This window comes from Pempheris klunzingeri, chromosome 14, assembly GCF_042242105.1.
Source record: "Pempheris klunzingeri isolate RE-2024b chromosome 14, fPemKlu1.hap1, whole genome shotgun sequence".
Classification (NCBI taxonomy): domain Eukaryota; kingdom Metazoa; phylum Chordata; class Actinopteri; order Acropomatiformes; family Pempheridae; genus Pempheris; species Pempheris klunzingeri.
Window position 1 is genome coordinate 16306018 of NC_092025.1, and position 70936 is coordinate 16376953.

The 70936-nt window shown below is 41.1% G+C and overlaps 4 protein-coding genes across 6 annotated transcripts in view; 2 read left to right on the forward strand and 2 right to left on the reverse strand.

Annotated features, from left to right (window-relative positions):
* Window positions 1-1248, reverse strand: part of pou4f3 (POU class 4 homeobox 3) — a 1560-nt gene extending 312 nt beyond the window's left edge. The window contains exons 1-2 of the mRNA XM_070843566.1: window positions 1024-1248; window positions 1-624 (exon numbers count right to left, since the gene is read on the reverse strand). The exon at window positions 1-624 is cut by the window's left edge and continues 312 nt beyond it. Of these exons, the coding sequence (XP_070699667.1) occupies window positions 1-624; window positions 1024-1143 (744 nt within the window). The 5' untranslated portion in view covers window positions 1144-1248. The remainder of the gene's footprint in view (window positions 625-1023) is intronic.
* A 3679-nt stretch (window positions 1249-4927) lies between these two features.
* rbm27 (RNA binding motif protein 27) lies at window positions 4928-25911 on the reverse strand. 2 transcript variants are annotated; one of them, XM_070843565.1, is made up of 21 exons: window positions 25760-25911; window positions 24145-24263; window positions 22915-23042; window positions 22740-22819; window positions 21691-21902; window positions 20962-21282; window positions 20199-20426; window positions 18827-19012; window positions 17692-17838; window positions 17425-17578; window positions 16562-16715; window positions 16089-16322; window positions 15251-15382; window positions 14402-14527; window positions 14176-14250; window positions 13824-14000; window positions 13432-13536; window positions 9838-10065; window positions 9608-9691; window positions 9308-9427; window positions 4928-7703 (listed from the first exon to the last, which is right to left on the reverse strand). In XM_070843565.1, the coding sequence occupies exons 1-21, from the start codon at window positions 25816-25818 to the stop codon at window positions 7602-7604; spliced, it is 3171 nt and encodes a 1056-aa protein (XP_070699666.1). In that variant the 5' UTR covers window positions 25819-25911; the 3' UTR covers window positions 4928-7601. The 2 variants fall into 2 exon arrangements, with proteins under 2 accessions (XP_070699666.1, XP_070699665.1); XM_070843564.1 differs by having other exon boundaries at window positions 21691-21953.
* A 307-nt stretch (window positions 25912-26218) lies between these two features.
* LOC139212972 (leucine--tRNA ligase, cytoplasmic) lies at window positions 26219-47874 on the forward strand. The gene is made up of 32 exons (XM_070843563.1): window positions 26219-26323; window positions 26706-26827; window positions 27238-27325; window positions 27445-27525; window positions 27902-28039; window positions 28248-28409; window positions 28713-28825; window positions 29143-29206; window positions 29421-29509; window positions 29613-29838; window positions 30102-30189; window positions 31179-31255; window positions 31407-31460; window positions 32313-32453; window positions 33018-33095; window positions 33310-33395; window positions 33664-33729; window positions 33940-34022; window positions 35403-35541; window positions 35923-36135; window positions 37307-37364; window positions 37630-37693; window positions 38714-38897; window positions 39499-39589; window positions 39825-39965; window positions 40700-40840; window positions 42833-42943; window positions 43101-43211; window positions 44450-44554; window positions 45593-45688; window positions 46008-46140; window positions 46698-47874. The coding sequence occupies exons 1-32, from the start codon at window positions 26318-26320 to the stop codon at window positions 46901-46903; spliced, it is 3555 nt and encodes a 1184-aa protein (XP_070699664.1). The 5' UTR covers window positions 26219-26317; the 3' UTR covers window positions 46904-47874.
* Window positions 47875-49144: 1270 nt separating this feature from the next.
* On the forward strand, window positions 49145-53063 carry plac8l1 (PLAC8 like 1). Of its 2 annotated transcripts, XM_070843645.1 has the most exons (5): window positions 49145-49218; window positions 49642-49841; window positions 50435-50667; window positions 50902-51038; window positions 51294-53063. In XM_070843645.1, exons 2-5 carry the CDS (start codon window positions 49816-49818, stop codon window positions 51423-51425), a joined length of 528 nt encoding a protein of 175 aa, XP_070699746.1. In that variant the 5' UTR covers window positions 49145-49218; window positions 49642-49815; the 3' UTR covers window positions 51426-53063. The 2 variants fall into 2 exon arrangements, with proteins under 2 accessions (XP_070699746.1, XP_070699747.1); XM_070843646.1 differs by lacking the exon at window positions 49145-49218 and having other exon boundaries at window positions 49647-49841; window positions 50472-50667.
* Window positions 53064-70936: the final 17873 nt, after the last annotated feature.

The following is a 70936-nucleotide window of genomic DNA, read 5'->3' on the forward strand; positions in this document are numbered from 1 at the left end:
AGTGAGGGACTCGAACCTGCAGATGGTGCTCTGGCTCAAGGACCCCACTCCGGGGATCTTGAGGTTGGCCAGCGCCGACCCGACGTCCGCCTGGGTCACTCCGAGTTTGATCCTCCTCTGCTTGAACCGCTCGGCGAAGGCTTCCAGCTCCCTGGGATCCGACTCCACGTCGTTGACGCACGCCATGCCGCCGTGCACCGACAGGGAGTGAGGGTGGCCCATGTTGGCCATCGCCTGGTGCAGCTGCCCCATGGTCTGCAGGTGGTGGTGAGGGTGCTGGTGGTGGTGCGCCGACGCGGTCATCCCGGGAGGCTCCGGGCCGCCCATCCCGGTCACGGCCAGGCTGGTGGAGAGGTGGTCCAGGAGGTCCCCGGCCTCCAGGGTCTGTCCGAGGTGGTGGTGGTGGTGGTGGGAGGCGATGGTGGAGGGGACGTGGGAGATGGGCACGGTGGTGGAGGAAGAAGAGGAGGCTGAGGTGCAGGGGACACTGCTCATGGTATGGTAAGTCACGTCTGGTTTGAACGGGTGACTCTTGCCGTGAGAGACAATGCTGTCAGCAGCCGCCAGAGCCTCTGCCCGTGCCAGCAGGCTCTCATCAAAGCCTCCGAATATATTGCCCTGCAGCTGCAAGCAAGAGTGCGCATACTGGAGTCAGTGGGGAATTCTGTCAGGCAGCTCTCAGGATCTAAAAAACATTTTCCAAAGGCAAGCAGCGCCGAGGAGAGGAGAGAACCCTCCTCAAAGCGCAGGTCATAAAAATTAATATGAAAGCAAGAGCATTGCTTGAATAGACATGTGGATGAGGAGGGGGTGGGGGGGGGGGAGGTTGAGGGGGGGGTTGTTGGGAAGGGGAGAGGGGGGGAACAGAAAGAGGAGAGAGAGAAAGAGAGAGAGAGATAGAACAAAGTCCTGTCAAATCAACTTTACAGACATTCCCAGTGTGATATTGTCCCCCCCCCCCCCCCCCCTCTCTCCTCTCACCCAGTATGCTCCACAGCCGTTCTCCCCCCGACCTGAACGTACCTGCGGGGCGGGCAGGCAGACTCTGCGCATGCCCTCCGAGCCCGAGTGCAGGCCGGGATACTTGGGCTCGTGCAGAGCCGGGTGCATGGAGAAATGCTGCTTGCCGTTCATGGTCATCATCCTCCTCCCAGCGAGCAGCTCGCGAGCAGTGTGGCCCCTGACATGAAAGCCGGGGGAGCGGACAGCCACAGAGCTCCTCTGCTCTCCTTCACCAGACTGAGCTGGAAACACGGGCAGCGCCTCCCGGCATCCCTCTCTGCCTCTTCCTCCTCCTCCTCCTCCTCCGCCTCCTCCTCCTCTTCTTTCAGCCTCCCTCCCTCCTCCATCCCTCCCCCACCTGCTCCTCTGCTCAGCTTACAAGTTGCAAAATGTAGGCCTCTGTGCGCAAGCGTCAGACAAACCCGAGCATTAGGGGATTCTAATAAAAGGTCGTTATCATGACTTCATGTGGCTTTTTTTTTTTTTTTTTTTTAGGAAAAATGTTGCTGACTCTTGTTGAAGTTGTTGCAAAACTGTGGCAAAAACAAACCAACGGATTCCCCCGCCACAGTGACTCCAGCACCATGGACAGCGGCTGCTCCACCAGTGATTGAACAGTAGTGTTGGCAGGCGCGCTTCATAACGCGCACCCATAAAGGCCTGCAGGGTGCTGACCCAAAGGCCCTGGCCTGCTCTCCATCCCAGGTGAGCACCCATCCCCGGGGCCGCCTTACACGCTTCTCATGTGGCCGCCCGGTTGAGACTCACGGAGCCGGGGGTGGACGGGCCGAAAGAGGAGCCAGGCGGCCAGAGGCGCACTGATGACACCGCGGGTCCATCCGATCCTGCCGGCCGCCTCTCTGGTTCCCCAGACTCTGAATAATTCAGCAGCGCGGTGGCAGGCATCCATTACCACGTTGGCATGTTCTTATTCATTACACAGATTAAAACAGCCGAGGTCTTTTTTTTTCTCACCGTGCAAACCTGTTGCAGCCTCCGGAGCCAAACTCTAAGAGCTGCGTGTCGGCTGGCAATTATGACGATTATGGACACAAACGGATCACTTTGAATATTTTTAGATCCCACACAGGTGTCACAGACCTTCTAAATATTCTGGACATTTTCCCCACACAGCTTTATCCTTGAATTTAACTCGAGAAGTTCCCAAGTGACAGCTACTAAACATCCTGGTGCAGTCACGTGACCCAGACACCATTAAAACCTGTGACAGGACTAGTTCATTTTAAGTAGCTTGTTCTTGGTATTAAAAGTTAAGTTTGAAACAGTTTAACAGTTCTAATACTGTCCTTTCTGTATAGTTTCACTTACTTTGCACACTTCACCTCACACACTGTGACACTTTTCACAAATTTGTACTTTTCAATCTGTACTTTTTGTTTTAAAAAGGGACAGACTCATTTAATTGTATTTTATTGTGTCTAAGTTTCTGTTCAATTTTGTATTTCAGTATTTTGTATTGTTGTGACTTGACCTCTGTACCGCACTCTGGCACAACAATTTCCTCCGGGATAAATAAAGTCATTCTTATTCTTATTCTTATTCTTATTATTCTTAGATTACAGTTAACCCAGCCTGACCATATTTTATGAAAATGTTTATATGAAACAGCTTTGAAAAGTAATGCTGTGACACACATTTAACACTTAGGGGTAGTATCTCAAAAAAAAAAGTTCAGAAATGTGTTCCTTGTGGTCCGTTTAGTCTGTTTTGTATCTGCCATAATTTTACCTAAAGGAGAAAAGGGTCTTCTGGGTTAAAACATAACAAAAGAAGTTTGGTTGAGATCTTTACTGACAGACTGAATGCTTTGATTTACTAGATCTATACTGAGGGAGTGTAGCCTGGATGGGAAATATGAATAGAAAATGTCAGCATCCTGGAGGAAAAAGAGAAGTGAGAAGCTGCATGTATGGACCCCGCTGGATTTGCAAGATGTTAGTCTGAGTAAAGCCTTTTCTCACCCTCTCACATCACCCGACCCCCCTTTTCTTGTTTTCTCTCTCTCTCTCTCTCTCTTTTCCTTAACAGCTCCTCTATAGCTGGGTCCATTCATAATTCAGCGCTCATTGTTTACAACTCTGTCACTTCTCTGCTTTTCATATTCTGAAGATTGCATCTGACCTGTTTTATGGAGGGGGGGGGTCAAATGTGACAACAGCTCTTCTCTTTTCACCCCCATCTGGCCTGCAGATACACTCCACCAGATGACCGACTCTCTAAGCATTCAGTCTTTTACCCGCTGTGTTCAGACCAAAAGTTCAGCAGCTTTTTTCCTTTTTTTCAGCTAAACATTACTGAAAATATGGGCCTAGTGTTTAGAACATTTAGTGGCATCCAAACACATGAATTTCTTATGTTTTTTTTTCTTATTCAGAGACGAGCAACAAACTGTATTTCTGAGTTTCATTATCATTTAACCATGTCCATCATATTAGAACATAAAATACCAATTTAAATCTTTGCCACATTATTTCTATTAGTTTCATTTTTATATTTATACCTATCAAATGTTAACATTCTGCCACCGCTTGCTCCTTCAGTCCCCAGGCCACCACAGGATCTGCTGGGAGCGGAGCACTGCTCAGGCCCGGTCTGATGTCCCCTCCCACGAGGAGAGCCCAAAGTCCCTGCATTAAACTAAACCGACTCTGAGTGTTTTCACTTGACTTCCTAAAGTAAAAAACTCTCATGCATCATTCAGTGATATTTTAATATATGGTCGTCACCGGGTGCTGTAGTGAAGCCGGAGGTCTACTACAATGGACGTTATAATAAAAGATGAATAACATTTTTAAGGAAAAAAATCTGTGCGATTACATCCCATTTACGTGAATTATGTAAAAGAAAATTCCAAATATTTAAGCCTATTTTTCTTTTGGGTGTCAGGAGGACTGTCCTATAGGCTTATAGTTATGCCCCCACATGGATTGATTGTTGGGGTACATTTTATTTTACCATGGCCTGGTTGGTGAGAGTCAGAGCAAAATCATCAACACACGTTCAAGTAACACTGTTCAGGTTAACTTCTGTTCTAAATCAGCACACAACTGATCAACTTAAATCACAAGTTCCTTAAGTTTCTTTTTGGCTTTTCCTGCTTTCTTGGATAGTGATGACATGCAGTGTTTAGGGTTAGGGTTAGGGTTCATATTTGATATTTGATACATGAGTTTTTGAGACCTCTACATCATTAGTGTTTGTGTTTTTTGTATTTTATGTTTTTATTTAAGATAAACTGTGAGCAATACATTGCACAAAAATGCAGGATGTAGCAAAAATGATAGAAATTAAAACTTTTTAAACTTAAAAAATGTTTTGGTTTTTTTTGTAATTTGTCAGAAGGTTCAATAAACACTCCAGTTTCAAAAATGTAAAAATTATTTCATGGTTCGGGCTTTACAGGGTTAACGGTGCGTCCCATAACAGTTACACATGACCAGTTGGCTGGATGTGAACCAGGTGTAACTGCATGTTAAACTGACACCAAACATACTTTAAAAAATGAATGAGCCTTTAATTCTATATTTCAGACTGGGCGACTTCCTCCTAGTTGGTCATGTGTTTTTACTTCATGCCAGCAAATTGATTAACAGGTTGATGTATTTACCTTAAATCACTTGATTACACACCAGTGATTTCTATTTAATGTGCTGTGAAACTTCTAAAAACAATTCATGCATTAAAATTGAATTTTAGTTAATTCTAACTTCAGATATTTCACTTTGGCATTAGACTATTTTCTGTTCTGGCCATAACTACATTCACTGTGATTCCATGTTGAGAATAAATAAAACATGAAGATTGTAGAGCCGTGTCTACCCATCAGCATCACTTAACATGTTTCTGTTGGATCGCATGCAAAATGAAGGAGACCACACAAGAGTTTAAGGTAATATTTTCTGGAATGCTTTTGCTCGCATTTTTTTCCCCTTCCCAATGTTGACTTCTTTTTTTGGTCAATTTTCTTTCTTTAACTCAAAGTGTTCTTTTTCTTCTTTTTTTTTTTTTCTCTCCGGGATCCAATTCAAATTGTATTTTGTCTTTCTTTCTTTTTTTTTTTTTTTTAATCTTCTTACAAGCACCCCATTCCTCCATCTTTATTGGCAAAAGCAAACATGCTAGTAAATTAGAAATTCATTTTTTACAAACAAAATACATGAAGAAAATACATCCACATCCTGCAAATATAAACAGTAACAAATCCAAAACTATTATCCAATAAACATTTTACATTTTTTTTTACACCATTGTGTGATAGCATACAGAGGATAGTACAAAAAGTGGGAGAGAGACCTTCCCTGAATCCTCACTTACACGAGCAAGAACCCTGCCAGTATAGGTTTCGTCTTTTTAAACTGCCAGCGACCTCGAATCATGTGAGAAAATCATGTTAAAGTGCCAAAGGGAAAAGCTGCAGCTTTCCATTGTGCACCTGAACCTCGCTGTGACCGACACAGCGATGGTGGAGACAAAAACTTAGAGGTTTTAATGGGACAATGAGGTCACCGGCAGGAGGCTTCTGAGATATCAGTCAACAGTGAGATATGCAATCCAAACAAGAGCGCTACCGACACTGTGGGTGGGAGGAAATCACGCAATGCGTTTCAAACTGTTCTGCACCCTTGAATATGTGGTGCTAGTGTACGCTAGGGAACAAAGGAGAATATTGCTGCTATAAATCCTCTGTCCGTGTTCAGGCAGAAGTCTGCATGTTTGAGTAAAGTAGTGAATATGTTACTGTTAACTAACAAGTTAATATCACTCCTTTGTTCTGCTGCTTCCATCTGACTGGCTACTGGATATGATCACTTCAGTTGGGTTATGATAAACAAACATCAAACAATACTTCACTGGGCTGCATGTAAACAGTTTGTCTCTGTTTCAGGGAAGCAACCAAAGTAAAAAAAAAGAAGCATTTTCTTGCATCGGGCGCATTTCCATGTGAACTTAAATGAAGCTGAGTCCTCCCACCCTGAGGATTCTAAAATACAGTAAATGTATAAAAAGGCAAAATGCAAAAACTAAACTTTTTGTTATGAAAGGTGCACGTTGTGGTTGCACTTAGAGCGGGCTTAGGCAAAGCTGCACAAATAATATATGTGAAATGCATGACTCCCAGTGCCTTCCTTCCCACTGCTCAGAGGAGCTCCAAAACAAATGCGCTATTCGGATGACAGACTTGGTGAAATAATGACGTGGACTGGTTTAACACAAATGCAAAATTCTTGCGGATAAGCAGAGACGTTAAGCACTCTTGCTTGACCTTTTCTACCTGACACAGCCTTGCCATTCGCTTAAAATGACAGAAAAAGAAACTCAAAAAAAGTACAACAGTAATTTCTCTTTCAACCATTTACAAAATTTACAAAAGTAAATCACAAATCTTGTAAAAATTCAGCTATCTGCTGATTGTGTAAGGCAAAGAAATCATTTTATTTAGTGATACATATCTATATATATAGATATATGTATAGATATATATCTATATATACATAGATATATATTTTAAAATCAACTGTTCAGTATTACATTCAAACACCTGTCTATGGATCTCACATTTTTGAAATGGGTGATCTGATCCTTGTCCCGTCAGGCCCTTTTGACAACCAGGAGACAGAATTAAACAAGTGAAAAATGTTACACACTCTTAGAAAATGTAGAACACCCACGTGAGTGTTTGTATTTACACAGAGTGGCACCGCACATTTAGTGAGCAACAAAACACAAAGCGGGGAAATTTTGAATATTTACTTCAAGACTGTATCTGACGTGCATGGACACGGCAATTTGTAAACATAATTTGGATTTTCCTATTGCACTGCTATCCTTCTGTACCTGCACCGGCTCTAATATGGTTGTGTTACGGTATCAGCGCCATCGGGTGCCGGACACTGGTGGCTCTGTTTGTTTAGGAATAAAACATGCGCTAACTAGCATGTATTCATGCCAGCACGGAGAAAAAAAATATTTGGATCCTTTACCATTCTGGGCTTACCCATACCAAAACAAATTGAAATGGAAAAAGCACACCATACTGTGCCAATACAGGTACTGCACAGTGCATTTATGCAGTGGAAAAATAAATAAATATCTCTCTGGTAGCAACAGAGAACGTTCTATTGGTGAAGGAATGGCTGTCCCTGAATTGAGGACAAGATTTTTCAAAAACTGGTGAGAAAAGAGCTTAAATACAGTATGTATAAAAATACCTATTTCACAGTAGACACAAATGTTGTGCATTACTGATATTTATCATCTGGTAAGCACACTGAAACTTACATAGGTTTTTCTATCTATAAGAACAACTTAACATTTACCGTTCTCAGCAAAAGTGAGATGTTTTAAATAATTGTTTAGTCGAGGGATACAAAAAAAATAAAATTGTTGGCCCTCTAAACTTCTTTTCATGTACAATAAAGTAAAGTCGTTTTTACTTTGATTAGAGTCTAAAATTACTTAGTTTGAAAATACTGGAGAGGAAAAAAAGTGAGTTCTGTTGGACTGATTTTTTCTGCACGTGGGGGGAAAACAACGACCGGTTCTGCTGGAGAGCAGCTGATGACGAATCGCAAGCGCCTTCATCGTCTCCAAGATCGGCTCTCGTACTCGTCGTCTTCGTCGTCGTCCTCTTCCTCCTCCTCTTCCTCCTCCTCGCCAGGTAAATAAGAACTAGCTTCCTTCTGTTCCAAAGAAGAAAATACACCACAAATGCTGCTGTTTAGCTTTGAACACTTATTTGCATTTCCCAGTCAGGGCATTTCAGTCAGACTGGAGCAGTACTCATCTAGATCTTTATGTCAGTGCTATGTCACCGGAGAAACTTTTAAAAGTTGTACAAGTTCCCGTCTCTAGGCACGACCTTCATGTTCGATAGTCAACATAATTATTTGCTGGTTAGACATATTTTGTTCCACCAGCCGTAGATGTCATTAAATTACTGGTTTCACTCAAATCATTTTGTGGCTTGTAGCACAAAAAGTGGTGCCCATTGCTACTTTACCTTACCGACCGACCGACCGACCGACCGACCGATCTATGTTTGTTAAGCTTAAGATGGCAAAAACTAAACTCCACACTATTTTGTGCATTCTCTTTAGAATAAGACTGTGGAGTCAGTTTCTCAAGCTTACAGTACATGGCTATGTAACTAAACAACTATATAACTGTACAAAATGGCCAACCGATGCCGCCGTCACTTAGAAACCACAGATATGTGCGTTTGCTGTAGTGTGACGTCCTGAAGTTGTCTGGATTACATTTGCATATAAAACGGACCTTCCCACCATCTGATTCTAACATTCTGTTGCCCTCATGTGAATGGAAGTAAACAAAACATTATAAAACACCTTTCAATACAATGTAGTACGACATCTCTGACACAGTACCAACTATACTGTACTATAATCTCCATGAAAGAACTATGTACGGCAGGGTTTTTGTACTGAGATGCATTTGACTGTACAAGCATTTGGGTGTTAACGGTGGTGCAGGGCGCTTGTTCTCCCCGAGCTTGTGGGAGTTCTCTGCAGCTGCTCTGGCTTCCTCCCTCAGTCCAAAGATAAGCAGGCTAGAGTGTGAAAGGTTGTCGGCAAAGTGTAAGATGATATCGAATCTAGCCACCCTCCACCCTTAAAGGATACGCTGTATGAACGGTGCAGGTGTGAAAACTTTTGCAATTTTTGTGAAATTTCCAACCCGGAAATTGAAGTGAGAAGTGGAAGCATGATGGGCTGCTGGGGGTGTCTAATAAATGACTGATTCGATTATATCAAAAAGGTATTGGATTTAAATGAGAAGGGCTTTGAGTGGCTCTTAGTTGACCAGCTTTCGGGGGGGGGGGGGGGGGGGGGGGGGGGTCTCGACATTGAGGCATATTGAGGCATTTTGTGAAGACTTCCGCAGGACTGGCCCTTAGGTCATAAAACTTTCCGGCACACAAGGAAGACTGCAATCTCCGAAACGCAACTCAAAACATGAAAATACAGTATGAGGATTTCACCTGACAGTAATGCAGTTTTACTCAAAGGACTGAGATGCTCTTAGTACTGAGAGGCTTGCCCTGATTTTCCGTCGGGAGCGGCAGTGAAAAATTTAGAGGAAAGAAATGTACAAGTAAAATCTGTGAATGTAACTAAAACTTCCAAAAAGTTTCCCCATTTAGAATTTCAACGTGTACTGTATGTGGCTTCCTTGGCTGGTTTCTGGGCGGCTATATGTAACTCCTGACAACACTCGAGGCCATGTTCCACATTCAGTGCCTGGCTCTGTGTGTGATGTGTCATACCGAATTGTCCTCATCTTTAGCCTCTTCCTCCTCTGGCTCTGTTGTTACAGAAGGCGTCTTGGGCTTGTACCAGGAAATCTGCAGCACACGACCTTTGAACTTTGCTCCCTGGTTAGCAGCCTAGAAAAACAATTGCAAGTTATAGAAACGGCTTTCACTGATTTGGTAAACCAAAGAAAAAAAAAGCTTTTTATACTTTTTTTTTTTTTTTAAATACTATTATTTTAATAATTTTAGATGATTAGAGGGGGGAAGGAAGAAATAAAGACCAACAAAGAGACACTGAGTCATGTGACTTACATTCTCTGCTTCGCTTCGTGTCTTAAAGGTCATGACGACACTGTTGGCGTCCTGGTCGCGGACATCCTCGATCTCACCAAATTTCTAAGATTCAAAAGAAGAAGAAAAAAAGATCAGTATGATTTTCAGTGCAAATGTTCAATAATCAATTCAACTCCTCCGTGTGACAGTTCTGTGTAAAATAAATAATACCAAAAAATAAAAATAAAAAAGAGTAGCACAGTCCCCACCACAAAGTGCGGCATTAGCTCTTCCTTCTCCTCCTGAGTGACCCCCAGAATAGCCAGGGCTCTGGGCCTGTGGTCGACCACCATGCGGTTCACGGTCCCGCTGCGGGCCATCATCTCCCGGCTTCGACCCCTGCCGCGGCCCACGTGCATCGAACCGGGCTCCAGCGCCATCTTCCCTCTGCCCCGACCTCGACCAGCCGGAGGCCGGATCAGCCCCAACCGAGTTGCCTGAAGGAGGACAGATCGGGAGGTTTAATGTCGGGCTGGCTGCCGCTTTTTTTGATACACAGAGATAAGAATATGTGGGCGCCACCTGGCTGTGTTAAAAAAATCATAAAGAACAGATGTGAGAAACAGACGGTGTGCCTTGATGCTGTGCTGTCAGGATTTTCAATGTGAAAACAAACATGCAATGAAACTTCAGTGTGTTTATTATATATAGCACAATGAAATAATCAAATCTTAATTTATATCCAGTACATGTAAAATGACAGCATAAACAATAAATTGCACCTTTTCTTTATCTTTAGAGCTTAAACATTCTCTACATGCTTGACTCTGGACTCCTCCTGTCACTCTCTGCCCTTTACCATTAGTTGTCGCTCCTCCATTTTTAAAGTGACATCTCCTCGCTTCCTATCCACTCCAAAACCTCACAACCACTCTCTCCTCCATTTGTCCCTCCCTCACTTCTCCTTCTAATTGTCATCCCGCCATTTTCTTACATGGACCAGCGGCTTAAACTTTTATGAGACGAGGCCCCATCAGCGTAGGACCTGTGTCTGATTCGGCTTCGTTAGCGGCTGCTCCTCTGGGCTTGCTTAAGTGGCTGCAGTTTAATGTGCAGAAGGACGGTCGGGTTTGGGTGGATGGGGGGGGATATGCATTTTTAACATCTAGCTAATTCAGGACCCACAGGGGTAGAGGGGAAAAAAACCTGCCAAGCAGGGTGTTGCTAACAAAAGCCATGTTCTTGTTAGGCTGATCTTGTGACACAGCCGACCTCGTCTGTGAGTGTGTGTGTGTGTGTGTGTGTGTAAGTGCTAGAGGGGAGGGGAGACGTTGGCCAAGTCAGAGCTGACTAACAGCCTTGGATGCAGCTTAGAGCTGGGCAAACTTTGCTTTTCATGGTTGTGTGAAATAATCATCAACTCAGTAATCACAGATCTATAAGAAGATATGCTAGTTTACATCTGGACTTGAAACTTCAAAATTCAGGTTAAACCGTCTTGCATATATCATAATGAAAAACGGAAAGAAAAAAGAAAAGACATCTGACATTTCTTGTTATTATTCAGTGGTCTTGTTTTTGGTTGTTGCTTATTTTATAACTAACATATCAATCATATATTGATACCTGAGCAATTTAATGCCGTATTCTGGATGTATGCTTCATGATTTGACACTTTTGATTTGCATCTCCTCTTACAGTTTTACTGATACCCAAATAAATAATTCATAAACTCGTATATTTTGTAGTTAAGTTTTAAAAACAACCTCATAGACATCGATGCATCAATTGTATGTATAGCCAAGCCACTGCGTACAATGCTAAATCCATTTGTACACTATAACTGACTGAGCCCATTCTATTAACATACAGTTTATGAGTTATATAATTCATTAAAGTCAATGGAGGCCCATTTATTTCCATTGCATTTATAGCATATGATGACCTGTACAGTTTATAAGTAACAAACTATATTACATTTAAGTAAGTAACTATTTATATAGCACCTCACGAAAGCAACGTCTTTTGGTACATAAACCAAAGATTTCCAGACTTGCTGCACCTTTATCGTCACATCTAAATTGTTACTATGAATGCACTTGCAAGAAATAAAGTTATATGTAATATGTGTATTGTCACACAACATACAAGTATGAAAACGTGATCATTTCATTTCAAATATCAATTATAATTTATTTATTTTTTTGGCTTTCATGGGTGATTGTGTTGAGACACCAGATTATGTGGAAAATCAAGCATTTTTTCAAGGAGTGTATAGAGTGTTGAAGCATTTCTAACTTTAAGATCATGACGGTTAAAATTAAGTATTTTCCAGACTTTATACAAACCCTGTTGAGTGGACCTGATCTTTGCAGGACTCCTTGTACACACTCATTCCTACCAGCTTTTCCTTTACACCTGATATAATATGAAGTTGATTGTCGAAATAGAAATGTATTCCTTTCTGGGGAGCAAAATTTTGCTTTATTTATTTCATTGGTAGCACAGTGTGCAAGTGCTATTTATTTCATCCCTTTGCACAAGAACTTTTGACCCTGCACCTGTAAAAAGTGATTTGGGTGAGCATGTTACTTTTCTCTTTTCTACTTATCTACTATCAGGCAGTGCTGAGTGATATGTGTGACTACTGTCAGCCGACTTCCTCTGAGGCATCAGGAGAAATGCTGACGATGCAAGATGCTGTCACTGACCGTCTCTTTGTGCGTGGTGTGTCTTCTTAGACCTGGGGTGTATTCCAGAGAGTAGCTTTGATGAAAACTGAGTTTGTTAACCCTGAGATGAGGGGAAACTCTGGGTTTTCAGTTCCAGAAAGAGGTAACTTAAACTCTAGGTCAGTTACCGTGGTAACCAACTCTGTGAACCTTACCTGCTCGCTGGTAGGTTTTCTTTAACAAACCCTGAGTTTTGCTACATCTCCTTCCTTCCTCTGACAAAGCCAGACACGCCGTTTTAATTCCTAAATGATGCTGTCCAAAGCACGTCAACTAGTGGAGGTTTACAGTATGTCAAATCCCTCAGCTCAGACCAAAACCTCTGCATGTCCTTTTTGAGAGTAGAAGTTACGGTTCCACTAAAACGTGTATTGCACATAATGTCTAATCTCAGTTTAAATTGTAAAATTCAGTATGAAGCTTTAGGATTAATGAATAATTCTTTATCACTGGTGATTTGATTGGTCACACCGATCGTACATAGTCCTATACTTAATATTTCTGAATGAGCAGGATTATGGTTGAGCTGCAGAATGTAGTTTCTAAACAGGCTGCATATAGTCTGAACATGTTTTAACAGCATTTCAGTGACAATGTTTCAATTTACTACATTTGTGGAAGTAGCTGAAATAAAGCCACTGAATGCTGCTGAGCCAAGATCCACACGCTGTCTAAAATTTTAGATCTACTGTAATTTTACCCTTGACGCCTTTTTAAGTGCAAATCAACAAACACATTCTTACTGGATCAGATTGTGAGTTTACAATGCATGTCTTGGATTTATTGATTTTTTATATCTTCATCGTAAAATTATCTTAAATAAAATACAAAATACATTTAACATGTAACGAAGGCTGTGGCTTGATAGACTTTAGTCAGATTCCACCACTTTATCACCCATTAAGGAAACTCAAGTTAAGTAATTGTTGAATTAATGGACAATACTGAAAACAATACAAAAACTTTAACCCAAAAACTCAGAGTTTCTTATCACAACTCAAGGTTAAGCTCAGAGTTTGTTAAACCTGCCCTCTGAAATGGACCCCTGTTAGTGGTAGTGCTAGCTATCTGTTCAGATCACTGGCTTGTGGTTAGGTACACTGCATGTGTTCCTATGTGGATGTGTATTACCTCCACCTGTAGTTGTCCCAGCTTTCTCTTAAGGTCAGTCGTATCCTCTCCAGAGCTCATCTTCTTGTGAAAGTCTAGCTCAGCATCCAGCAGTTCCTTCTGGGCCTGGTCACATGTCATGTAAAATGAGAAAACATTTTGTTCGCTTAGTACAGACGTACAGTGCTGAGACAGTCTGCAAAAATTCACCCAGTTCATGAGTTTGGTTTACAAATTCGATTGAAAATAGATCATCTTTTGTGCAGTCTGTCTAACGGGATCAATTAATGAAAAGAAATTGTTAAAATCTATGCAAAGTATCTATGGTTGAAATGGAGGTAAACGACCGACTGTCTGTGTGTAAGGAGATGATTTACTCCACCAAGCTCCTGGTCAGAAAGGCCCAAACTTACATCAGTCTTGGTCTTGGGCTGGTTGTGGTTGGGTTTGGCGCTGGGGGACTGAGAAGCAGGGTTCATTTCATTCTGTAGCTGTGCGATCTTCTCCGTCAGCTCCTTCAGGGTCTTCATGATGTTGGCTCTCTCTTCAGGCTTCATCCCTCGGTTCTTCTCCAGGCGGTTTATCAATGCCTGGAAGAGGAAGGACGAGCAGTGAGAGAGATGGGTTAGGGGTTCGAAGGAGTAAAAGCCATGAAAGGAGCGGGTCGAGTAAAGGTGAAGGAAAAGCAAGGCATGTATGGAGCACAGGACAAATTGGAAAAAGGGATGTGGAGAAGAATGGGACGGGGTGTTGACGCAATCTCACCTTCTGACACTCAATCTGTGTCTTTAACATCTCTTGCTTCTTCTTCCTCATGTCCTGCTGAAGTTTTAATGCCTCCTACATGAAAATACATACATTAAAACACATTCACTGAGCTGGCAAATATACTACATTGCTGTTGGTTGCCTGCTTCTCATTGGTGACTATTGAGACAAACAAATCTGAGCTCTACTAGTCAAAATGTGCATTAAAAAGTTAGGCAACGTGCCTGCTTCTTCTTGAGGACTTCCTGCGCTTCCAGTGCTTTTCCCGTTTTCCCAAGGCTCTTTGAAGAGGATTTGAGAGCTGTGGAGGAGTAGGGGCTCTTCTGGGTGTTTGTCAGTGCAGGAGCCACCTAAGTGTCACACAGAGAGAGAGAGAGACACATTCAGGTATTCAGAATGAGCTTGTAGACAGCTGCGATAGATATAAAAAAGAATGCATCGTTAAGTACCACCAGCTCAGGGTGCATGAAAACAGATTACTATTTATTCTCCTGCCTAGCACTCTGCCTTAACACAAGTTTCTCCTATTCTTGCTTGCATATCGTGACTTGAATGAGTAATGTCACTAAATTGCAATCTTCGTGAAATGTCATACAGACATTCATGTTCTCCTGCTGATGAATTGCAATGACTGTGGCGATCCTTTATCGTCTAACATCATTAAGTAAAATATTGGATTCACTAAGTACTAACACCTCATTAGCCTAAGCTGTACTTTGTGTTAAAAAGCAAATGCTAGCATGCAAAAACGCTAAACTAAGATAGCTAACACAGTAAACGTCATACCTGCTTATCATCAACAGCATGTTAGCATTGTCATTACATTTAGCTCCCAGTTCCACCTGTATTTGAGCCTCACAGAGCCGTGAAATTATAGTCAACTAATTGTAGTCAACTTTCCACAGACACAACCTGCCTGACATTATCTGTATTATGGTGCAGCTATTAACAAGTGCGGTATTTCAAGCCTGTTAAAAACATCTGCCATTTACTTGAAAATGCCATTTCACTCAGGTCTGCCATCACCTGACACACTCACACACTCACACACATGCACAGAGACTAAAACGTACAGTGACAGCGTCTGTGTTTGGGTTCAGGCTGTCAGGCTTGGTTGCGGCTGGGGGCCCGGCTGCTGCTGGCAGGCGATGCTTGGGTACAGTCTTGTTCAACACGTAGGCCGCTGGATTGTGCGGCTTGATTCCCTGCAGATAAAAAGAGGGAGAAAACTGAAAATCGAAAGAAGGGTTTCAGAAATGTGGTAAGACTTCGAGTTCAATGTTAATGTCGAGTCTTTTTTTTTTCACTTGTCTGTTCTGGTTCAGGAAGTCTTGTATATACAGAGCAGCAATGTATATGCTATATAAATTGTTTAGCCGTTATCATATAACAAAAATGTAAGTTAATTGTCATGTTTAATCTTCATCTAAATAAACAGAACAGGGACAGTGTCATAAAGGCAAGTGACAAGTATAACAGCCAGTCATCAGTGTCCTCCTTCTTTTAGTTTTATGGCGAGTGGCAACCAGCATTACAGTGCGTAAGTGCAACTTGTGTTATCTAAAACCACAAATAAACACAAGAAAATAAAAATAAATAAAAACCCATTAGTGGTTTAGTATGATGTTTTAAGATGAAAACTGATTTTTACTTTAACTTGGGAAATCATGGTATGAAACTGCCACTGCTTCCCTGAGCTCCTGTGCTAATGTGAGGGTTACTCTCAAGAAGTCTCTTCAGACAGGTGAAATATCAACATAAAAGCCTTCTTAAAGTGAGTAGTTTCCTCCCAAAAAAGCACTTGTGCCTCAGTCGCCTGGAAGGTTTCGGTTTTGCATCGTCAAACCATTGTTGAATGATGGCGTGAAAAAACAAAGGACTTCCACATGTTTTTCCGCTGCCTTTACCAACCTTATGTACGTTGCTGTGCTGCAGCCCCTGGCCTGGCACTGACCCGGCCACCTGGCCCCCTGCACTCTGCTCCTGCTGCTGAAGCCCTGTGGCGTTGGTGCCGGGCTCACGGTGCCAGTACACACGAATGAAGCGGTTGTTGAGCACCGCCTCGATGCTGGATATGGCGCGTCTGGCCTCTTCATTTTTTGTGTACTGGATCAGTGCCGCCTCTGGGTCTCCGCCAAACACCACCTGGATTCAGAGTACAGCAAGCAAGTTAGGTATGTGTGTATGATGAAATAAATCTTTCTACTCAACTTCATGACCTTGCAGCTGAATATCCAGCCATTTATTTTTAAATGCACCATTTTCCTCGACTTTTTTAGCAAATCAAAGTTCTCTAATACTCAGAGTTATACTACTACAAACATTTGTCAAAATGATCATTAATGAAAACTGAGGCCCTTTGTTGAATATATTATGTATTTCACCTGGATATTGACGATGGTTCCAAACTTGCTGAAGTGCTCATTGAGCTTGGTGATGTTGTTGAGCTCACGTGGGATCTTGCGCACCTCCAACTTCGTGTTCACATAGTGATACCTCTTGGGAAAACTGCTCTTGTGTTGGTTGTTAAAGCCCGGCCTAAAACGAGAAGAAGTCTGTGATGCTGACATCTCAACTCAGATGAATGACCTGTGGTTTGAGTTTCTGCCCTCCTACAAGCCATATAACCGTTGTACTTGAAAAAGAAGACCACATGTCAACCAGCTCGACACTCAAGATGAATTACAAGTAGAGCCTTTGCAGTGGAGGCATCCTTGTCAGGAAGAGGTTTGTGTGCACCTGCTTCCCACAACTGAGACCAGATCAGCTCCTGACCTGAATCACCTTGGCTTGAAACAAGGCTCCCTTAGAAGTAACAGGAAATGGAGGGAGGCACCAATTTGTTTGATCAAATTTCAACTGGCCGGCTAGTTTCTTCGAATTTCTGCACAAAACCAGAACCTGTTTGGTGAAGGTATAAAGTGCCTTTGATCAGTCTGAAGTCTCCATGCCATTAAGGCATTGATAATGTATTCAGAGGATGAAAGGCAGTGGTGAAAATTAAAGCTCAAATTTCAATGTCAAATAAAATAATAAGTAACTGATTCTGTATGTACAACAATGTTTTCAGCCCTGTTTTTGCAGTGAAAAACAAGGCGCTATGCGCTCTATTTGCAGTGCTTTGTTGGGATTACATGTGATTCAAGATTAAGGATTTTCTAAACAGACAGGACCGTTTTCCCTTTCAAAATCTAACATCTTATTTTGAAGTGAAATGTTTCAAATACTAGTGTCTTTGAATCCTCACTTCTCCATCCAAGGTTTTTTAGCTGTTGGTCCCTCAGCTGTACTGGGTCCCATGGTTCTCTTCCTGGTGTCCTGCTCCGTGTTGAAACGGGACACGTTACTTCCAGGAGTGCTGGCTGCAGTGGCAGGCTCCGTCTGGATCACTATGTTGGCAGCTGGAAGACGCACACCGAAAGAAACAAATATACAAGAAACATAAATACTCAGAGCTTCTGTATTTCATGAGCTGTCCAATGTCATACAGTCACATCAGTCCATCAGTTGCTACCTCTGGAGCCTTGTCCTTCGCTGGAGGTGAGGCCGATAAGGTTGGAGCGCTGGGTTTGCACCCGGGGAATGAACTGGCGGTACGGGTTCCGACCTGCTGTAGTCAGGCCTGGGGATTCTGGGTTATAGCCTTCTGGGTCATAGTTATCTAATGTGTGAAAATGAACAAACACACAAAGGTTTAGATGCAATATGAAGCATTTTTAACAGTAATGAAAATATGAAAATCTAACCTAAATAAAAAGAATGAACACCAAAGATGAAATGAAAATACACAATGAAACCGAGCAGTCCCGCATGAATAAGTAAGTACTGCCTGGCATTCAGTGACTTATCTAGCACACAGCAATCTTGTATAGAACGTGATGGCTTTTCCAATAGAGTGACAGCAACCTGAGACATTCTATGTTATATAGAGCTCTGAGTAGTGATTCAGATTATTATATAATCTATACAAATATATGTAAATGCACAAATAAGGATAATAAAGTTTATACCAACAGAAAAAAGTGTATCAAAAAATGATAAAGATCAAACACCATGAGAGCTCTTATCCTGAGCCAAAGATTACTGTAGCACAAAATGCGAAGGGACTTTCAGTGACAGTTTTGACTTGGTTATCTGAGTTGAATTAAGGTTTTTAGATTGTAATTACCTAAAAATAGAGCCACTTCACTTGAACTAAGCCTTAGCTTTTCTGTATGACTGTATAATTATTTATGAACCGAATTATGGGAGAAGCACTCAGCACAATAAGATGTAGCTGGGTTAATGCTCCCATCCACTTTGTCTTCTAGGTTATTAAACAGTGCTATCCTGTGGTCACCAGCCGTTACTGCAGCCAGGAGAAATGCATGTACGTCACAAACTGCATACATTACAAAGTCAGACACAAATCAAAAACCACAAATATGTAAAACAGACACACAGGGTAGTTAAAAGTCCATAAAAAGTAACTTGACTCACTAGCTTAGTCATAATACTTTAACTTTGTAAAATCCAGTATTCTATGATTAATCGAACAAAACTCAAAGTAAGAAACAGAACATCTCACTAAAAGGAAAAATCAAGAGCCACAATAATGTTGCTTCCCAACACACAGTCCCAATCTGAACAGGAAAAGCATCGCTGCTTACATTCAGACTGGACATATTGGGGACGAAGAGACACAGATGAGGACGAGGAGGGAGGAGGTGGAGGAGGAGGAGGAGGAGGAAGAGTAGGTGGCAGCCCCACTCCAGGCGGTCCGATAGGAGGAGAAGAAGTGACTGCCGATTGGTGGTTGGGGGTATCGATCCCACTGGTTGCTATCAGTGGGGGTCCTGAGGAGACACAAGGCCAAGCTAATGTCTCAGGTATATCGCAGGCATGACAGTGAGTCTTCGCTTTGAACAACTAAAACTCTTTTTCATGCTACAGTGATCATTTTAGTAGAACTGTGGAGGTGGCAGGAAGTGATAAGAGTGGTTCAATGCAATGCTTCAACTTTACAATATGCAATATATTTTGCATCTGATTCATAGCAAATCAGAAAAACACATAATTTCAAGAACAAGTACAGTCAAAGAAATGTGTAGATAAACCGCAATTATATTGCTGTGTTTTAATGACCATCTGCTTTGTTTTTAAAAATGTATACTGGAGTGAAATATTGGATGGCTCAGTGAGTCTTATTCATGCAGCAAGAACAAAATGAGGTTTAAAGGTTCCAGTAATTAGGAATACGATTAGTATGCAGGGAAGAGAAGTAAACATAATTTAGAAATTCTGACTGATGCGGTCATCCTCATTTCTTGTGTGTATTTGATTAAAACCTAACATATTGTTACTCTACTGGGAAGAAAATATGGAAAATATCAATTATTTCAGAAGCAAACTTGACTGTTTAGTTCCGTTATGGTTTCCCTGCCTCAATTGGCCTCGAAATTGAGATGGTTTTTTTTTCTCCTCCATCATGCTGAGTGAGCATGTTTTAAGTTGCTCTGAACAACAATCAAGAGGTTAAATAATTTAAATAGGCTGCTCTGTAATTGTGAAACTGAAAGGCAGGATGGTACGTAAGAAGCTGAGCAGCCTCATGAAAGGCTTTTTCTTCCACCAGGTAAAAAAAAAAAAAACCTCTACGGCTGAGTGTCTAGAGTGTTTTCACGCATAACTTAGTTTAATATTGATAAATACTGAATACAGCAAAGCTTGTTATATAAAAGCATCTAGATACAATGAATGAATCAGTGAAGTTATACTACTAACATCCAATATAAATTATCTGTAGGGCTACGCTGAAAGCAGACATTCCTGATCTATCACACAGAGATGGATGAAAAATGTGTCTCAAACAAGTGCTGAGGAAGAGAATAACTAGCTGCAGTGGTCTGTAGAAATGAGAAGTCACCAGTTGCTTTCCCAATCAAACTGGCCACTGCAAATATTACCACTAAAATTAAATGGCAAAACATAAGTGATTTCTCGAAGTTGACATTTTTGCACTGGTGTGGTGGTGCTACTTACCAGTCATGGGGAAGACGCCTGGTGGGGGTGGCTGGCCATAGGGTGGCATTGAAGGCATCCTGAGGGGAGGGGGGGGCTCAGTGATCGGGGGCATGGGCAGGCCGGCGGGGGGCATAACGGGTGGGGGCGGGAACGGAATCATGTTCGGTAGATTGACATCATCAACGATGAGAGGGTCGTTGCCGTGGTCGAATGGACAAAGGTCACCACGGACACAAAATCCCTTTTCTGTGTGAAGGAGAGAAACAGATGTCAAAACTTTGACTGAACTAGACCTACTTTTACTTTTCCTTCAGACATGCTTGAGTATCCTACTGTAATCTTTCTAATGGCTTTTGGAAAAGAAAATGAGAACAAATGAAAGAACAATGAGACTAACTAAACAAGATGAAAGATTGTCCACATTCAAAGCAGCTAAAACCCACAGTGCATGTCTTTACCCCACAGTCTCATTAAGAAACTGGGCCCCTTGTGGCTGTGCTTGAGCACTATGACAGTTAGCAGGGTGCTTCAGGGACAGTGGTTAAGTTTAAACCCTCTTGTGTCTCTGGAGAAGAGGAGCGCTGAACAGTGGTCATTAGTGATGAGACTAAACAAGGCAATCAATAACCCTCATGGGAAGATTATGGGAGAGTTCACATAATAGCCAGAGCAAACTTTACAACAACCATGGAGGAGGGAAGGTTTCAGCAAAGAAAACAGAGGAACTGATAGAATGGAGGGATCAAAGGAAAGGAAAAAAGATGAGTCACTCTGCTCCTACCATCGTAATCCCTGCAACGCTGTTTGAGTGAAGGGCCCTTGCTGCTGAAAGGCTTGATGACACCATCTTGCCTCTGGGCGCCATGGGCGCCATAGAAGCTGGACCAGCTGTCTGTAGTGCTATCGGGCAGGTGAGCCGGTGTCGTTGCTACAGGAACGCCTCCAGGTCCTGGGACTCCAGAGGATGACGAGGAGGAAAAGGGGTGCTGAGGTGTGGGCAGGGGCAGGAGAGGCGACGGGTGCTGCTGCTGGGAGCCGGATGTGGTGGAAGAGTTGTAGCAGTCGGTGTCTTTCCTTTCTAACTCAAACTTCGACTTGAATTCTGTTAAATAAAAGCAAAAATAGAAACATTTTAACAGGACATGAATAAACATTACAGTAGAGTATTGGACCACAGCAGAAATTCACACCCTCGAAGTTTTAAGCGAAGTCTTGTTACGAAGTTTAACCTTGCTGGTAATGAGGCCAGTTCCAGCCCATGTTGTTGAATCCCCACCGATATGGTTGCAAAGCCGTCCACATTATTCCTTATCGATTAGACACCCCAGCAACTCCAACAATCCAACAAGAAAATAAAACAAATGGCTACATGCAGAACTGTGTCTCCTCTCAACTAGCTCTTCAACACTAATGCTCAGTTTGACTGCGAAGGCAGGAGCTTCAGGAACTTCTACACTCCTGGGTCTGGTCCCCTGTGCTGTTGTTATTGGTTGTGGGAGAACTTTCTCACCTCTGCCTCCTCTGTGCTCCCTATCCCTGCTCTTTCCTCGGCTGCCACTCCTGCTCCGGCTGCGGCTGCGGCTCCGGCTGTAGCTCCTCCCGCGGGGGCTGCCCCTGCGACGCTCGTGGCGCTCCCGCTCGCGGTGGGAGTCGCTGCCGCTTTTCCCGTGCCGCTCGAAGTCACGGCGCTTGCGCTCATCTCGCCTCCTGTCGTCTCGGCTCCTGTGTTGTTGATGAGTTACAGGGAATATATCTGAATCCCTATCTTTATGCCTGTTTTAAATGCAAGAGTCCAAAAGACATATTTAAGAGAAAATTAAATCAGTTAAGGTGACTGTAAATATATAAGGACACATGGATCATTTTTCTATCTATATCCATTTATATGCTAATTGAAATCAGTTCTACTGGCCTTTATTTAACTGTACTGAAGAGAGAACCATACTTTTAGCTGAGACTGGCTTTTATGCCTACATCCCCTTGTTTTCTAAGTATATTTGATCATGTTACTAAAAAACCTTCCTTCTTTCTGAACCTCAACATTTTACACATTAACACTATCTTATAATTTCTAGTGGCACGACACCTGGCTTCTCTTGAAAGGCTGTTGGTGTTAAAAATCTAGAGGAAGTTACAGCTTTTACATGGTGAAAGCACAAGAAAATGAAAATTATCAGAATTAAACAATCACATTATTTCTGTCATGAATCAAGTGAGTGAACTTAATTACACATTAAAGTACATGAAACACTTAAAATGTTGTTTTGAATGATAATTTAAAAGTTATTATATTGACTGGCTGTGTTATAGACAAGAGACAGGCTACTTGACACCAGGCTAAAAACAGGACTCATGGGATTTAGAACTAGTCATGTAACCATACACCCGCATGTTAAGATGTCTACACAATTAGACAGTGCGAAATGCTGGGTTTTTAAATCAGCTGTAAGAAATAAAAGCTCTGGCATGAGACTGGGAGCAAAATGCTATATGTCTCACGCGTGAGAGCAGTAGCTGCATATGAAAACATGAAACATATCCCTGAAGCCACAGTCATACCTGGACTCGTTGAAGTCAGAGCGGTTTCTCAGAGGACTTCTCCTCCGCCTGTTTTCTCTCTCCTCCTCTGGAGTCTCAGCCTTGAGGGAAAAAAAAACGGTTACTTGACTCAACTCCTCTCCATTTTATGTTTTTTTTTAAAACGGCTCTACCTACTAATCCAGTAAATTCTTACCTCCACAACATCCAATTTGACTGCAGGTGGTTTGACCTCCTCTTTAGGAGCTTCCTTGGCAACAGGAATTCCCAGGTAGTTCTTGGTTGTCAGACATTCAAAAAGTTTATCGACAAATCCCATTGTCTCTGCAAGGACAAAATAAATCATGTGAATAGATTTAATCCGTCACTTGACCTTTCTCCCTGAAAGGCCCTCAGGCGTGAAATGTACTGACATTCCTCCTGAATCACACAACAATAAATGCTTCTATGCTCCTGGCTGTACTAAATATATCCAAAGTCTACTACAGCAAATACAGACATAGAAACAGCACAGAGATTAAATGGGCAACTGCTGCTTGTTGAAAATGGCATTAAAGGGGATCATGGAGAAAAAATACACTCATTTACAACCATCTCTAGACATGATATTCCAAAGACTAAAAGTTATCACTGACGTGTATTCGTCACCAACAAAGTCAAAGTCTGTGATTCTTATTGCACTTTACATTTAAAATTAAAGTGAAATCATCAAATAATTTCAAACATTCAAGGAAAGGAGCACAACTCAACCCAAGCTAAACAAAGTGGCTTCATGTAATTCAGACTGGAGGCAATAGAGGGGGGAAAAGCGTTCCTTTAAATGATGTAACACACCCTTTGGTGGCCATATTTGGACTCCACAAGTGGTTGGTGGTGATAATGTACATCTAATCTGAATATAGAACTCAAGCTTATGTTCTGAAAGGAATTTCAAAAGAGTCCTCCAGACCACACATATTTTTTGATTTATTGATGTGTTTATCAGAGTGTCCTTCACCATTTGTGGTAGCAAGCTCATATTGACTTACAAGACACTGGGCAGCAACAACCCTAAGATAACCAAAACAAATCAGGGTTCTTCAACTGATTTTTTTTTCAGTTAGATGATTCCTCAAAGCACTGCACACGGGGCAGTGAAACTCAAAATTAATTTCATCTTCAACAACATCAAGATCACAAAGAGCACAAAAACACAGCTCTTTGGGAAAGGTGAGGTATCAGGTCTTAACTGACTGCTAATGACTGTGATGCTGCATTAACACGATGTCTGTTCACACACTCCAAACCACATATAGTGTCTAATCAGCTGGAATGAAGGAGAAAACCCTGCTGCACAACTTTCTTGACCTGCAAAAGCTAAGATCAATATTAAAACTGTATGTTGCATTCCGTCCTGGGTTGGAGAAGCTCTGCATGGAGTTCTTACCTTTTTGTAGGAAGACATCAAGCTGATCAGCACAAAGTGCTTTCAGCTCTTTCTCCGGTTTGTCCTTCTTCACAAGAGCCACCACATAGTTGGCTAATGCAGACGGGTCAGCATCACATCTGCAGATTAGAATATACTTAGTTAAGAAATTCAGCAATTTATTATTTTACTTTAACAAATCTATGCAAAAGGAAAAAGCACTGAAGCGAGTGAAACGAGGGAGATGAACGGCATAGCTAAAACAGAGAGAAAAAACTGACATGATCTTTATAATTAAACCACCTGCAGTACACTGTATGTCACAAAGGAGTGCCATCCAGTGGTGTTCAATGAAAAAATGTTCACAACAAACCTAAACATAGTCAGCACCAAGTGAGACCCATAACAATGTGAGCAGGGCAGAACATTGCAACAAAAACTAAATCATCTTCCAAAATCTTGATCCAAACGAAAGGAAGAATTTGCACCATCTGTTTTATCTCAGAAAATCTTTAAATGCTAAAAGCTCAAAGTCCTCTCAGCCGGGAAGTGTTATTTCAACAGTACAAACAATAATATATAACTAACAACAAAACTAAATAGCTCATAGTGGATGAAACTACAAAACTCAAAACTTCCTTCACTGACACTTTCACCTAAATAAAAATCCAATAGAGTTAGAGTACATAAGACAAACACTGCAAACTAATGAGCAACTTGTATTGCAATAGGTCTTCCCTTAAGAATGCTAAAGAGCAGATTAATGTGCCTGAAACTAAGCTAATTGTAAATAATGTAATTGTAAATCTAAACCCACAGAAATGTCAGTGAGAACTCCGTGAAACCAACAAAGCCACTTAGTCAAGATTCAATTAGGTTCCATATGAGGCAAAAACTATTTTGTCTTATTTCTTAAGAGAAGACAGGATGGCAGCACTCTCAGGGAGAGCATGCTTTCATATGTGAGACAGTGTGTGACTGATCACCTCAACAGTGCCTGTGTGTGCAACACCATCCACTCCTCTACACACCAAGCCCCCTGTAATCACTTAAATATATAAATATAATCAATAAATCCATCCATGTATATATGTGCGTCCATTAGCATCATCTGTGTTCTCCTTACTTACAATTCAACGAGAGGGACACAGAGGAAAAGAGTGTGTAACTATGGTAACTCGAAGGACAAACACTTCTTACATAAATAAGAGTTAGCTTCATGTCTATAACTCTGTAAGCTTACGCTGAATATAGTCGAGCAGACTCAACACTTATTTTAATGCCAAGTAGCAGCATACAAGTTAGGCTACCTTTTGCAGCTTGATAGCTTGCTACGGCGTTGTGATAAAGTCACTTTATCGTGGACCAACTACGTGCTTAACTCCCCTAAAATAACTGTGCGGCAAACGTACAGCAATGTAAATTTCTTTAGCGGTAACATTAGATAAAGTAAAGCCCTGCTGTCCCTCTTTGCTATGAAAAGACAGCTAGCGGCAATGGTGGTTAGCTAACTCGTGCAAGAAATTGCCATTAGATTCTAGCAAGCACCCCATTGATGCCTTGCTAACCCACTGGCTAGCTAGCCAAGGTAGCTACTTAGCATGCGAGCTAAATGTCATTTCAATTCAACACTCACATTGGCTCCAGGAGTTTTGCCAGCCATGACTTCAAGGCTTCAACATTCTCAATGATCATCGTGAGAAAGACTATAACACTGTCTATAAAATGAAAGTGCGTTTTGATAACCCTACTTTCATCGTCTATAAATTTATAAGCTTTAAGGCCTTCTGTCTCTCTTCACTAGCAGGTCGGACAAAGTGTTTTACGGCATAGCAACACAAGTTGAGTTGTCGTAACGCCAGCCAGACGACGCACGTTAAAACCATATCGCATCTTTATTCAAACGCGATTCATTAAATTCATCTCATCGGCCCTATAGTTGTGTATTAAATTACATAAAATTATCCAAATAATTAATACATGAATCAAAGTCCCTAATCGTCTAATATCAAACGAAACGACGACTGAGAAGTTATACGGACTACATTTCCCAGAAAACCATGCGAGGAGCTGTTCGAGGATGTCATCAGCCAGACACCGGTGGCGTGGGTCTCCCTTGTCAAACTGGAAACTATTTCCACTGTTTCGTCTGTCTAAATAATAGAGCAGCAAGTCGCTCGTAATTTGGTTGAAAATGACGGTAGGTCGAGTGCTTTAATTATTTACATTTTAAAACGGCTAGTGCTGTTTTAGAGGCAAATGATACGTTATATCTCATTAACTTACTGTAGCTATTAGCTAAGTTAGCTAACAAGCTAGTTGCCGAGCCAGCTGCAGAGATAGACGTGAAAGAAATCTGACTCAGCTGGACCAGACAATACAGCTGTTTTCTTGTTAAACATTATTTTATATATTTTTTTGATCAATCATGTTGCTTTATATTCCACGATACTTAACATTTGCCTTAGATTGTATTTTGTTTACTACGATAAAACCTGTTTTCAGTTCACTTGCAGCTCTCACTGCAACGTTACTGTCTTTGCTGCAATTAACTAACATACAATCTCGTCATTGTATTAAAGGAGCGGAAGGGAACAGCAAAGTTGGACTTTCTGAGAAAGATTGAGTTAGAGATCCAGGAGAAATGGGAGAATGAGAAGACATTTGAGAATGATGCTCCGACAACAGTTGGGGAAAGCACAAAGTGAGTCTCTGCTATTATGAGGAAAGACCCCATGTTTCTATTCCAGGAGAGTGTTCTCTCTAAAACCATCTATGAAGAAGGCGATTCACATAGATTGCACACTCAAGAATGCCAGAACAGCTTCTGCAAGTGTACTTCCTTCAACAAATCTCTTCCTGATGCAACCATGCACACCTTTTGCTTTTAATAGTTGAAATAGTTTGCCTCTGATGTAGCTCAGCGTTATTGCTGTTTGTTGCAAGTTTGTTTGAAGCTCTGAGATTGAGTCATGTGATGCAGTTAATGTACACGGACGAGCCTTCAACACGCTGTTATTTCCTAGTTTACTGCAGCTACGAAAAAGACACCAGGTATGAAATTCACTTGGTCTCCAGTACATAATTTGATTAACAGTTTGCTTTTCCTTACAGCAAAAACAAGTACTTCGTCACCTTCCCCTACCCATACATGAACGGCCGATTGCATCTTGGCCACACATTCAGCTTGTCTAAGTGTGAGGTAAGTTTGTTTTCAAAAGCAGACAGAGATGAAGGCTCAGAAATTAACCTCTTCAATCTGCACCGATGACGGATAAATATTCAACGAATGATCACTGCTGTTCAACTTTTTTCTTCTAGTTTGCTGTTGGTTACCAGTCTCTGAAAGGAAAGAAATGCCTCTTCCCATTCGGTCTGCACTGCACAGGGATGCCAATCAAAGTTAGTGTTTTTTTTTCTGTGTGTGTCATTGCGATGATGTTCAGAGGTAAGAGGTCATTTTACTCATGATGACTGTTGGCATTTCTTTCTAACAAAATCTGTGCAAATTCTTTTTGACCTATGCTCTGACATTATCCTCCGACTTTTCATTCAACAAACACAAAGTGTAAGTTGTCACAAACCACTTTGATGTCATAAATTCTCTGTACAATTAAACTAAACAAAACAACAAGTAGTACTACTGTACTACTTTAACCACTACAGTTAACGTACCTCATCCCTGTTTTCAACCCCCTCACACACACACACACACACACACACACTCACTGCCTTTTTCCTCTTTCTGGTATTCATACATGCATATTGTGTCCACCAGGCCTGTGCAGACAAGCTGAAGAGAGAAATGGAGCTGTATGGAAACCCTCCGCAGTTTCCAGACGAGGAGGAAGAAGAGAAAGAGAAGCCAAAAACTGCTGATGAAATCATCATCAAGGATAAAGCAAAGGGCAAGAAGGTCAGGATCGGAGGGACCGGTTTGATGGCATTTTCCACATAGAGATGAAAACACACAAGCTTTAGTGACATTCATTGTGGCTGTCATCAACAACTTGGGCTCATCATTCAAAGTTTTGTTTTGGTTGAGCTTTTATGAGGGATGTTTGAATTGACATTATCTTCATATATTTTTCGCTTATTTATTTATTTATTTATTCCTCTGTTAGAGCAAAGCAGCAGCCAAATCCGGATCTGCCACTTTCCAGTGGGACATTATGAGATCTTTGGGCCTGAATGACCAGGAGATTTCCAGGTTTGCCAATGCTGAACACTGGCTGGAGTACTTTCCTCCTCTGGCTGTCAAAGACCTCAAACTGATGGGCGTCAAGGTGACTAATCATAGTAATATAACTCTAGCAAACAACTGTTTTTGTTTTGTTTCTGTGACTTTGTTCTTGCACTTAAGACCATTTTGTGCAATTAAATCTATGCTTTGATTTAGACGAGTGAAATACAATCAACCGTTGAGTCTTCTTGCAATGTCCGAGGGCTAAATCATCTCAACATATGTGTTAAGAGTTACAGCTTAACAACCCCTGTGACATGCCCATAGTCATCTTTTGTTGTTATTCACCTGAGATTCACTTCACTCAATTGTGCCTAAATCCTGGTGTCATGTTATCTCCTCACAGGTGGATTGGAGACGTTCATTCATCACCACAGACGTGAACCCCTTTTATGACTCATTCGTCAGGTGGCAGTTCATCACACTGAAGGAGAGAAAAAAGATCAAGTTTGGCAAAAGGTGAGATTGTTTAGGGGGTTATGTCTAACTGTTTTACTTGTTCTATAGCACTGTCCTTGCAGTAACACAGGGGAAAAGTAAGGAATATTGACATTATTTCACATTATGTAAAACAGTTGAACTTTCTTGCCTGAAACGATGTCCTACACCAATGTCATTTCTTTCCATGGGGTAAAAGTGAAGTGGATATTTGATATTAAGACACTGGTGGATAAGTGACTGTAAAGTGTTCCTTTTAGTCTCAGGCAGTCAAATTTGATATTGTGGCATTGCATGCTTTCAGTAATATAAAGTGACAGTCCCCGATTCCTCTGCAGGTATACCATCTACTCCCCCAAGGATGGACAGCCATGCATGGACCATGACAGGCAGACGGGAGAGGTACTCTTAGCTTGTTACTGAGGATGAAGCAAATATATTGAATGTTGCAAATGTTTGTTTTCCTGACATTAGCACAAAATCTTACAATTATGGGGAAAATCCTTTAAAACTGTCTCTTTATTGTGAATCAGAACTCTCTCACTTTGACTTGAGGTAATTTGAGAGCTGTATTTTGTTTATTTTTCTTCCAGCTAATCTTTTTGTTCACTTGTAGGGAGTCGGACCTCAGGAGTACACCCTCATCAAGATGAAAGTAGTTGAACCGTACACGGCGAAATTCAAGTCCAAAGTCTTTTATAGCAGGTAGCAAATTGCAAACACTGAACACAATTCTTTTTGGAACTGACACCACACCACAGAACAAATTTGAGTCGGAAGTAAAGTGCTTACGCTGTCCTCACCACAGCGCCATGAAAGGCAAAAACATCTTCCTGGTGGCTGCCACTCTCAGACCAGAAACCATGTTCGGACAGACCAACTGCTGGGTGAGGCCCGACATGAAGTACGTTGCCTTTGAGACAGTCAGCGGAGACATCTTCATCTGCACCAGTAGGTCTGCCAGGAACATGTCTTACCAGGGCTTCACCAAAGAGAACGGAGCGGTGCCAGTTGTCATGGAAATACTGGGACAGGTACTGACTTTGTGTGTTTCTTGCTTTCAGCTGCGAATAAATTCTAATTCATCTGACTTAATTGTCTTTTATGTAGTTCAAGCTAATTGTGTAAGGCAAACACTATTATCTAATAGGGTTTAAAACAGTCAAGTAGTTTGCATTTACAGAAGACATGCTGATAGTAATCAGTCACTTAAGACCTAAAGAGGCAAATAACATTGTAAAGCCAATTGGTTGCTCTACCTTCTGCTCTGCTTCATTTTGTCTCATTTGTTTGCCAGGATATCCTTGGCTGCGCCCTGAGTGCTCCGCTGACCTCCTATAAGATCATCTACGCTCTGCCCATGCTCACCATCAAGGAGGACAAAGGTGAAGTCAAGAAGTCAGGAAAAAAAAGCAGAGATACATTTATTCAGAGCTTTGTTTAGTCTTTATAAGGCAGAAATCTGTCACCTTTTTTTTAAGTGTCGTAGTTGTTGAAAGGCTTCTTTGCCAGCGTAGCTCATAGCAGCCAGAATGCTCTTGGGTGGAGGCACCTTACTCTCTCTTTTATTTGGCAACTTGAACTTTAGTGAAATGTGTCAAACAGTTGGCGAGCAGTTCAACAGACGCTTCCAGAAATGTGTCACTGTCTGTGTTTCAGATGATTTATTCCAGCTCTTGTTGCTTTAGGTATTACTTACAGCAGAAAGTCTGCACTGAGCTTTATCCCTTATCCCCCCCTTGTCTTAGAGATTCTTGGAGGGGCTTATGGAAAAATTCTGGGGAGTCTCAAAATAGCAGGCCAAGGTCACCGTCGAGTTTAGAAAGTGCTGCACCGTGATGTCAAAGGATGGAAGTAATGGCCACTTTTTTGCCCTGAAAGAGAACATTTGTAAACATATAAAATGGATCTAATTTTGCACAAATGCCTCTGTTCTGTACTATCTATTTTTCCGCTCTGTGATGCTCCAGGGGTTTAGTTTTTCTGTTTGTTTTCATGCGTCCTGTGGATGATTTTTTTTTTTTTTGTAAATAGCCTTAATTGGAATTTCTGACTGACTGAGTTGAAATGTCAGAATTTCAATAAGAATGAATCCCCTGTGCCCAGCGTGTCATCCTGTTTTTAAGAGTTATGGAAAGCAATGAGCAAAGGTGACGACCTGTGACATTTATCAGTTTCCAGATCATGTTTATTTCTTCTCCCCCTCACAGTTAGTTAGTTGCTCCAGTGTAGCTGCTCGGCAGTTGAAGAAATGTGGTGGCAATTGACATTTAACAGTTTTCAATGTGTGTAATGTAAATTACAGTATCACGGAGAAACATACCGCCTGATTTGCATAAATATATTTATATGTTGGCCTTTGCCTTGTCCTCAGGTACTGGGGTCGTCACCAGCGTACCTTCGGATGCCCCTGATGACATTGCTGCTCTCAGAGATATCAAGAAAAAACAGGTGAGGTTGCCGACCTTGACTCCACGTACAGGTTGGTCTAAGCTCCTGGTTCTTAAGGAGGAAACATCACTGTACAAGGACACATCTACTGTTTAAGCACTTCATTTTGTGTTTTATTAATATACCTTTTTTATGCTTGCTTTTCCAAAAGGCTCTACGGGAGAAGTATGGAATTGAGGACAAGATGGTGTTGCCTTTTGAGCCGGTAGGCTGATATGCTCAAGTTGGATTTCAATCAGGTTGCAGTGATCCTGCACACATGGATTCAGTCTGAATTGCTGGACGCAGTCTTAAATATAGTAGTATTAGTCTTGATTGCAAACAAGATTAAATATAAGCTATTCTCTAGTGCCAGAGACGATATTCATGCAAACTATTGTTCAGAGATATTCTGAACAATGGTTTGCATGTCACCACTCTGAATGGACACAGTATTGAAAGGGTCTCAGACTATAAATGTCTTGGTGTCTGACTGGATCAGAGAGTTGCATTCTAATTGACTCACTTGTCAGCTATGACAAACATTGGATATTTGTACAGAATCCTATGCTCAGTAGGAAAAGGACAATCAAGGCCATCTGCTTGTCTGTTTTTGGATTATGCCTCTCCCTCCACCTTTAAACCACTAGATTCACTTTATGAAGCTTATTCGATACATATTCATCAATGCATATTGTATGAAAAGGTTGGATGGGCATCTGTAACAGTAAAGCACGACAGGCTTTGGATTTCTGTTTATTTACAAAGGGAACTTGCTATTGCTATGCTAATGCTCAAATTCTTGCGCACAACCACAAATTTGGGAAAACTGCTTTTAGTTTTTGTGCTGCACACATTTGTAACATATAACAACGCACATTAAAACGTAACTATCTATAGGTCAATTTAAAGCAACGACCTGCTCTGTAGGTCTTAGCTGCATTCTCTTCTTTGAAATTGTTGTCCCAACTTCACTGAAAATGAGAGCATGCCCTTAGTGATTCATTGAGATTTAGATAAAAGATGAATGAATGATTTAATGAATGAATGAATTAATGTGTGTTCATATCCACGATAGGTCCCTATCATAGAGATACCAGGCTACGGGAACCTATCTGCTCCACTGGTGTGTGATGAGCTGAAGATCCAGAGCCAGAATGACAAGGAGAAACTGGCAGAGGCCAAGGAGAAAGTCTACCTGAAGGGATTTTATGAAGGGGTGAGTCGACCTCATAGTTAATGAGCAAAAAAACGCTGCATAGGTCAGCAAAATGCGACGCCCCTTTAGGCTCCTTGTGGACTTAACTTTAGTTTTGAAGTTTTTGTGATTAATCTTCCAGACACAAACCAAGTGATTCACACCTTAAGGCTAGAATAAATAATTAATTAACTGGCTATTGGCTACGTGTTGCCCTCAGACAGTTTGGTCCTCTCTAATACTGAAAAAACTGCATGAGAGCAGGCTGAATTTGTACATGACAGGCACGCACACAAATGAGGCCAAGAATTTTTCAGTTTTTTCCTTTCGCAGTGTTGTGGTATTAGTCAAACTCACAAATTCAGCGTCTTTTGTCAGCACGCTGGATATTTCAAGGAAATAACAACTTGCAGCATAAAAAATGCACATTAGGGATATGTAAACACAGAGTATGTGTCCTCCCACTGAGCAGTTCATGATCATTTGTGATCAAATGCTGAGAATGCACTGCAGAGATATGGCCCCTATGGCATTCCTGCATTCCTGCATTCCTGCATTCGTTAGAATGAAATGTTTCTGTCTCAGATCATGCTGGTTGATGGCTACAAGGGGCAGAAGGTCCAGGATGTCAAAAAACCCATCCAGAAGATGATGGTTGAGAAGGTAACACATTCTGTTTCTTATGCAAAAAAAGTTGAGATAAAGTATATTCAAATAATGTCAGAGATCAACTTGAAATGCTCACTTTCCAGGATAAAGTGAGCATTGAAAGTCTGACATTGGATTGTGTCTTATGTCTGTTCGCTGTTGTCATTAAACTATTTTATAGTTCGTGATATGCTATGATAGATGGCTGATCTGCACTAATCTAACACAGGGCGAGGCCATGATCTACATGGAACCAGAAAAACAGGTCATGTCACGTTCGGTTGATGAGTGTGTGGTGGCTCTCTGTGACCAGTGGTGAGTGTCACATGAATTCTTTGTGCGATAAAACCTGAAGCCTGTTCTTTAGTAATAGGAAAAAAATGATTTTCCCGGAAATGGGTCTGAAGCTGCATGGTAGTGTTACAGAAACTGGGTGAATAGAAGTGAATATAAGGATGTTTTGTTGTGAGGTAGCTTTTTATTTAGTCGGCCTATGGTCAAGATGGTCTGTGTCAGGCAGAAGCAGAATGTCTCATGGCATATGGGTTTTCTTTCATTCGCCTTAATGTTATTTGTCTCTCAGGTATTTGGACTATGGGGATGCAGAGTGGAAGCAGCAGGCCAATGAAGTTCTCAAGCCTTTGGAAACGTAAGACACTGACCTCTGTTGTATCAACCCCATCCCTGTCATATTTTGCTTTGTGCAGTGTTTGTGGGGGCTCCTGCTAAGGTCTAGAAGATAAATGTAATTACTTTATTGCCCGCAAATCTTATCATGCCAAAGTCTAGACATAAATAAGACGTAAATAACTGCATCTACTTTCTTTGATTATGCTCTATTTCGCATAACACTGCACAGATTTTGTGAGGAGACCAGGAGGAATTTTGAGGCAAGTTTGGCTTGGCTACAGGAGCACGCCTGCTCTCGTACCTACGGACTTGGTGAGCGTTTTTCTATATGGCTGGTGTGTGTGAATGATTGTGTCAGGACGTGTTCCTGGTATCACTGCGTCTTTCAAAGGTAATGCTGTCTCTTGTATGGAGATTAAATGTACCAGCCTGGCAAAGCTGAATGCGACTAGTGCATGACTAATGTTTTTGGTCTATAGATGGAGACAGAGGGCTAATGATTAACCACCTAGCAACAGTCTGTATCTATTCCTGTATGAACAGAGAGGCAGACTGAAGGCCAGCTGGCATACAATACAGGCCAGCGCAGTCCAGTCCAGGCCTGTTGTAGACTCCTACTGTAGAAATCTCCCCACACATTTTCAGAATATGAAGCACAGTTTGAAGTTTTTACTGTAAGTTGCAGTTTGTGCAGATTCCTTTCACGTCTGTCTCACTTGTGGTAGCAAAAAATACTGTTCACTACTTTCCTCAAATGTTGCTCAAACTGCTCAAATGTAGAGATGCAAATGAAGTTTGCATTTTGATTGATGTGATCACAGAGAAAAGATGCATAGAAACCTTATGAGCCATAGACTGACTGTGGCCCAGTCAGAGAGTCTACAGTATATGGTGTGGAACTAACACCTTTTTGAGGTTTAAAAATAATTGCGCATTGTTTCAAATTAATTATGAGATTTTTCATGTTTTATTCTTTGTGAGCTTAATTGAAATGAATGAAAAGATATGGTGTGCAAGTGTAGGTGCATTTATTTTTGATTTGATTATATCAACATTTCATGGTTAATTTTGCCAAACTTATATTGGTGTAGCTACTGCTTGTGAAAATTCATTACTACTCAGGCTTGCAGTAATTTTATGTTTTTAACCATCGAAAGCTGTTAAAGGATCTCAATAGGGATTAACACAAAAAAACGTGAGCTTAGTGCATTTGAAGCTGATGGAGTGATAAGCCTTTCATAACCTTTTTTCACCCCACACACCCTTTTCCTTAGTTTTTAACTTGATACATTTTTAGGGCAACGTGGCAAATCAGTAAGTGGAAAAGCTCTTGCTGCCGTTGCAAGTTGCTGGTGTCGTCAAAGCAGGAGGTTAGCCACTTGTGGTTTGGTCGAGTTTAGTTTTAGTTTATTTGACAGCAAAGTTTTACATATCCGCTTCTTTGCCAAGGATTACACAATAAAGCCAAGTGCTCGTCCATTGTGTTTTTCTTGGCACCAGAGTGTATCCAGCTTGACAAGATGGCAAATGTAACAAAAGACTGCGAGCACAGAGGAGACAACAATTGTCTTTTTCTAATTTTGTGTCCCTTTCGCTTCCGCTCCCCTGGTTATGTGCATGTCTTTCTCTGTCTCTGGATATGTGGTTACATGTGTGTCTCTGTGTGTGTGCACGCCCTCCCGGTTACTATAGGAACGCGGCTGCCTTGGGACGAGCAGTGGCTGATAGAGTCACTTTCGGACTCCACCATCTACATGGCTTACTACACTGTAGCCCACCTCCTCCAGGGAGGTGTGCTCAATGGACAGGGACCTTCACCTCTGGGCATCAAGTACGGACACAACACACATGCCTGCACGTTATGATTAACAGGGATTAAGTGTATCCCTAACTGATTCACTCTGCCTCTCCTTCTTTCGTCCTTCTTCTTTCAAACAGCCATAGCTGTGGCCCACCTGAGGGAGAAAAGTTGAAAGTCGATAATGTTGCTCAGTATTCATCAATGAAATTAAATAATAAAATTTATGAATAAAAAAACGTCCACTCAATGACAAATGCTGCATTTCAGAAAGTTTGGAAAAAATCAATACATAGCTCAATGTTGATTTTAAGTATCCTCAGATCTCCTCCTCAGCACTAAGATGAAGGAGCGAGGAGAAGTGAAACACACTGTCATTCACCGTTTTTGTTTCGTTTTTTTCCTTTTCCACAGGCCGGAGCAGATGACCAGAGAGGTGTGGGACTTTATCTTTTTCAAGACATCTCCTTTCCCCAAGACAACCATCCCTAAAGAACAGCTGCAGAGGCTGAGGAGAGAGTTTGAATACTGGTACCCTGTGGATGTCCGCGTTTCTGGCAAAGATCTGGTGCCCAACCACCTGTCTTACTACCTGTACAACCATGTGGCCATGTGGCCCAAAGACAAGTGAGTTTGCCCACTTGAGTGACCAGTGCAAAACACAGAGTTGGAGCAAATGAATGAAAGGCAACGTTATATATATAATTCATAGCTTTCAGGTGATTTAAGATCTTAAGATCTTTAAGTTTTTTTTATTGTTTTCAGGAAAGAATTGTAAATTGAAAGTCTTGGTTGACAAAGATGCTCTTGGCAGCACCGTGCTGTTAATTGTATTTGGCTGATTTGATGCAACTTCCTGCTATTTGGCTCGCAAGTATTTGTTATTGTGTACATGTTGTGTACATCACATTTATGTTTTTTTTTTTTAATGCTGTTAAACAATCGCCTGAAAAGTAATCTGCAACTGTTTTAATGATTGATTCATTTAGTATGCTAAACATTCAATAGTTGATGATTTAGCTTTTTCTCTCTTTTGCATTTTTGTAAAATGAAATTCTTCTGGCCTGTTGGTTACATAATCCAGGTAATTTGAAGATGTTATCTTGGGTTTTGAGAGGTTATGATGGGGAATTTTTCTTTTTGTACATTAAGCTGTAATCGAGAATACGATCAGAAGATTAATCACAGATTAATTATCTGTTACAGCACTACAGATGTGGATCTCTGTGTCTGGCATTAGCTTCTGTGGTGCAGCGTGTGTCTCATTGATTTAAATCCCAGTTGTGTAAGAAAGGGTACAATGTTGAGTTATCCTTACATGATGCCTTACAGCTTCCAAGACTTAATCTTGAGTGCCCAGATCAGACCAGTTCAATATTACTGTTTATCTTTTAGTGGAATCACATCATGATGACATGATTGTATTGTTTTATTGTCTCACAAAGTCCTGGTGTCCAAACTAACAATCCAAAGCAAAGTGTGATTAAAATGAGTTATTGGGGTTTTGTTTTATCTAATGTGGCATAACATTGGAGCACAGTTCATTACATCAACTATTTATTTGATTAATTTATACACGATTTTGCATGATTTGTTTTATTGTGAGTCGTAACAATAATGAAAAAATGTCTTAATATCAGGATGTTTTTTGTAAACATCCCTATTGTGCATGTTTTCTGCTGAAAATATTTGATTTTGATTTTAAAATGTTAAAAGATTTGTTTTTAAAAGGTGAGCAGCAACCTTAGATTAGGGTCAATTTGATGAGGATGATGAGAACATTTTCTCTTCCCCACAGTTGGAAGTGGCCACAAGCAGTGCGAGCCAATGGTCATCTACTCCTCAACTCAGAAAAGGTGTGTCCTATATCAATGTATTAAAACAATAAACAAAATTATCATTGTTATATTTTACAGCAAACCTTTGTATTCAAAAACTGATCTTCTCACATGCCAGTTATTAATAGTGTTTGCTCCTGTCAAGAATTTCTGCGCTGTTGATTTGCACAGGAAACCCAGACAAGACTCTGGTTTTATTCTACCACGCTTTTTCTAAGAAACTTGTGTGGGTGGGCTTTTTTGAAAGACTCTGGCTGCTAACATCTGTTTTTCTATTCACTAGATGTCCAAATCAACTGGAAACTTCCTCACTCTCTCCCAAGCCATTGACAAGTTCTCAGCAGACGGTACACACAGTTTCCTCTTGATTTATCACCCTTTTGTGCTCCTATTCTTATCTTTCTCTCTTCTCTCTTTTTGATTTTCTTTCAATATCTCTGTCGCATTTTATTGAAACATGAGAGAGAAACACATCAGGTGTGCAGAACACTATGTTTTCGTAAGACACGGGCCATTACACTTGATTATACAAGAAGCATCTTTTATCCCGTGGTGAAGATAATTAGAAAACGCCCCGTCTTCATAAGATAGCTGAGGTGTTGATATTGGGTGCCATGAGCTATAGTGCACTTCAGATCCCTTACACTGCACTGTAAGTAATGAGTTTCTGTATAATAGTTTATAATGCATGCTTTAATCAAGTGTTCCCAGTAAGGCGGTGTATACATTCAACATGATCTCGTCACCGGAAGCAACTGACTAATGTCCAGCAGCATCTCCATCTGCGTATTTGGTTCTGCATGTCTGTGTTTTCCAGCTGTGGTTAAGTGATCCTAATCACCAATACCTGATAGGGACATAGATTAATCCCTTGTACCCTCAGTATACCTCAAGACTAGTCAAGTTCACCCTTTTGTTGGTGGTTTCGCTTTCTTGGTTGATATTTCCCCCCAATGTTTTTTATGTTGTGAACGGCCTGAATAATAGATAGGTGTGTCTGGAAGCTGTCCTGCTGTGGGAGTAAAGAACTTCGTGGTCTGACAGCAGATAGACGTATTAAGTTGACTTCCTGTCGAAGAGCTCGGAGTGATGTCTGCTGGGTATTTGAGGTTTTCTCAGTGCGCAAAGCCTCTGAACTTAACCTGGTTGTCGAGGTATTTTGCAAAAGTGGAAAGAGGTGCTATGTTCAATGTTTGCATGCATACTGTGGGGTTAAAGGGACCCATATAGTTGGAGCTTTAATGAGAATAGAGGAGTTGGAACAGGCGTGGAACGTTAACTCAATGTCAAAATTGTGTATTGCACCTATTCTGTTGGTTCCCTGTACGTCCTGCTGTTTTAACACACCCCTTCATGTCCTGTCTTAGGTATGCGTCTGGCTCTAGCCGACGCCGGAGACACGGTGGAGGACGCCAACTTTGTAGAGACCATGGCTGACGCGGGCATCCTGCGCCTCTACACCTGGGTGGAGTGGGTGAAGGAGATGATTGCCAACCAGAACAACCTGAGGACAGGACCTGCCGACACATTCAATGATCGGGTCTTTGCCAGGTAGCTGCAGGAATTCAATAAGTGGGGGTGGTCTGGGCTGTGGATGCACTAATAGGTACGAGAAGCAAGGACCAGTGGGAGATTTGGCTTGAAATAAAAGATTATATATATAATTGACTTAATTTTAATTAATTTGTAAATCAGATAAGGAAATGCTGCAGGTGCACACATTAGTGAAGCTGAAACCTACAAATGGTTGGAGTTGTCAAATCAATCAATAAAGAGATCAATCTTTTATTAAAAGTTCATTTATTTTCAATCAACTGCACGATAGGTCAACAAACCATGTTCAGCTCCAGTCTATATTGAGCAGAAACCGAATAAAACCATGTTTAGCATTCTATATACACGGTTATCAAGTGGAGAGAGATCATTTAGTGAGTCTGTTGGTCATTTCATTGCATTGCAGTGTGATTTTATGAACTTAGGTGAATAGTTCTGTGACTAGCTGGCACTCAAAAGCAAAAAAATATGAAAAAAGGCAACTACAGGACCCTCAGAGTTTCAGCGGTTCCAATGGAAAATAGTTGACTCTGTACCTTTCACGCTGAAAAGTGAATGATAAAGTTTGCAGACTGAAAGGATTTTGTGTCCTGTCTAGTGAGATGAATGCAGGCATCTTGAAGACAGAGCAGCACTACGACAGGATGATGTACAAGGAGGCTCTGAAGAGTGGCTTCTTTGAGTTCCAGGTAAATAAAATGTCATTTTAAAAAAAGAACACTCTCTAATGCTCACATCCTCCCTGTGCATTTAATGAGATGAAATGATGGATGTAGTGACAGACTGAATAGTAGAGCATGACGAGACTGAAGATTCAAATCTTCGGTGAACTCACTAGATCTGAAGAAAAGCGCCTGGGAGTCATATAACAACCAATGACGATGACCTTTAAACCTTTTAACTCTTTTTTTCGTATGTATGCAGGCAGCCAAAGACAAGTATCGTGAGCTGGCTATCGAGGGAATGCACAGTGACCTCGTCTTCCAGTTTATAGAGAGACAAACTCTGCTGCTGGCCCCCATCTGTCCACACCTTTGTGAATACACCTGGGGTCTGCTGGGCAAGGTAAGAAACAAAGGACTTGGCATCAAAATGCGGGTTTCATGGTCTGATATGCCTGCGTGCTCTGACTGGATTTCATCCTCTCTTCCCTGCTGCCTTTTCGTGTTTATCTGTACGGAAGAAACACTTAAACGTCCTGTGTTCATTTACATTCATGAATACACCTGGGACCAGCATGATACAAAACAGACTTCATGGAGGGCTGCTGCAGCACTGGTCCCACTGCTCATTTCCCTGTGTAAAATGGCTGCCAACTCGCACACATTCCCTGTGTTGGTGTACATGTCCACCAGGAGCCTTTCTTCACACTGCGGGCTTCTTTTTTCTCATCAGTATAAAAGGAGCGCACACACTGTTGCACGCTCCCAATAGACGGAGAGCCGAGAATATTTTTAACACTCGAATTTATGAATATGAAAGAGCGCCGCTGCGCTGGAGACGGCTTCTTCAGTTGTCGCTTAGCAACAACAATAGCCCCACAACTCCAATCATGTGTTCAGCACCGCTAGCTAAAGAGCTAAGAGGCACTCAGAGGTACATACATCAGTGTGGGATTCTCACACATACCCAGTTAAAATGTGTGCTTGGTTTTGCTATGAAGGTGGCGCGACCTCTGGCTGCGCAGCTAATAGGATTCTGAAACTTTTGTTATTTCGTTCTCCACACAAAACACAACAGTCTGTCCCCTTTTACTCATCCACCATTCCTTCTTTCTTCTATCTCTCCACGCCTGATAGACTGGCTCCCTGATGAAGGCATCGTGGCCTGTGGCGGGTCCAGTTGATGAGATTCTGATCCGTTCCTCTCAGTACCTGATGGAGACCGCACACGACCTCCGCCTCAGACTCAAAGCGTACATGCTGCCCCCCAAAAACAAAGTAAGAAACGTTTCTGCGTTGTTTCACATCACTGCCGCTTTCCTTCGCTGCTGTAATGGCTTCTTAGACCAATTTCGAAAATGAATATTGATTTCAGAATTGATGGATTTTTTTTTTTAAATAGTTTTTATAAAATCCAGCACTCGGAGTGCATTAAGTGTGGTAATTAAATCGGAGCCGGTGATGTGTCAGAGTTCCCTCAGGTGTTGTTTAACAATTTCATTGGCGTCTGATGGGGAGAACAGTGAGGTAGAAAATAATAAAAACACAAAAGCACAGTAAGACTGATATTCAAGTCACGTATTTAATCTATTTAGGATTATAAAGAACTAAAACCAAGAAGAGCTTTGTAGAATAATATATTTGCTGCTCAAAATAAATGATGACCTGACTTTTTTTATATTTTGCTTTTTGCTAATTAAAAAGAGAGGAGGTATTTGTTTGACTGTTGAGCTTAATTTTATGCAGCTTATTTTACTTGCCTGGAACTGGATTTACAAAACAGCTATTTCAAGTATAATGAGAGTTACCGTCTTATTGACTGACAGTCATTTTCTTCTTGAAGACTGCATAAGAGATGTTTTTGTATAAAAATGTAGTCTACTTGAATCCTGCTCTGTGTGTATGTAGTCTGGTTTTCCTTTCCCAGGACAGGTTAACTAACTTTTTGTTAAGCTTGCATTTAAAATATATAGGTACCTCCTTTTTAATGGTCTGCATCCCACAATCTGACACGTAGCATTTATTGATTACTGATGTTCTCTCCCTCTGTCTCCACTACAGCGTCCTGTATATTCAGGGCTTAAGGATTGGGTGTTTTACGCTGCACAGATTGTGACTTGACTATTACTTTGGATAAAGTCTGTCTCTTGGTTCACTGCAGCAAAGTTAGTCCATTGTTTGTTAACAGTTCGGCACTTCAATAAGTGGCTGTAGGCAGCTGGGAGAAAAGCGAAACAAGTATTGACAAGATTTGAAACAAGATTTGAGACAGTCTTCCAGACTGCTGTTATTGATTTGTTGCAAATGTTTTGTCGTCATGGAGGCAAAGTGGAGGGATGATGGGAAAAGAGGAGAAAGGGAAGGATGGAGGAGTGTTTTTATCGTGAAAATGTTTTCATGCTTTTTCGTTGAGCATATATATATTTATATATAAATATAAATACTAACTGACTCTTAAGGTAAAGGCCGTGGAACTTTTTTGAAATCGCTAAACAGCTAAATGGATTGTTTTGGAAAGTTCTATGCTGCTACATATACGTTGGGGACACGCTGTGCACTGTGACTTGCATATGCATCCAGCACTGTGCGTACGGCACCGAGGCTCATCAGGCTCTCACATGAATGTGACCACGTGAAATTTTAACTTGCACACTCACAAAATACCTTCACACTTGAGAGCCCTGAATGGATGTTGTGCTGCTTGGGTTAAGAGTTTCGAATATGTGACCGCAGACTGGACAAAAGGATGTTAGCGACTATAATGTTGACTTGATGTTAAAATTCAAGTTTTTCTGCTATGACTTTGGTACAGTAGTGGTTGTATGCTTTACCACTGTAGGAAATGTTTTTGTTTTCTTTACACAGTGTTTTTCTTCTTTACACAACATGTCAATTAAGCAGCTATCTAATTTTCATAATCTTTAATTTCTTTTGATGATATACTGTCACATCAAGACTCATTTGTGGAGACGCTCATACTGGCGTGCATACAGTACAGGACCAGAGTAGACTTGACAGCTGTCACATAAAATAAGTTCACAGTTCCCCATCTTCAATGTAGGAGATGTCACACACACACACACACACACACACACACAAAGCAGCTTGCTTCTTGAATAATCCAAACACACTGTTTGTTTCCCATTGAGGCCACCCACACCCAAAATATGTAATGCCGTTCCTGTGCCGAATAAAAGCAAATTTGACGATATAAATAAATGAGATTCATAAATGTAAATGCTCATATTTTGTGCTGTTTTCCTCCATCAGAAAAGTGACTCCAAACCTCCAGCCAAGCCCTCCCACTGCAACATCTACGTTGCTAAGAGCTACCCCCCATGGCAGCACAGTGCCTTATCCCTGCTCGGCAAGCACTACAAGGTGAGTAGTAGTAAGTTCCATATGTTATACGTAAAAGTACAGGAGTCCATAGCGCAGTGAGACACTGAAAATACTGACTCCTGTGTAAATGATCATGCAAGTTACCTAGTTCATCCCTCTCTCTTACCAGTATTCTGTTTGTTGTTTTGTTGTCTAGAGCAACAACGGGGTCCTTCCAGACAACAAAGTGATAGCGAGCGAGTTGGGAGCCCTGCCTGAACTGAAGAAATACATGAAGAGAGTCATGCCCTTTGTAGCCATGATCAAGGTAAATCTGTGTGTGAGTGTAGTAATGTTTGTGTTTCTGTGTACAGGCGCGTGCTTCTATACCTCTAACATGGGCAATGAATCAATTCATATTTATTATAGATATTACATTTTATACATACTACATAGTTTTTTTTTTTTCTCCCTTTGCATTGTTCGAGTTTTTTTTGTTGTTTTTTTTGCCGTCTAAGAAGCTGTTTGTTCGTAAGGTGGCTTATCTTTTCTTTTCATGCACAGCTCTGCATCTGATTGGTTTAAAGTCTGACAATTTTTTTTCTTTTTAATTCCTCTTTGAGTTGAACAAAGGCAAAACTGCAGCCAATATGACAAAACCGCTCCAACAACAGTGTTACATTAAATTGACAAAGAAATTTCAGGAGTACTTGGTGTGCAGATTTTAAAGTGTTTATTGATTTAAAGAGTACAAAAGACATTTTTGACAGGCCGTCTCGGCTTGTTTCTGTGTTACTTTATTATGTTTCTAAGCATTTGAAAATGTCATTTTCGCTGCAGATCTATAAGTCTTTGTCTGCAATCTTTATTAATACGTTTTACATTTTGGCTGCTTTACGTTCAGATTATCCAGTCAGATTGCGAACTGCATCCCTTACCATAGAATTAAGGTGTTACTAAATACATCAGGATGGAGAAAAAAACATTAAGTGAAAATGTCACTGCAGTTATTATTTCTGTCATATTAAGCCACATATACACTTAAGGTCAAATTGCTAAGAAATGATCAGAAGCGCAATGCTTATTAAAATTTTAGTTGTCATGTCTCCCAAGTGCCCAAGGCTTTGTTCAGGTGTTGCTTTTTCACTGCAGTGATCAAACAGAATGAAACTAATAAATAGTCATGATGAGCTTTGTGTTTGGCCATGGTCTGTCTCTCAAGCTGGTATTTCAGCTTTCATATTGTGTTCTCTCCCAGCTCTCCTTGTTTGATGATTTGTTTTGGCATCTTTTGTTCACGAAGCTTCTTTTCCCCGTAATCTCATGGTCGCACCATCGGCATAATAATGACCTTTCTGCCTAATGCTGAGTTAAAAACTAAAACCTGATCTCTTCAGTAGGTTGATACAAAATTGCATCATTTTCATGTCTTATTAATTTCATAAATTTGGTGTTAACTTTCTCATAATTCCTCAGGAGAGTTCAGGTAAAAGTGTCATGTACACCATTCATGCCTGTGTTACATGCTTGATTCTCATTGTTTGGGTTCCGCTCTGTGTTCTGTAGGAGAACCTTGAGAAGAACGGGCCCAGGGTCTTGGATCTGGAGCTGGAGTTTGATGAGCGGGCAGTTTTGATGGAGAACCTGGTCTACTTAACCAATTCTCTAGAGGTATGTTCTGTGAACCAAAGCTCCTAAAGTCACACATAACCCCCACTCAAAAAGTGGCCGGTCTACATTTTTGTGAGGCAAGAGTTGAACAAAGCTGGTGGTATAATGTTATAATATTAATTTATGATCTAATTAGTTGGCATTAGACCACAGCACCATGTACCAAAAAACATCTCAGCTGTAGCAGTATTTTATTGCTCAGGATCCCCCCAAATATGAGCAATAAATTAGTTCACTTGATTAGTAACTGCTGTTCTAAAGAAAAAGTCAAGTTAGAACATGCAGTTGCAGCATTTAGGTTTCCTCAAAATACCCCAGCTTTAAAGCTGAGTTTCACTACTTCAGCAAATGTCAGTTGAGACAATCCTGAGTTGTCAGTCAGGAAAGCCCTTAATACTTTTTGTCTGCACAGAAGCTTAGCCTAGTGAAAAAGTAAAATCCAAGTCCCGAAGATACTTTTGTGAAACCAGCACGGATTTAACCACAGAAAAGGAAAATTGTTCATCGTCTAGGGCAAACTAATACTCCGAATTCAATTCCCATGTTCCTGATAGATCGTAGCAGAATCCAAGCTGCCACACAAAAGACAAAATGATACAGAAATATGCTGAATCATGTTGGTCTGGAAACAAACGCTATTAATGGCACTCAGCTGATTTGAAAGTGATACTCAACCTTAAATCTGCCGTGAGAGGAGGCTGTTTGTCAGTACAGAAGTGCTTCATGCTGCAGATGTGGTTTGAGAAGTTTCTGCAGGCTGATTTTTTTTTTTTTTTTTCTTCCCCCCTTACTTATTCTTAACTAGTTTACAACCCTGTTACTCCGTGCAGTCTCAACCTGAAATACCATCCCTGATTTGCAATATGTGATGGCTTAATGTAAAGCCAGATGCTGCTTCTGATCACTGGTTGGAGCCTGATTAAACACTTCCTGCATTTACTAGCGCGCTCACCAAACACACCTGTATTCACCAAACACACATCCTGGTGGTGGTCTGATCATCTGATAATTGTTTTTCACATCGGCCCTCCTCCACAGTTGGAACAGATAGACGTCTTGTTTGCATCTGAAGCTGACGACAAAGTGAAGGAGGACTGTTGCCCAGGGAAACCATTCAGTGTTTTCAGATCAGAGGTAAATGCTTTTGGCTGTGTGCTGGCTGCTCTCAAAGCAGGCTGTGTGTGTGTGTGTGTGTGTGTGTGTGTGTGTGTGTGGTAGAGAACAGATGTAAGCTTCTTTTTTTAGTCCCCCATTTATCAACTTTTGAAACCAACATTCTCTTTTGTTTGCTCATGTTTGGGCCTGTTCGTCTCCGTAGGTGCTTGTTAAGCTGTGTGCATCTCTTCTGCTGGACTGTATGCGTGTCCCTGATGAACAAAGTGTTTACTGTTTCACTCAAATCGACTATTTAATTCTGCGTTTGAGCGTTTGTGTCGTGTCTCTGTCTCCCCAGCCTGCAGTGTGTGTCTCCCTGGTCAACCCGCAGCCATCCAACGGCCTCTTTTCTACTAAGGTTGACGTCCGGCAGGGGGACAGCAGCGACAGCATCGTCCGTAGGCTAGCCAAGGTCAACAGACTCATCAAAGGTCAGTAAGATGAATGGACACATGAATATGGATGAGAAGTTTTACTCTGTTTAGAGGATGTGTCTGAACCTTTAGAAAGAGTTCTCAACCATTTGGTCAAATGTTATAAGGGTGTACATACAAATTGGCATTGAAAAAAGTTTCATATCATTTTTTATTTTATTTTTTTTCATGACTGGTTATCAGGTTCGACTTGTCATGTCAGAGGCTTACTGCCATCAAGCCTGCTGCTGTTTGAATTTTGATGTAGCGTTTAAACGTAGCAAATTTGTTCTGTATCCTGTTCTCCTTTTCATCCATCTCTATTCTATCTATAGTTTCTTACCTCTTAATCCACTCTTCTCCTCCTTCACTTCTCTGCTTACCTTTACCCTTCTGTGCACTCTTTTCCTGCCATCATTTCACCCATGCTGTGTCTCACGTAGTTTTCCTCTCATTCTGCATTTCCTCCTGCCCTTCTTCCTCTCTCTTTCTTTTCCCTTTGCCTTTCTCTGTCCGTCTCTCTCACTCGCACGTCACCTCTGACCCTGCTGACTCTGCCTCCCTCCAACCACCAGATCTGTCCAGAGTGAAGCTGATGAGATACGAGGACCCCGTGCTGGGGCCTCGCCGGGTGCCCGTCCTGGGACATGAAGAACAGGGCAAGTTGCCCATCTCCAACAAATCTGTTTTCAGCATCAACGTGGAGGAGAAGAAGGTCAGTCTGGCTGACAACGGCCTCACTGTGGACATCGGGGACACTCTGGTTTATCTGGTTCAATAAAAGTATTCACCCTCTCACACACACACACACACACAGAGGCACATGGGAGCACATTCAGCAGTGAATCATTTGTAAAACGCTCAGATGCATCATGAAATGTTACAGTAAAATGGGTAATTTTAACCCAAAGCCATAAAACACTGACTCAAAAGTACATGTGTGTTTTATAATTTATGTTTCCGTACTGCACCATTTCCTACTGCACATGGTGTTAAATTTTTACAGATATACAGCTTCACACTGTTTTGCACCTTTTCACTACTGAATGCGACCGAAGGGAATATCTGAAACTAATGGGGCCTGCAAAGTTCGCCTCTATCTTCCTTTTAAAAAAAACACACATACACACTTGCAGCACATCGAGATCTGGGTTTAGTCTGCACCAAACAGCTTTCAGGGCCTGGATAACCCTATTCTACTGGTGAAATGTGAGTATTGGGTCTTTGGTACTTAAATTAGGTTATTTAATGGTATGAAAAAAACTACAATTAACTACAAACCTACCCTTAAGGATTTGATTCAGGGGGATGAGATGAGAATTTGTATTTTGTTCCGTCTTTTTGTCAGGTTAAAGTTGAATCTTCTAATTTTCCTCCTTGGGCCATTCTTTGTCTTGTTTGAAACGACGCACAATAAATAGGCAACTCTCTGTATAATGGAGCTTTTATGTAACGATTCTTACTGAAAGCAGCGAACAAACATCTACCACCGTGTCCTATTTTGTTGCTGGCCAACCACTTTACTTCATGTTATTACATTGTGAGACTGCTCCCGCATCCTCCTGAATGCCTGTTGTTTTCATATCAATGGTAATGTGTCTGCTGTGTTGTTTTATACATTGAAGGGGAGGCATATCGTTCCCTCGTACTTTGTCAGCCTGTCAGACAGCTTTCCTATTTTCTAGCCCCGTGAATGGTGCTCGTCTGGCTTGTGCTTTTCCAGAGAAATAATAAAACCTATGAAATATTCAACCACCTTGTTTCTTGTCTCTCTCTCCCCTCTCCTTATTTCTTCGAAGCACATAAACTATAACCGTTACCCACAAGAATAAGAAGCAACAATGTGGCATGGATTTGGTGGCGGTAATCTTGGAAAAACCTAATTGTTTCTTGTTGTCATTTGGGTCCTTTCCCTATGTGCTGAACTTTTCCTTTGAATATCTTCTCAAAGGAAAAGTTCATCACATAGGGAAAAGTACTGTTTGACACCATGTACAGGTTTGTATGCTAAATTCAGAGCTAACTAAACATTAACACCAGCAGCTGGCTAACATATCTTAGATTTCCAGTCAAAAGGAGACACAATCTGTGCCTCTAAAGCTCACTAATTAAAAAGTTGTTTTTAATTTGTTTTTTGTTTATTCGGTGGAGAGAAAAAAAAGAGTTTAAACTATATTTTGGCAGGACTCAGGACCAGTAACTCCCTGGAGTCTCTGCTGGTTGACAGGCAATTGGTCGCAGTCAAAAAATAATCATGTAGCCAGTATTAGCTTATGGCAGGAAAACAGCCTCTCCCAAAAAAGTCTTAAGAGCTGAAACCAAATAATGTACAACTGATATAGTTATGAATAAAAGAATGCTTGTCGGGCCTCAACCTGCAATTTCCTCAAATAGCATACTACTTTGTTTAAAAGTGATAGTTCATGTCTGTCACAAATGCATACAGAAAATTTGACCGACATTTTTAATTGTAACATAAAACACACTTTTTCTCTTTCAGGACTATTCCAGGGGTTATGGTTTGTCTCTGCTTTGTCTCTGTGTTTCTCTATTTCAAAGGCTTTTGGGCAAATGACTTTGTTTCAACAGTCACTTTTAGTCAAACAGCTGCCTATAATCAAATGTAAATCTGCTGCATTTTCAGAAAAACACTACCTCAGTTCAAAGACCTCGTACAACTGTAATCCTTTTTGATGATGCTTCCTATGATTCATACTAGGAATTACTGCCACTACAATTCATTTTCATCATCCTGAAATGAAGCTAAACCAAGTGAAAAGGCATCCACTGCTCTCCTAGTTCCTTGTTAAGACCCGGCGTGCATGTGTGTGAACTGTCTGAGCCTCCAAACCCGTTATGGTTTCACTTCATGTCCTTCCACCACGTAAAGCTCACCTCACTCCTCTCTTTCTGTCACTTAATCACACACACACACACGCGCGCTATATATCAAATTTAAAGGTCAATGTCAGAGCACAGGAAATGCATGAATGCAGACGAGCCCCCCCTAAACATGAACCACAGGTGTTTCTTTTTTAAAATGCATCTTTCACTTCCCAGCTCTTCAGTGTCTGAGTCTGCGTTCCTGCCTCAAGGGTAAGAGTGACAGTACGTCTTTTTAAATAATCAGTTTAATAGAAATAGAGAATGTCATGGGTCAAACAAAGAATTGATTTTGAATTGATTAGAATTAGAAATTATTTCTATCTACCATATTTTTGCAAAGGAAATTAATTTCCAGACAAAAAAAAAAAAGCTAATTTTGTTGTGCTATGTGTCGCTGTTAAAGTAATCTTGCAAATAAATTACTACTTTTTACAAGATTCCAGCCTGTTCCGACCTGCTGGTGTGTTTGTGTTAAGTATGTGCATGCATTCACATCTGATTATTTTATGCCAGACATTCATGTTCATGCACCCTGATGTGTATCTGCCCTCTCTGCATTTTCCATATTAGCGGGGGGGGGCACAGTTAAGTCTCAGACAGAAGACAACTACAAGACTTATCTCTGTCACACAGCTTCTGGCCCGGCTATCCGACTGCTGGTTTATCTGCTCCGACACACACCCTCTCACTGGGGAAGTGTCACTCCACCCCCCCTCTCCACCTCCTCATTCCTGCTGACTCCCTGCTCACCCTCTCCTCTTTTGCCTCCTCTCCTCACCCCTGTCTGGATGCCAGTAGCTTCTAGTCATGGAGCAGACGACAGTCACACACCAGTAAGTATTTTTTGTCCCTACCAGTACACAGTGTTGTCACCACTGCGCACAAAATGGCAAACGTCTCACTCTATCTCATTCTGCTTCGTTATGCTGCTGTGTTTCTCCTGTATCTACACAATAAATGATAATACAAATTCAACAGGAATGTTTTTTTTAAATGTAATGTTGCTGCAGCTCCTTCTATTATAATCCTTCTTACTAAATTTGATTTTGCCCTTGTTTCAATTTGCTGTGAAGTGCTGCAGAAGACCTTAAACGGTTGAATGCAAGAATAACTGCTATATCATAAAGTGAGAGGATAATATTCGTAAACTGGTGTAAATGTGGTGGCGCTGCTAAATTTTCATAGAAGAGATAGATAGAGAGTATAAAACATGCTGCTTTAGGAAAAGGAAATTAGCAGAATGAATGGATTTAATTTAATTACTGTTTACAGGAAAGCAAAAGAGACACATTTTCTAATTTGAGAATGTCTCTTTTAAAATCAAGCCTGTAGTTGGGTATCAGTGTGATGTTAAAGGCTTGAGAAGTCACGGTGAACGTATGAACCGGCAATCTAAAGACAGCTCTGTTTAACAATCCAATTTCAGACCAGAGCTGTCAGTCACCGCAGTGTCCGCATCACAGTTTCAGGAGGAAGAAGCGGGGGGCTTCACCACAGAAAGTGAAGATAACTGGAGGTCAAACAGCGTCCCTGCAGCGTCAGACCCAGTGCTCACGCAGCCCGGCCTCGGCGTCACCACGACGACCATCACCACCATCACACAGACGGGAGGAGACTGGAGCACTGGCCTGTTTGACGTCTGCGGGGACAAGACTACATGTAACATGAACACACAGCCAGAAACTGTATTCAGGGCTCACACGCACCAATCAAAGATTCATCACTCTTAATTATTGTGTAATGTTTTTGCCTTGATATTTCTACTTAGTGAATTTTATGTAAGACCCAACAAATCATCATTCACTCATTAGGTTGGTGTTGCATGTGACTAAAACATAGTAGTTTCTCTCACACACACACACACACTTCGCTGCCCTCTGCTTGTTCTTGCAGGTGTTCTCGGGGCTGTGGTGCCGTGCTGCTTAGACCTGAGTTTAGCTCACCAGTACGGCGAGTGTCTGTGCATGCCCCTGCTGCCGGGATCCACGTTTGCAATGCGAGTTGGGATCAGGGAGCGATACAAGATACGGGTGAGAGTGTGTATTCATGTGCAAAAATACATCTGTCAATTGGAAGTAAATTTAAAGCGCCCCTGGAGCACACCAGTGGTTTGACCAGTGGTTTGATTTTTAAGACTCGACAGTAAATGGAGAAACAATGGCTACGAGGAACGAGGTTAACTATAAGTTATGTGATTGAATTTGTTTATGTGTTTATATCTTTTCGTGTCCCTCGTGATTCTGGACGTGTGCTCCTTCTTCATGTGTGTCCACGTTTCTCCACAGGGCAGCGTGTGTGAGGACTGGACCACAGTGTGTTGCTGTTACCCTCTGGCTGTATGTCAGATGATAAGAGAGATGAAGCGGAGGATGAAGACACAGACGTATCATGTGTCCACCGCCCTCGAATGCTCCTGAAGAAACTCCAGACTGTAAACGAGGCCTGTCGTTTTCCAATGCAACGGAGGATGGTGAGGGCCGACTGAGATTACTGGTATGAACAGCTCGAAGAATCAATACTCTAAGGTTTGAACTTACTTCTAAATGCCCCAGAGGATGCCTTGGATAATAAATCAAGCCTTACCATGCAACAGTCAAAGAAGACTGGAAAGGACGAACTTTGATTAATAGCACAGACAGCAAAAAGAATCGGAGCTATAAGGTGTGATTCAGTGTCCAAGGCTTAAAACTGTTTTGGAGGTTGTTTGATTGTAACATAAACCAACCTGTAAACTGCTGGGCCTGCTGTTAGAGAGGATATTGTGAATAAACTTGGTAACAATGTTCTGCCTTTTGTTGCTGAGGCAAGAACTCATCAACTAAATATTTTGGGTTGGGTGAGAAGCAGCTGGCAAGACGCACGCTTATTTGGTTTCAGTAGCTGTCATTGTCAGCAAACAGCATCTGCTGCAGCTCTCAGTCAGACACCAGAAACTTTCAAAAACCACTCAACTTTCTTTCATTCTGAATATGTCTACAAACACAAACTTAATTCTTTCTAAACCCAAGAAGGCAATACTCTAACTACTGAATCTGTCACATAAGTAGATTTTTTGGTAATCTTAATCAGACTGAAGGGAAAAAAAAGGATCCGCACACTTTTGATTTGAGTGTGCAGCTGATTTTTTTTCATCGTGCAATGAATACAAATATACATTGTAGCACCGCCGTCTCAGTTAGTTCTGATCGAGTGCTATATTTTTCTCCATTTTTGTTCATCTTCATTAAGAAAACAGGCATAATCAAAGTCATTTAACCCACTTTAATACACATAGGATATGTTAAGTGTTTTGTTTCTTTGAGGAATTATGACATCATTGACATTTTTATAAAAAGGTCATCCACATCCTGAAAAAAAAACAATTCTCAGTCACCACTTGGTACCTTTGCATGCCCTTGGTTTTGGTTTAATTTTAAATATCAGCCTCAGAAAACCTCTGCAGCCAACATAACATAACGGAGGTGAATGCACCTTTCTTTGTGCTGCTCCAAACAATGAAAATTTAGATTTTAAAGACTCATGAGCAACGTGTCTTTCCAAAAACAACGCCCCATGTGCAGTGGATATTCAGTGAAGGTCACTGACGACGGTTCAAGGGGTCGTTTTCTTCGATAGGCAGTGCTACAAATGAAGTGAGAAAATTGATTTAGGTGTAAACCGACCCTTTCATTTTGTCACACGTGCCAAAGGTCACAAGACGCATTATTGTGTTCAGCCTCTCTCAGACATGAAGGGAAGATGAAGAAGCGAGGAAAAGCTTTCTAGACCTTGAGAGACAAATGGCGCAATGCAGACATAACCCAACGTTGAAACAGTATCTACAAATAAGACGAATAACTCTCAATTTTCAACATCACATTGAGAATCACATCCAAATAAAGCATGCATTTATTCAGGGTTTTATTTATTTCAGAGTGTGGGATGAAACCAGTGAACAAGTGCATTCTGTATGCAGAACCACTTGTGTGATTACCCAGCAAACAGGCCACAGCCTAGCTCCGATTACAGTCAACAGTTTAAGTGCAGTCTGATGGTAATAAAACTGTTTTTCCATATTTCTACTGTTCTTTTATCCTTCTTTACCTTGGTTCACTGCAGGCATACAGTCACATTATTAAAGCAAGCTTGATTACTGTGGTTCCCTGAGCCTGAAATGCCAACCAGCAAGAGCAGATATGGAAAATTGTTATTCATACACAAAGCAGATGGATCCTCAAAGGGCAAATATGTAATTTGTTAACTCTTACGGATGTGGTTCCCCACCTGGCAGCTGCTCTGAATGAAATGGGGGAAGAAGCAAAAAATGGGTTTGGTGTCCTGAAGGAGAGAGATGTGAACAGTAAACCTGAAGCAGATTTTACATTTACTGTACACACACAAGTGTGCATTTCTTTTTGATTCTTATTCAATCTATCTGATTTTTTTTGTAGTTGGTTTCGAGTGTATCGGAGGTCTTCATGTCCTTAACCAACAGTGTCACTCAACTTGAAAACTGACAAAGTATCAGCATGAGAGAATAAGGCCTTCTATGCAAAGGTGCTTGTCAGCAAGGACAAATTATTCCAGATTATTGTCCTTGAACTATACAATCAAACACACACAATTATTGCATTCCTATAAATGGCGATAGCTCTAAAGAGAAAAAGCCACTTTGCTATGCATTATGGGGGATTTCACCTACCGGTTTCTGTCCCACTGTGGACAATTTGAATTCGCAGCTGTACACAGAAGACCAAGAGCTGCCAGTATCTTGCTGCTGTGTACTCACGCACATCAAAGAAACATCAGCAAACACGCAAACATTTTGAAATTCCCAACTGAAAAGTGTTTTTAAAATAACATGTTCGCATTTTGTCGAGTAAAATATAGCATGATGTCACAATGAATCTAGCCATGCTTATGAAAACTGCTCCATCTAAGCTGAGATAGCTCCCATCCCTGCATTGTTAGAACAGTAGCTGCTGTTTACAAGGTTGTAAAGTCCTCGCATGCATGAATTAACAATGCTCTGACTGAAGTTCCACATGGCCACAGCGGTAATAAGCGATATCTGATTCATGCCTGCTTTAGCTCCAGTGTTTTCCTGAGCAGCCCCTTGGTGGACAAAGCTTCCTGCAGCTCCACGGCTCTCTTCTCTCTTCTGGGGGTACTTAGTGAGCAGGATCTGCCTGAAGCAGAGCTGCCTTCAGGCACTGTGGTAACATCTCTCCCCGTGCAGTGACCAAATGTTATTGCTTCTGCATCAATAGCTCTACATTGGGTTGGTAAATAGGAAATCTATTTGATTTGCAAATCAAATACCACTCCAGAGTGTCCGACATACTCTTTCAAACTTTGTATCTGCATTTGCACAGACTTTTATTTAACTTGCATACAGCTGGAGCGGCAGTTCTTAACTGCTCCATCCAAAGTACAGGCTGTCATTACAAGAGACATCTAACCATTGTACAAATTTGTAGTTTTAAAGGGTCAGCTCACGCAAATTTCTGACTCTTTAATGAACTCACGTGGATGGTTTGCTACTGTTTCATGGAGCAAAACTTGGAATATCAAAAATATTACTGACTTTGCATGCGCTTGCAGTTCCACCCTAAAATAATTTACACTTAAAGCGTTTACTATGTCACCACACACACTAACACAGCCCTGCCATACGTCATCTCCACCAGATACACCTCCACGCCTAAACCATTAGGGGGCAGTGTTGCCCCAGATCTGGACCCCTGCTGTCTGTTTTCCATTCCCGCAGCAACTCAGTGGGGTGAAATCAGTCTGAAGTGTTGATCTGGAGTCAGGGTTGGGATTTCCACAGCAGTCGTAGAGGTCAAGCTTTGGAACAGTGAAGCCCATCCTATGTCCGCTGTCAGACAGGGACCATTAAACGTCTCTGCCGATGTTCTTTCCTGCTGTTTCTGCATTAAGACAACTCTTCTCACAGATGCATCAGGTGTAGAGTTCTGGCTGTTATCGACAACAGCCCCACAGGGACGTGTGTGTGTGTGTGTGTGTGTGTGTGGAAATGTGTATGGTATATATGCAGATGTATCCGGAGAGGCTCTTCCCGTGACTGTGCTTCATTGCCAGCTGTTCCAGAGAAACCATCAGTAAACAGATAAAATACAAAACACAGCACTGGGAAAAATAGATCACACCCTCCCAAGTTGCACACGTGACAGAATAACAACGAGCTAAAGGTGGAGTGTTTGCGCATTCCCAAACTCCATGCTGACATTTCTCAAATGTATTTTTATGCATTTCACATCTCCCCTCCATTCGGCAGACACGCCGTCTCTGCCTCCTGCACGCGTTTCCTCTCGATTGTCCTTTTCATTCCTGCCCTCCCTCCACACCCCCCCCCCAGCCCTCGTCTCCTCAATAATCTCATCTTTCCTCCTCACCTCACCTTTCCTTCACTGCCCTCTTGTATTTATTCTCCTCGTTCCTCTCTTCCTGATTCACGGTGGGGTGTGTGTGTTTGTGAAGAGAGGAGAGAAAGAGAGAGTGTGGAGAGACCTGCTAAGCTGGAGCAGTCATCCCCCTGGTGATACTTCTATCCAGGACAACAAGCACCACCTGGGGTTTACATAACACACACACACACACACACACACACACACTTCTTCACACTCTCCCTTCATATCACTTTCTCTCTCATACTCTTTTGTTTCATCCTTGCCCTTAGTGTGTCTCCCTCAGTCTTTCTCTCACATATCAGGAAGGAAGGGCGACGTTCAGCTGCTGGTTAGCCTTCAGCTGCAAGTCTTGCCAGTTTGCACAGCAGTCTGTGCGCTTTGCTACTGAGAGGAGTTGTCTTGTTTTGGGGGGTTTGTGTGTGTGTGTGTGTGTGTGTGTGTCTTCTGTGTGGTGATGGAAGCTTGGAATTCATTGGCACTGCTCCGCTCCTCCGACTAAGCAGGCGGTTTTGTAGATTTATTTTTTTATTTTTTTATTTTTCCAAAGACAGACAGGAGGAGAATTTCATTGTAGGAATGATTTGACTTCAAAAGCCACTGTCATACACAGGGATTATTATACTGGAGATTTTCCTGCTTTTGTGGCTTTTATTCTTCAGCATGACTAGTTGCCTCTCTGCTAAAGAATTTATCCCAGAATTCCTTGGGTGACAAGAAAGGGGGAAGGATAATTTTTTCATGATGTCTGTCTGTCCTTTGAGGTCATTAGAATTGCCAGAATTAGAAAACATGACAGATGTCTTTTTTCATCCAGCATTAAACTATGTTTACAACTTGGTCAAGGATTATACTAAATTATATGGTTGTATTTTTGAAAATTGAATGTCTCGTGAATATTAAACCAGTTGATGAATAATTAAGTTACACCAATACATTACTTAGGCTATATCAACATCAGTATTGGTCACATAAGCCCAACCAGAGGTCAAGAGTGGATTCTTACATCATAACTAAATCGTAAAAGCAGAAACACCAAATGGAAATAGAGTTTAACTTCAAAGTGCTATTTCAATTAGAGATACATGTTAACTTCAAAGGAGTGACTACATCGATAAGTAAGGCTGAAGCAATATGAGGCAAGAGCAGAGGTCAAAGAGGTCAAATAGTTAATACGTTTTCTCGCAGAAGAAGAAAAAAACTCTTTACTACAGAGTCTCAAAAACCATAGAACATGTGCCAAAGAACGCAGCACATTAACACAGAGGATCAATAATCCACAAGGATAAAAAAAAGATAATCATCAGGAGAATTTCCTAACACCACAAAAGCACACATGGCTCAGTTTCAACTGGTGTTCAGGGAAATTGGAAAAGTATAAAAAACAAAATGGGACATGACAAGACAATCCAGGGTCTCATAGCTCAACTGTGAGTATTAAAGGTTTTACTAGCTGTTGCATTGTCAGGAGTTTTCAAACAGAAATGTCTCTCTGTTGAATGTCAAGAATGCATTTCATTCTGAAAAAGGCAGACACTAAACTAGGGGCTTTCATGATTTATTCCTGCCGTCCTGCAGGACAGGACAGACTTGGAGAGCTGAATCAATACACATATCTTTGGTCTTTGTCAAGTTCGATTCCAAAAAACGCTTTTTGACAACAAGTGGAAAAATAACACCTGACAGGACCATGGGACTTTTCCTAGTCCTTCAGCAGGTTCGCAGTAACCGTATCATTTGCAAGCTTGACAACGCGATGGTTCTCCATCTCACTGTGGGAGTCATTAGTGTACAGGATGTATAAGAGAGGAGAGAGGACACAGCCCTGGGGGTGCCAGGATGCTGATTTCTTACTCTCCTTGTAGAGGTGTAATTTTCCCCCACTTTTCTTTGAGCTCCTGTGGAGCTCCAATACAAAATCTCCCTCTTGAATCTTCCTCTCGCAAAATCATGCATATTTTGATGTCCATGTGGATTGTAAAATGGTGGGTCCTTGTGCAGGAATGCCTAAAATGCCTCCTCCTACTGCTACTGTGTGTCTCCCTGCAGTCTTGGAGCACCCATATTGGACCCATGAGCACTTGTCCTAAACGTCCAACAGAAAACCTGAGGGGATAAACACTCCCTTTGAAGGTGTCATGATGGCTTCTTTCTTGTGACAACTTCAAAGTGAATGTTTAGGTCATTCCTTCAGTTTGCCGGAAGGACTTTTTGCCATTTCACTGTGCAATGGAAAATCACTCACACACTCTTGCTTATAGGGGCCCCTGGACCCCGCGGAGCTCTGCTCTGTGCCTGGTAGGTCTGCTCAGAAACCCTTTACACGGATGTGAGTGGCACCAGCCTTAACCAACGAGCGATGACAAACACTAGTGTGATCTGATCAGTCATCTGTTCCCCATTTGACACATTTCTGTCCTCAGCACACTGTCTGCTAGCTGTGATTGTTCTGTATAATGGCAAAAGAACTTCCATTTTGGAGAGTCAGGTAGATACTCGCATAACTGGTGTTGTCTCCCCCCCCATACACACACACACACACACACTGCTAAACAATTTGAGTATACTATATCTAATATATATCTCCATGAAGATGTAAACATAACTTCTATTTGAAATGTGTGAACTAGTTTTCCACCATTCCTCAAAGATGGAGATGTTTTTGCCCTCTGAAGATGGTCCAATACCCCCCACACACACACACACACAGATGAGGATTTGTATGATTTTAATCCAAGAGGACTGAAGTTGTCCTCTTGGGAAATGCAGACCCAGCTCCTTCATACATCACATATTTTTAGGATTTTTTTGTATTTTGTCTCACATACATAATCTCTTTAGAGGAATAGTTAGACATTTTGGGAAACTCTCTGGAGTCTCTGTAAAGGCACGAATTCTGTTTGCATATGGTTTAAACTTCTACTCTTGAGCTGAGCTTTAAATTTGTCCTGTTTTTACTACTTGTTGATCATCTACACCTTATAAATCATTTGGGAATAAAACATGCTAGTAAAGCATGGAAAGGCTTTTATGGTATTCTTATGAGAATTTTACACATTTCTGTTTCCTACAATTGTGCAATGTATTCTTTATGAAATTGCCTGCCACTCAAAAAATATATATTCTTGCGCCACATAACACAGCCCATACTGGAAGAAACTGTCATTGCAAACAAGACCTAACATTGTCCCAGGGGATTTACTGCTCATTATCCACTCTATTTACTGCTGGCTGATGTGACATAGGAGATATGATGGCATGCGGCTCTGACAGAATGATGCTTTACTTTAAGCTCTGGGGCTTCTATCCTGTAATATCTCTGTGCAGTCAGTGGGCAACAGTAGACGACTGCTTGCTGGAAAAGGTCAAGTGTGCTGCATTGACTTGGATAAATAAAGGTTAAAAAACTCTGCCAGTCAACATGTAGGCAGGGACCTACACTATGAAAAGATGATTGGGCGAGTATGTCAGCCTAGTGACGGTCTAGAAATTCTACATAGAGTGTTGCAGGAATTCATAATTCCTGAATCACTCGTGGATTTTATGTGCGACTGATTTCCCTGATTAGAACTGTAATAATCTGCTAATGTGACACTTCCCATATTTATGCACCTTTGGTTTTGCATGGGAAAGAAATTAATAAATAGCGTATATTTAGTCCACATTATCCGTCAGTTACATCATGATGAAGTCTTAGGAAATATTTCTGTCTTGGATTTTAATACATAAATCATGAAACACAAAGATGTGCGTCTGCTATGCTGTCGCCCATCATCATTCTTTGGACAGAGGAAGCTCCTACAAGCCATTTTCAATCTGTCAATCCTGTCACATTAGTTTTTCTGTACTGCATGTCTTCTATATATCTTTCCATGCAGATGAACCTAATATCGTGTGACCTATAAGTGTGTGTGTGTGTGTGTGTGTGGCGGGTGCCTCGTAGCTGACATGACATGAAGGGTTGTTGCAGGCTGGCATGTGTTTCATAATGCTTTTATCTCTACGACACACACGCTTCCACAGTCCTGCCACTGATGTAGGTATTCTTTCATCTGGCACCTCAAAAGTGTGTGTGTTTGTATATGTGTGTATGTGTCTGTATGTCTGTGTGTGTGTGTGTGTGTGATTACTACATGTGAAAAAGGCTGCAGTGCCTTTGCAAGTGGGAAAAATGAGTAGGTGTGCAATGCGAAGGCAGTCGCAATGGTGCAGAGAGGAAAAGAGAGTGAGTGTGAGAATGAATGATGCAAAGTCTTTGGGATTCGTCTCCTCCATCCTCTATCCTTCTCCTCGCTCCCTCCCTCCATCCTCCCTTCCCTCACCATGCTAGACTTGTGTCGCAGCTTCAGATGTGGTCCAGAGACATTTCTCATCTCAACTACAAACATATCAGCTGCAGAACACTAACGATTAAACTATAAAGCCTCCGACTCATGCACGTCTGCAGCTGTTGGCGTGATAACTATACCAGAGTAATAAAGAATCTACTGCTTAAAAGCCTGCAGCGCACATCTTAATTCATCTGGTTACACATGAACACGGTGAAAATATGGGTTATTTCGGTGATGCATATTGTTCCTTATAGTTATTCACTGTCTTGCTGAGAGTCAAAATCAATGCTACTCTCATGCTAGTGGAGGTGATTACGGGCTAATCATAAAGAGCTTAGCATAAAGACTGAAAGAAAGGGGAAACACCTAATGAGAAGAGTGTTATTTTAAGTAACGCAGTTCGTTCTGTTCGCCTGCTACTAGCGAACTGGCTCGTAGTTCAATATCTTTATGTAGTAAGAGTGAGTATCACCACAGTTCCAACAACTCAATGCCAAAGTCTGGCTTGCTAGGTTGGTTCAGTGGGTGTGTACTCCTGAACGGCTTGTTTTTCGGCTCAGGGGGTTCACGCTTTGTAAAAGGTAGCTGAAAGAGAGTCTGTTACTGAGCGGCGGCTCTCACTCATTCTTTGGCTCAGTACAAATGAGGTTTGCCAGGTGAGGTTTGCCACTGAGAGACGCTCTGAGTAGGAAGTTAACCTGGGTCGTATGCACAGCTGCGTGTGCTCCATACAGGAACAGGATTTTGGAGTCGCTTCCACTGGCAAATCAAGTTCATTCGTTCCTCTTTAAGAGTTGTTCAAAAATAATCATTCGCAAGTCTGACATCGCTAGAATTACCTTGTCTGACACTGTCCAATTTCAAAAATTCATCTGGCACCTTTTAAGTTCACTATATAAGGTTATATTGTGGTTGTTTAATCTGTATATATACAGAAATGTAAAAATGACAATATTTGGTTTTATTCACTCAGACAACCTTTATCCTAAATCCTTTTTTTAAATGCTGAGCCCCAAAATATCTTTTTTAGCTGACTGCAATGCAAAATCTCTTGGTAATCCATGAAACATGGGAATTTTACTAGCAACCGATGAAAGAGATAAAGTAATTTGTCTTATTTTAAGAAAAATAACACTTGTAAGGCTAGAAAGATTATTTGATTTTGTGTAGTTAATATCTCTTTAATGGAGTTTTCGAAATTAAAAACAGCACACACGATAGATCAAGTCTTCCTATGAAAGCACTAGTTTTTGTGGAATTGTTATTATTACCATTATTATTGTTGTTTCTGTTGTTACAATATCAACAATTGTTGTTATTACCATCAATATATTATTCAAAAAAACAGCTTCTAGTTGCCAAAGACGGCATTAACGTGCTGTGGTGGTTTTCTCCTCATGGCTCACGCTCGTCTGTGTATTTGGGGCATTATTGTTAGCTGGTGAAGGACTTCATTTGAAGCCACTTTTAAAGAGCTAATTACATACGGCATGCACTGCAAAATGAATGAGGGGAAGTAGAACTAGACAATGGCTATGTTTACATGCACATAATAATCAGATTATGGCCTATAATCAGAGCAAGGCATTACTCCAATTAAGATGTTTACATGGGTTGACTGCTCCATTAATAGTCTTGTTTCCATGCTACAGACTGTAATTAATGGCTGAAGACACGTCCTTCATGTAACGTTAAAATGTCAGAGTATTTGCAGCATTTATCCCCAAACCTGATGTTTCTCCCATTATGCCACAGTAATATAACCTTGTGGGTACATTCATGTCTATTGCACTATTGAGCTGTTTGCTTTCCAATAGCTTCTGCTTGGTGGACCATGAGCAAGACCACCACTTGTTAAATGGCACATAACACCAGTGGTCACACAGGATGTTGAAACCTTCACACATGATTTAATAATGTAACGGACAGAATAAACTGTCCTAGCGAACAAAACATCTTGTGCATTTAATCAACAGATTCAAGAATATTCTTAATGTCCATTCCTATATTCTGTTTACCTTGAGTGTTGACAGTCTGTGTTCAAACAGCCCAATCAACCATTGCTTAATAGTTACTGATTTTTCTTATCAAATATTCATACAGAGTGATGAAACCAGATTCCCAGCTTCTTGAAGGATTTTCTGAGAATTACCATGAGATCAGGCTGCAGGCTGCCTTTTCTGTGTTTTTCAGAATAAGGTCCCTGTTTGTTGATTTGAATTTCCTCTGGGACTATAACTGGAACATTAGTCAATCCACTTCCATGTCCAAAACATCAAAAAAATTAATTAGCAACAAATAAAGTGCGCCTATGCATGTTTATACAGAGAGAGAGGGAGAGAGAGATGCAGATACAAACACACACACACGCACACGCACCAAGCACAAAAAAAGAAGAAATGTGTATGCTGCCAAATGCACTAGATTTCAGTAGAATAAACAATAGAATGAAACATCAAAACAACAAGTAGCTCTGTGGAGCTCATTAAGACACACACACACACACACACACACACACACACACACACACACACACACACACACACACACACACACACACACACACACACACACACACACACACACACACACACAGTAACAGATGGATCAGGGCTTAATTCAAAGACTTTCAGCAATAAACTAAATGTCAGAAGCACCTCTGTGTGCGTGTGTGTGTCTGTAAATGTCCTATAAGGCTATTTTGTCTTTCCAAAAATGAATCATTTCAGTTTTAAGCACCAGAAATATCTTGTCTGCACGTCATTAAGCTGCATTATTTTACAGTTGTTTTGCATCGCTAACCATCATATCTCTATACTGAGTTCACTTTTTCTAAACTCTTCATAGTAAGCACAACAGAAGCCAATGCAGACTGTGGTGTGGATGACAACTTGCAGCCAAATGCAGAAGACAAGGTTGACAAGCATTGTTGTATTTTTACATCTGCTGCTGTCCCCTATAATCATGTTTAGTGACATAACTAATACATAACTAACTTAACATAACTACATACAACTGTATACAGTTGTATGTATTTTACTCCAGCAATTACTTTAGTTTCATTTGTTTGCACTTAGAATTACAGTTTTTCTCCTCTTTTAAAACTCTTCATGCATTCAGGATAATAGAAGTTAATGTGGACTAAACTGTGGCTCACGTTTCATTGCTTTGACACAAAATGCATCCAGTTTCCGCATTTTTCAAATTTCATTTCTCACTCAACCCCCACCAAAGCTCTGCATATTTACACTCCATTTTGCAAGTGTGTACATACTGTTATCAAAACTGTTACGCAATGAATGCTGAATGTGTGAACATACCTGCAGAAGGTTGCCAGCGATGAATCAGGCATCAGAAAGATCCTTTCCCAGGTGCATCGCAGAAGAGGACAGACGGTGCGATGTGGATGAGAACTTGTGACCAGACGCAATAGACAGGACTGATGAGTACTGTTTTATTTCCATATTTATCATAAACAAGTATGTCATCATCATCAAGCATGTGTTTGAAATTACTTTGGAAAAAAAAAATCCTATTGAAGCATATTGCAACATTTTTTATTTGTCTCATATACATATACATACATATACTGTAAGGTAGCACAACCTATGCAATAAAGAAGTCACCTTGTTTTCATGCTACAGCAATAAAATCTTAGTTTTGATGGAATAAGTAAGTAAACAAACAGATAAATACAAAACAGTCTAAGACTAAATGTGTGACACTGGTTAGACTTATTGTAACGCTACATGTTGATAATTTTTCTGATCAATATATGATGGATGGCAATGTGTTATAGTGCATGGGTTTATTCTGGGATTTGCATGTAGGCTATTATTGCTGTTGCTCTGCATCTCTACCTCTCTCTCTCTCGCTCTCTCTCTGTCTCTGTCTCTCTTACCCACGTTCTTCTCAAAGTCACCAATTGCTCGCTCATGTGGGATCTCTGTAAACTTAAAGAATATGATCTTGACGTGCTCTATATGAAAAGTGTCTTGACATAAGTTTTGTTTTGAATTGGCGCTATATAAATAAGAACAGCATCATTGACTAATCAATTAAGAGAACTGTCTGAAAAAGTTTGAAAAAGTGAACTCATATGGAGAAACGTGGGTTAAACCAATGAACTATTTGCGAAGCTGTGGTTGAATTAAATTACACGTTCGCATTGGCTCAAGCGGAAAACGTTCACCCACTTATCTGTATGAGTTTTCTCCGTGCCACCTACATATACTCATAAGATGATTAATCCCTGAAAATGATAAAAATGTGTGTCCATGTGTAAGAGAGAGTTCCTCTGGGGGAGAGAGTTGAAAGATGAAAGCTGGTTTCCATCATTCATTCAGCATGATCGCGGGATACAAGTCCCCCCCCAAATGGATTACCTTATCACAGACCTCTAGATGAGTGTGTGTGCGTGTGTGTGTGTGTGTGTGTGTGTGTGTGTGTGTGGGGGGGGGGGGGGGGTTGTCACAGCTGTCACTTAGAGATATGACAAGAGAATATCCCTTACATGTTGGTGGGTTACTATAATCTGCTCCTGTTCACCTGTCCGTGTCTGTCACTCTTCTCTCTCCCTTAATCAACCCACATGCTTCAAAATATTTATGAATTATCTACCCTGTTCTTTAAAAGAAAAAAAATTATAAATCCCCTGAGCATTCTGAATGATAAGATGAGTCTAAAGCAACGCACGCAGTGACAATGCTAATGCTACTGATTGTGATTGCAATTCCTGCCGACTAGGACCTGAATGTGGGCATCGAATTTCACTGCAGTCCATCCAATTGTTGTTGAGACAAAAACCACAAATGTGAACCTAATGTGTAAACCTTCACGGCAATCTCTCCTGTGGTCTTTGAGGTAGCCTGGACCAAAGTGGTCCATCTCAGAACGATACTGCCAGAATGGCTAAAAGCCTAAAAAAAATGCTAACATGGCCTGGATATAGTACATAGTTCTACTTCAGTCAATATTCAAGAACTTTAATAAAGCTCAGTAGTCGCTTTCAGCATCCTGGGACTATGACCTGAATTATCTCCCTTGGCAATTACATTTTAAAGTGAAGTGAGTGATGCAGCTGCACAAGTTATCCTATCCGCCCTTCTATGTGTTAGTTAATGTGGCCTACTTGCAACTCGTTAGCTGCCAACCAACCCTGTATCATTGCTATTCACAAAGACAACCGATCTGACTGTGTATGTTCTACCCCAGTGCAATGTGGTGCAAGCTTAGATTTTCTCTCTATAGGATAAAACTTTCCAGAAATGATCGCACTTTTCCCGATTTGACACACCTTGTCAATCTGAGCAGATTAACGCAAATACTAAAGATAATGTGAGACTACTGAGGCCCTGATCTCCTTCTGTGAGACATCTAATCAAAACATAGTCCCCAGAGTGTGAACAAGTAGGGAGGTTATAAATAAACCAGAACCAAACTGCCTGTCTTTCTTCAAACACAGCCCAGGCTCGGATCAAGCAACCGTGTCCAATCTAGAGTGCCTAGGCGATGCAAACATCTTTTGAGGATGACATGTCAGTCAAACGAACAAGAAAACAATGAGAAGCGATGAGGCATGGAGGAGACTGACTGGCTGAGGTGTCATTCCTCGCACAGAGGATACACATACGTATAGAGGACACAAGAAGAAGAACTACTTCATCAATCCCCTTGGGGAAATTCATTTCTTGTACATAAGTGATGTACATGCCCACGTGCAGATAAATGGATGCAAAGATCTAAATAATTTTACCCAGAAAAGATACCCAACATCATACATGTGTGCCACAGACACATAGAAAGCAAAAGGAATGGTGATTCACTACAGAGATGCTGACAAAAGTAGCCTCTGGAAGCATATAAAATCAGGAAATGGAAAATTGAGGGTGGGAAAAGACGCAGGGCAAGGTCCACACACTCACAGAATAAATAGGCAGACTAAAGAATAAATTAGATGTGATCACCCTTCCAGAGAGACTGACTGCGAGAGATTGTCGCCACAATGAGAGAGAGGGAGTGAGATACACCGAGGCAACAGGGATTCAATTAGAGTACTGTTTTGACTCCCACTTTCTGGGACATCAGCAAAGATTAGTCTGTCAATGGCATCAGCAGCAGGGCGGGAGCAGAATGTGTGTGTGTGTGTGTATGTTGTCTGTTCGTGCATATGTATGGGTGGTGTACATTGTATTGTGCTTTCTCAGCATGGACCGAAAGCTTTCATGGCAAAGTTGTCTGTGGTCGAGGTGAGTCTGGCCCCAGGCAAGCCCTGCAGAAAAGCCTAAAATAAATGACAGGCTCCATCTCCCAGCCAACACCTACATCAGTCATCCTTTCATTAATACAGCTGGGTGCTGTACAAGGATAGTAAGAGACAAAGTAAAGGACAGAAAAGTGACAGGGGACCAGAGGAAAAGACAAGAAGAAAGACTGTGATAAAAATAGCAAGACAGAAACAGATAGAGACCGAGACAGACAGACAAATAATCATGTAAAAGAGAGATGAGAGGGGGGAGGAAAATGAAGCCACCAATGCGCTCCACATCCTCCTCTCAGAGTTTCATTGACAGTCTGAAGGGAGGAAAAAGTTGACATTTCAAAGTTGACATCTGGCGGAATGATGTGTAAAAAAGAAATGAGCAGGCAAGGATGAGAAAGTAGGAAGAGAGACACAGGCAGGTAGAGGAACAGAGACTCAGAGACAGAGAGTGTGAAATCAAATACGGGAAAAAACAAATGACAGCCAAAGTGTATGGGGCTCCTCAGATCTCATATATAACAGACAGGAATGTGAGAGCACTGGGATATTAGTGTATTTAAAGCATTGATATGTTCGCATTCTTGAGCTCAATTCCTCTGCCTCCCACTGATAATAACAAGTAACTCTACTAAAAGGACCTTGTGGTGAGTTTATTTTTACCGACTCCTGTGGTTCAAATTCTACACAGTGCCTTTTTTTTCTTCTCTTTCGCAACTTGTTACTCATTACAACTGGGGTTTACGTCAAAATAAAGAGTAACTAGCCAACTATCATGTAGTTTGAACAAAGTATCGGCCTCAAGAGAAGCTCTGGCTTGGTACCAGAGCGTGACGACGTTTAAGCATCGAGAATGAAATGATGATGTAATGTGTCAGGTCTGGAAGATTCATAAGAAAACAGATAACTACATGTAAGTGTATGAACCTCTGTAATAAGCAGCATACTGCGTTTAACCCTTTATAGGGCACTCATTGAAATACTTAGACCCTAGACCATTACTGGTGGTCATTACAAGACTTTTTTACTTTGGTGAGTTTTTCAAAAAAGAATAAAATTTTATGATGAAAATCAAGGTCAGTGAAGTTACCTTATATGGTTTCTTGCCCGTCTGTCATGTGGCCTGATTGTCGCTGATTGACTTGGAGAAACCTTGTAGTTCTACTGTGTCATGCTGCGGCAAGGGGCGGCATTTTGAACTCCCACTTAAGTTACTAAATATGGTCCCTCGCCCGATAAAGGGTTAATGACATGCTTCAGTAGCATTTTCACTCAGTGTATCTTCTAAGGAAAGTTTAAGCTGACAACACTGAATGTTTAAAAAAAGACAAACCTGAACAATTCTATAAGTCTGTGATTGTGGCTGAATTCTTATTTTAAGCATCACTTTCACCAGGTGTTGCATACATGTATACATTTCAGATTTGAAAAACAAACAACGTTTAAATGTTAGGATTAAACTTTTATCATTCTGACCCATGTTGTTTGCCAAATCCCGTCACAGCTGACTCCAAATGTACATATAATCACACATATTGATATGTCTGGCCTCGCAGGATTGCACTACCTGCTGCACTGTCCATGAGAAAAGTGGCTGAATGGAGAGGATGTGGCACCAAATGGTTTGTGGCCTATTTTCCACTGGAGACAACCATGCCAAGAATATGGATTTTGCCCTGGTACTGCAAGGCATTTTAGACTAATGCTTCCATGAAAAGCTCTATGCTGTAATTTATTACAAAGAAACCACCTTTTCCCCTTACAATGCCATAGTAATAGTAAGCTGGGAGAGATATCCACAGATGGTGGGTGGAGAATGAGAAATGGAGGCAGAGAAAGGTCAAGGAATTAGATAAAAGGGAGGAAGGGATGGTAAAAGGAAGGCAGAGAGGAAAAAAGATTAAAGCATAGACCAAAATCTTTTCTTGACACTATTGACATGTTTACATTTACATGTAGCTGGGGCAGAGCTCGCTTTCCTTTTGAGTGATGTCACTGAACTTTTAGTGGTAGCAGAAAAATTGTAATTAAAAATCAGTAATTAAGATACGCAGGAATATGCGAGCTGATGATGGCCCGGCTTGGATGTTGACATTAACAGCGCAGCAAGGTCACTCTGAAGAGCGCCAAAACCTGTGAAGGAAAAAAAATCAATAACTTCAAATACTGCCTTTCAAAACAGCTGTCCTTGAGCATCCTTATCTGCTCCCTTTTTGCCTGAACATGATCACATTCCTGCAGCAGTTTAACCCTGATTAGCCCTTTAAAAAGGGAATCTAAGTAGCTATCGCTGCCCTGGCTAAAATTAGGCTGCTGTTTAAAAGGGCAAGTAAGACAGCAAAGCCTTGGTCCACGCTTCCTGAGGTGTGTGATGCATATAAAGCATTATCATAAATGTAACTCTATTGGTGCGGTGCTTACAATTACAGCTACTTATGTAAATCCATTTTTTCTTCCTGATATTTCAAACAAAATGCAAATCAGAGTACATAAAGGTAGCTATAACATCCAGGATAGATATAATGAGAGTATAAACAGAGGTTATCCCACAGGAATTGATTTCAAAACATGAAGTCAAGTATGAGTTGGGAAATGTGTGAATTTTTGTACACCAATTTTCTTTTATTCAGTAAAAAGTCCATTACCTCGATCCCACTGGGCATCATTGCAATATTCTGTACTGCATCTAGTACTGCATACTGATTTATTTATTTATGAAATTCAAGTCTTACACTACAGGGATTGTCACTCCTGTGAGGTATTTTCAGTTTTTAATAGGACAAAAGGTAAAATAGTAAGAAAATAGACCAGAATATATGGGGGGAAAAGTTTTGGTGACATGGCACGGTGAGGGTGCAATTCATTTCAACAGGCAAGGTCAGTAATATGACAAATTTTGGTGCACAAACCTGTTTGTGGATAATGGCATAATCCATCACCTTTGGTCTCTCTCTGATATACAGGACCATATCTTGGGAAGAGTTTGGATGAAATAAGCATCCAGGCACGATCAGAATATAAAGCTTTTTCCAACACACACAGAGACAGTTTTATCACGGAGCTGGAGACAAATGCAGAAAAATTAGTCCACATAAGGAGTCCTTTCAATACAGTAAAAACAACATTGCTTCTTACTTGGTTTCGTCACGTTGCAACATTATTTTCATAGCTTTGGAAAATGAAGAAAAACCTAATATTGCTGGTAAAGCTCATAAATTACAGAGTAAAGTTTGTTGTTCATAGGTACCGATACGTTTCTCACCAAAAACCTACAAACAGGGAGCCAGAGGGAGCTGAGTTCCCATGAGGAGGGGTCTAAGCTCCCATGAGAGCTGTAAAATCATACATCTGTGAGAGTTGCTAATACATTCACAGCAAATATTATTTCATTTCTAATCATTCATCACTCACAAATAATCAAAATTTGAAGGTAGCAAGTATTATTTGCTTTTACATTATTCATGTTTTTTTCCAGAAGAACTATGCACCACATTCCCTTGTGAATGACGGCTGCACTTCAGCACCCAGGATGAAATTGTTTCAAGTAGAGAGCTGCTGTGTGTGTAAGAAAATGTTGGACCATGTAACGAGCAGTGAAGTCTCTCTCCCTCTCTCTTGGAAAGTCCACCCGTTACGGTATTATTTATTTATTTATCTATTTATCTCTGCCCCTAACGCTGGCTATTTTTAGTTATTCTAGAGACCTCCACAAAGCTCAGACTCTAACTCGAACACTGCCCACAAAAATGTTGATACAAGGGGAAAGGAAGTTTCAGTGTATGTTCCTTACAGGGGTTCCTTGTAAGGAATACTGCTACCGATGTTAGCCTACCTAACATAAAAACATAATATTGATTTGACAGCTAATTAGTAAGTGTTAGCTAACATTACGTTTGTTAACATTACGTTGCCAACATAAAGTTATAATACTCATTAGGCACGCAGCAGCTCTACCTCGGCTCAGTTGACATTCTCTTATGTCTCTTGTGGCACTGGCACATCAGAATTGGCTGTGTTAACTTTGCTGGCTGGCTGGTGCTGCATTTTTTGTCGCGCTATTGTCATAAATAGCCTGGCTTTCAAGGAGTTTGTACTAGGCTCAAAATCAAACCCACCTCTGTTAATGTGTGTAGCATTTCATTCGATTGCTCAATAAGAATTTAGAATCTCAAAAAAAAAAAAGACACTGCTGTCTAAAAACCACATTGACAGAAAAGGCAGAGGAGAAAACAACAAAGTCATCTGGAGCAGTGAGGACATGGCATCAACACTGCTGTGGCCTCAGGGCTTTGAATTTTCATGGGTGGTATGAGGCCAAACTAAGAGAGCAGGCGGGCAGAGTTATGATACACAGATATATGCCGTATACACACTAAGAAAGCTCCAGGATTTCTGCATACCCACTTAAAAATATGCAAGGATGAGTAGCAATATAACTTGATTAAAAAACATCTAAATATTATTAATATTTTAATGATGTAAATATAACATGAATCAAACCAGATTGCAGGTTTGCATTGTTGCCTCACAAGCAAGAAATTTCCAGGTTTGAGTCCACTCGCCTGCTGGTTTGCAGTTTGAAACTGAGGTCTTTCTGTGTGGAGTTTGCATGTTCACGTGCTTACATAGAGAACAGTCCAAACACGCGCAGGTTAGGTTAACTGGTGACTCTAAATTGCCCGTAGATGTGAGCGTGAATGGTTGTCTGTCAGCAGCCCTGATTGACTTTAATTTTCAGCATCAAAATAATAATCCTTTAATGGTCAATTTTTGTACAGCATAATTCACAGCACACTTTACAACTTGAAATTAGTTCTCTGTATTTAACCCATCATATGTACACACACATGCCCCACACTCATGCACATGCATATGAACAGACGGCAGCCATACAAGGCGCCCGGGGAGCGATCTTAGGGGGGGGGGGT

What these genes read in the sequence shown, in the direction of transcription:
- plac8l1 (XM_070843645.1), top strand. Translation starts at nt 49,816, where the DNA reads ATGGAGCAGACGACAGTCACACACCA. An exon ending in CTGCGGGGACAAGACTACAT is followed by an intron (nt 50,668 to 50,901) that starts GTAACATGAACA and finishes TTGTTCTTGCAG; the next exon opens with GTGTTCTCGGGGCTGTGGTG. An exon ending in GGGAGCGATACAAGATACGG is followed by an intron (nt 51,039 to 51,293) that starts GTGAGAGTGTGT and finishes GTTTCTCCACAG; the next exon opens with GGCAGCGTGTGTGAGGACTG.
- LOC139212972 (XM_070843563.1), top strand. An exon ending in TCAAACTGATGGGCGTCAAG is followed by an intron (nt 28,410 to 28,712) that starts GTGACTAATCAT and finishes ATCTCCTCACAG; the next exon opens with GTGGATTGGAGACGTTCATT. An exon ending in TCAGTGTTTTCAGATCAGAG is followed by an intron (nt 45,689 to 46,007) that starts GTAAATGCTTTT and finishes CTGTCTCCCCAG; the next exon opens with CCTGCAGTGTGTGTCTCCCT.
- rbm27 (XM_070843564.1), bottom strand. Translation starts at nt 25,818, where the DNA reads ATGATCATTGAGAATGTTGAAGCCTTGAAGTCATGGCTGGCAAAACTC. An exon ending in GCAAAACTCCTGGAGCCAAT is followed by an intron (nt 24,264 to 25,759) that starts GTGAGTGTTGAA and finishes TCTAATCTGCAG; the next exon opens with ATGTGATGCTGACCCGTCTG. An exon ending in CACGAAGCGAAGCAGAGAAT is followed by an intron (nt 9,428 to 9,607) that starts GTAAGTCACATG and finishes TTGTTTTTCTAG; the next exon opens with GCTGCTAACCAGGGAGCAAA.